Source organism: Rutidosis leptorrhynchoides, chromosome 7, assembly GCF_046630445.1.
Source record: "Rutidosis leptorrhynchoides isolate AG116_Rl617_1_P2 chromosome 7, CSIRO_AGI_Rlap_v1, whole genome shotgun sequence".
NCBI lineage: Eukaryota > Viridiplantae > Streptophyta > Magnoliopsida > Asterales > Asteraceae > Rutidosis > Rutidosis leptorrhynchoides.
Genome location: NC_092339.1, coordinates 173,074,292 through 173,146,380, shown reverse-complemented (window position 1 = coordinate 173,146,380; position 72,089 = coordinate 173,074,292). Strand labels below are relative to the sequence as shown.

Below are 72,089 nucleotides of genomic sequence, written 5' to 3'. Positions count from 1 at the left end.
CCAGTATTTTCAGCATGAAATGCATCATTATTGCGTAAAACCCACTCGCCAATATTGAAAACCAAGGAGGGCACACGCTTATTGTAGTATTTTGCAATCTGCTGCTTGTTATTTATCTCTCTTATTGCAGAAATTAACCTTCGCTCTTCAATAAGATTCAAATTTTCCCGCAAACTTTCTTCATTGCAATTTTCATCAAAACTGGACAACCTATGTGTTGGAACACTTATTTTAGCAGGAATCATTGCTTCAGAGCCATAAACTAGGCTAAAAGGTGTTTCTCTAGTACTTTTCTTGAAAGTTGTGTGGTGTGCCCATAACACATTTGAATGTTCATTGACCCAACATAGACTCAACCAGTGCGTTTTTCATGCAAACATTTTTTAATTCCGCTCAAAATGTCGCAATTTGTGACTTCACATCATCTGTTCGCTTGCAGATGCTCGACAGAGGTAAACTTTTGAATAATATTCATTTCTTCGCACCAACTTTTGAAAGGGTCTTTTGCATTTTGTGCGCCATTATTACTTACAATTTCGCGTAAAATAACAAAACGAAAAATGATGTATTCAAATACAAAATTGCGTACTTGAACTCCGAAAATAGTTCTTAGAGCTTTAGCTTCTACCCACTTAGTGCAAAAATCAATCGCAACGATTAAAAACTTCACAGTTCCATCACCCCGCGGAAATGTTCCTACAATATCAATTGCGCACTTGTAAAACGGCAATGGCAAAGTAATGAGAATCATTTCATGACTTGGTTTTCTGTTTTGTTGCGGATGTCTTTGATAACTTGTACATCGCTTCACTGTCTTTGCCACATCACGATACATTGACGACCAAATAATCCCTTCACATGATTTTGGCTGCAATTGTTTTATACACTGAGTGAAGTGCGCATGAACCATTATGCACTTCATTCACAATTAATCCAGCCTCTTCTGATGCAACGCAACGCATTAGCGGACCAAGATATTATTTGTGATACAAAATGTCATTATCAATTATATACATTGGCATTCTAATTTGCACTAAGTGTGCCTCTTTCTTGTCATCTGGCAACGCTTGATTTCGCAAATAATTTTAAAAGGAGTCTTCCAATTTGGTTGTACTTCCTCAATTACTGCGGCAAATAAACCACCACCAATTGCTTTATTGTGCAATTCTTCAACTCATACTTGCTTTTGAAAATGCAAAAAGTAAGAGCCGCCAATTTACTTAGCGCATCTGCTTTTTATTTTGACTTCGTGGAGAAATGTTGAAACCTCGCCACTGCATGTTTTAATAGTTGCAATTATTTTTTGCATAGACACATCATGAGCGTCATTGGGGTTCGTTAGCACCATTGGGGTTTGTTAGCACCAATCCTGCCCCTGCACCTTCTGTGCATGATTCACCATCTGTAACAACTCCTATGTTTCATCTACGCATGGTTTTAAACTTGTTCATTCATGTGCCATTTCTAATTCACCTGATATTTCTGCAAGATAATCCGCAAGAACTTGTCCTTTTACTGCATTACACAGAAAATAGCTTATTTCATGTACTTCACGCTCGACTATCCATTTGGCTAATCTGCCAGAAATCTCAAGCTTGCTTAGCACCTGACATTACTTAAATGGTATTTAGTATATATTTTTAGCTCATCAATTAAATAACACATAATATTATTGCAGGTTAATCAGTAAACTTGCTTAACTGTCATATCAGTTAAAACTTGTATCGGATGTCCTTGAAAGTATCGCCGTAACCTTCTTGCGGTTAAAACCAATGCGTACACAAAATTTTCAATTGGCGCTTAATTTACCTCACTTCCAATGACTTCTTTTCTTACAAAGTATATTGTTTTCTATGCTTTTTCTCTTTCCGCTATCAAGACAGAACCAAACGCTTCATTTTTACTACCGAAATATACAAATAAAAAGTTTCGTCCTCTTTTGGAGCGGTAAGCGTAGGCAGTTCTGCAAGCAGCCTTTTCATTTCATGAAAAGCACAATCCACCTCCTCCGTCCATTCAAAATCTTTCTTTCTCAAACATCCTTTTAAAGTGCGGAAAAATGGCAGTTTCCTTTCTGCAGCTTTTGACAAAAAAACCTTGTCAATGCGGCCATCTTGCCAGTTAAACTTTGCACCTCTTTTACAGTTTTTGGCGGGGTCATATTTTCGATTGCTGCTATTTACTTTGGATTAGCTTTGATTCCCTGTTCTGAGATGATATGTCCCAAAAACTTTCGTTCCTTTTCTCCAAAAATGCATTCATTGGATTCAATTTCATATTAATCCTACCAAGATTTCCGAACGTTTCCACTACATCCACCAAGATTTTCTCTTCATTTGTACTTTTGATAACAAGGTCATCTACATATGCCTCAAGTTTGCGCCCAATTTTACCTTCAAATGCGCTATCTATCAATCGTTGATAACTTACGCCCATTCTTTAATCTAAATGACATACTGATGTAACAATATATGCCCTTCCCAGTATAAAACGCAGTTTTTTCTTTGTCCTCTAATGCCATTGGTATTTGGTGATATCCTTTGTAAGCGTCTAAAAACACTTATAAGGATACCCTGATAAGGATTCGACCTTCCAATCGATTCTGGATAACGGATAGTTATCTTTAGGACAAGCCTTGTTAATGTCCTTGAAATCAATGCAGATCCGCCATTATCCATATAGTTTTTTTTTTTTTTTTTTTTTTTGTTTTTTGTTTTTTACAAGAACTGGGTTTACAACCCAAGTTTGATACTGCGCTTCACATAATATTCTTGTGATAACCAATTTCATAACTTCCTCACTTAACCATTTGACGCGGTCAGGCGCCATTCCTCTGCGTTTTTGAGTTATTGGCTTAAGCGCAAGATTTGCATTGAGTCTATGCTCCGCAATTTCTCGCGGTACTCCAGTCATATCTTTTTCACACCATGCGAAAACATTAATATTATCCATGAGAATTTTCACCAATTTCTTCTTGACGTTCTTGTTTAAACTTTCGTCAATCTTAATTGGTTGCTCCAGGTAAGCATGATTGATAACAAATATATGGCCCTTCGTACCAACATTTTCAATTATTTGCGCTTCCTGTAAGATTATTGACGGCCATATAGGTTCTGCTTCCACGGACTATATGGTTGCTACTCCCTTACAAGTTGCAAACTTAACAAGTCCATGGATTGTCGAAGCAATGACGCCAAGTTTGCATAATGCTGAGCGACCCAGCAACATGTTATACCATGAAGTTGATCGCATAACATACAAGTTTATATATGTTTGGCGCGTTAATCTATCATCCGATTCATCCACTTTCAATGCACGATGATAATTGATCCAATGACCACGCAGATTCTCCTGAAAATCCTGACAAAAAGACCGATGAAGGCTTTAACTTTATTTTGATACTTTCTGGAAGTTTTCGTAAACATTGCTCATACATTATATCTTCACTACTGCCTCGTGTCCACATTCACTTTCATGATCATAATTTATGTACCCGTGATTTTACAGTATATGATTATTGGCTTTTCCAACATTCCACGACCTTGCACAGGTGGGAAGGTAATTGGAACTAATTGCCATTTTTCAAGTTGCTCCGCAGCTTTTCTCTTTTGCGAGCGTCTGTTTTCCTTTACCATATTGATAATTTGAATCTCTTGCAAATTTTATGTTTTTCCAACAATTTTAGCGCCCAAATTCTTTACTGCAAGAACCTTTAGTTCTTGTTGCGCATTTTCACCCGCATAGGGTGTTGTTGGCGCTTTTATCATTTTAAAATCTTCATTGGTGCTTCACGCATTAACTTTTTGATCAATTAAAAAATAATCAAGCTTTCCTTTCCTTGTTGCATCAACAATAAGTTCAACCAAATCGCGACATCTGTTTATATCATGTCCATGATCATCATGGTATACGCAAAACTTAGACTTATCGCGTCTGTTGTTGTTAGATAATTGCGCTGGTGAGGGAAAATTTTTCCTATTCTTTCATGCATGAAGATTTCTTTGGAATTTTAGATAGCGTTTGTGAAACGCCCCATCCTAATCCATCCGGACAAAGTCCATATTGATTATAAACGATTCATAATAGTTGATTACATCACGAGGTACTTGACCTCTAAATGATACATTTTATAAACATTGCATTCGTTTTTAAAAGACAAACTTTCATTTCATCGAAAGTTGACAGGTATGCATACCATTTCATAATATCCAAACTATAAATGACCTAATCTGTCATTTACTTAATAATAATCTCTCAATGAACTTCAATGGCTCGAATGCAACGTCTTTTGAAATATGTCATGAATGACTCCAAGTAATATCCTTAGAATGAGCTAATGCACAGCGGAAGATTTCTTTCAAACCTGAGAATAAACATGCTTTCAAGTGTCAACCGAAAAGGTTGGTGAGTTCATTAGTTTACATAAATAATCATTTCATAATTTTAATAGACCACAAGATTTCATATTTCCATTTCTCATAAACATACGTCCCATGCATAGAGACAAAAATATCATTTATATGGATTGAACACCTGGTAACCGACATTCACAATATGCATATAAGAATATCCCCATCATTCCGGGATCCTCCTTCGGACATGATATAAATTTCGAAGTACTAAAGCATCCGGTACTTTGGATGGGGCTTGTTGGGCCCAATAGATCTATCTTTAGGATTCGTGTCAATTAGGGTGTCTGTTCACTAATTCTTAGATTACCAGACTTAATAAAAAAGGGCATATTCGATTTCGATAATTCAACCATAGAATGTAGTTTCACGTACCTGTGTCTATTTTGTAAATCAATTATAAAAGCAGTGCATGTATTCTCAGTCCCAAAAATATATATTGCAAAAGCATTTAAAAAGGGAGCAAATGAAACTCACGCATATAAATATTGTAAATCAGTTAATAAAGCATTTGCATGTATTCTCAGCCCAAAAATATATATAAAAAGGGAATAATGAAACTCACCATACTGTATTTTGTAGTAAAATACATGTTACAAAACTGAACAAGGTAGGGTTGGCCTCGGATTCACGAACCTATACCATTTGGATATATATTAATACATATCCTTGTAGTCGAACGATTATATGTATATATATTATTATTAATGGTAAAATCTTATAATAGTAATATATATATATATATATTTCGTTATTGATATATATTCATTTTTGTATATAACAATATAAATTTTGTTACGTTATATGTATTAAATATTATATATATATATATATATATATATATATATATATATATATATATATATATATATATTTCATTTATTTGTAAAAATAGTGATTATAATAATACCAAAATAATATTAGTAGTGATTAAAATAATAATAGTGGTAATAATATTATTGTTTCTATTAATAATATTATTAACATTAGTTTTATTAATACATCTTATAATAACGATAATAACAGTAATTTTTAAATAAAGTGAGAAGTTTAGTACTAATGATAATGAAACTAATAATAACTATAAAAATGTGAATTATAATGTTAATGGTAGTAATGATAATGATACTCAATAATTTTAACAATAATAGTAATGATCATTCTAGTTTTAATACAGTTATGGGTTTAAAATAATGATACTTTTAGTAATGTTAATATCTATGTTAATGATAACAATAATAATTCTATAGATTTTGTTAATACCAGTTTTATTAATCTTGCTAAGATAATTATAATAATAATACTTAAATGATAACCTTAACAATAATAATTACTTTAATAATACTTATAAGTTTTTTTTAAAAAAAAATATATATATAATAATGATGACACTACTTATAATTATGCTAATGATTATAATAACACTAATAATTAATATACTTGTACTAATTATAATAAATGAATAATAATAATAATAACAATAATAATAAGAACAAGATTAATAAAAATAACAATATCAAAATTAGGAAATGAAAACTACCTCAAAGAGTTTTTAAAAAAAAACAACAGCCCATGTAGGGCTCGAACCCAAGACCTCTTGAAACCCGACACAACACTCAACCATTCTGCCAGGATGGCTTTTTCTGAATTAATACCAACCTGTTATTTATTTAAACGATACCTATCTATTTTCTATTTCCTCCTCTTCTTCCATATCATAACCAAATCGATCAGGTAGTTTAATTAACCCAAACAACCCTATTATAGAATACTTTTTGAAACAGAAAACGTTTGATAAAATGTAAATCTAATTTAGTAGACTCGGCAATTCAAAAAGAAATATATATATATATATATATATATATATATATATATATATATATAAAAACTGCTGTTCGATAACAAAAAATAAAAATAAAAACCCATACGTTGATTCGAAAATCTGGACATTCTTAAACTATGATTCCTATATGAAAAAGTTTGAAAATCATTCTTAGAATCTATTGGAGCCATCAATTTAACCTGAAACGTAAACACTAATTCGAATTTCATTAAGAACGTGACGGTTGACTTTTTCATATCGAAACTTTGACTCCAAATTTAACGATCGATAGAAGGAATTGAAACCTCACTTTTTGCAGAAAGATTAAGTGATTGATTTCAAACAACATTGCATTACTAGATTTTAAAAACCGATTCGTTTTTGAGCTATTGACAATATGAAGCAATAACAGAGGCATACGACTTCTGTTCTTCATTTTCTGTTAAATTAAATCGATTAATTTTTGTTGTAAGTGATACTTGATTATGATAATGAAGAAGTGGAGAGAATTTCCTATAATTACACGACAATGAGCTTGATTTAAAGCCTCTTTTAATCGGCAGATTCAATTAAGTCAGAAAAAAATATTATAAATAATAAAAAGGGAATGTGACTTTCAACGGAATTTATCCTCATCTGAAGAAAATCGAACCTTTACGTACTGGATTAGCTTTTTAGGGATAGAAACAAAATATTAAAATAGTTGGATCATGACATCAAACAGAAAGTTTGATTCTGTATAATTTTTATCCTAATAAAAATTAATTGTAATAATTAGTAAATGTAAATAAATATATTAATAAAATAAAATTATTAATATATAAAAATACTGATAATTATAAAAAAAATAATAACACTACAAATCAGATAATACTAATAATATTTATAGAAATAATAATAATATGATAATATTGTTAATACTCATAATGATAATAATGATCATAATAATACTAATAATAATATAACCAATTACTTGTACAATCTCTTATTATAATTTTAATAATACTTATAATACTTAATAATAATGAGTAAAGTGATAAAATAATGATAATGATATTATTAAACAAAAATGGTAGAACTTTTAACATATTATATGTATCACATTTCATTTAATATTATTAATGATACTGATATTAATATTAATATTATTATTAATATTTATAATGATAATGACAGTATTAATTTTTAATACATTAACTATATTTTAAATTGTATTATATATTAACAATTACATAATATAATTATATATAATATGACAACCTTTATTAAATATTTATTATTTATGAATTATATATATATATATATATATATATATATATATATATATATATATATATATATATATATATATATATATATATATATATATATATATATATATATATATATATATATATATATATATATATATATATATATATATATATATTATAATATACATATAATAATAATTAATCATAGAAATCTTATATATTCATTTTAAATTTACACTTAATTATTTTGTATTCTATTTTACATATTTAATTCTAATACTTAAATTGTATTTTAAAATTTTAAATTAAAATATATATACTTACATTTACATATACATATTTATTTACAAATAATTTTTCGTGAATCGTCGGGAATAGTCATAGGTCAAATGTATACATGAACACAGTTTAAAATTCTTGAGATTTAACTTAACAACTTTTGCTTATCGTGTCGGGAACATATAAAGATTAAGATTTAAATTTGATCGGAAATTTTCGGGTCATTACAATACCTACCCGTTAAAGAAATTTCGTCCCGAAATTTGAATGTGATCGTCATGGCTAACAATAAAAATGTTTTCATGACGAATATGAGTTGATAATTAGATTTTTATCATCATTGAGTAATACGTATAAAATGATTCGATTAATCGAATCGTATGAGTGAAGCTATCACAAAAGATCGAGATGAAGAAATGGAGATTTTCCATAACTTTTGACGTAGTTGCAATTGAATTTAGAAAATAAGGTGCGTCTTAACTTTTGACAGAGTCAGGGTTGAATTCCGGAATTCAAGGGATTTTAAGAAAAATTTTGAAATCTAAAAGATTTAATTCTTCGGCGAATAAAGGAATTAAGATCTCTATAATTAAATACGGTGATCTGTCTCGATTATTCTGTCTGATATTTCCATTATAAATTTACCTTTTCCGTTCCATTAGTTTCCACCACTTCTATACCTTCTTTCTCAGTTCATATATCCAAAAGATTATAATAATGCTTCATCCGGTTCTAATCCTTGTTCTTATTCTGACTATCGCAATGATCGTTCTCCTTTTCCAACTCCCACTGGAAGAATCTGTTTATTTCTACTATGCTCTAATGATTATTGTATTTATAATCCTCCCGTGTCTTTATATTGCCATACGTACTGATATCCACAGTTTATAATTTTGGTGTTTTCATTGGGCTTTATATTTCCTCTTATATTTTGGATCTCTTTACCTTTTTATTATCCTCTCGACCTCTAGTAAAGCGGGCAACGGTCCAGAATTCATAGATATGAATTTCGGAATGATCATAGTTAATGTTTTAAGAAGAAAATTGTAATGGTACGATCTTGATTTCTCAAACTACCAGAATATCACGGAAAAGATAGAACTATCAAGAAAAATATTTTCTTGATATGTTTATATATCAGATAAGATGTAAGAGTTGTGTAACATGGCACATGATGACGTTATAATCCGTGAATCATCATGTCCCATTTAGAAACTCAGCATGACTTAATGTAATATAATCACGTTGATCAAGTGTCATTATATTATACTAACTCATGCATCAGTTCCCAACATTACTTCAATAACATTCATATTTTAAGCTCGAAAGTTTACAGAATATAGAAACTAACAGTTTCTATATGATGTAACACTGATAGCACGGATAGATTAATGATCCTAGATAAGAATATTTATGAAAATATCTTCAAAAATATGGAGGATATTTATAATGAAAGATACGATAATATCTTGGAATTTCTAATATCGAAGGATGGTGAAGAAAATTTGTCCGCAAGAATTTGGAGTAAGGAGCAAGATATTCACTAAAGACATCAGCAGGCATTAAATCTTTTGGATTTTTTTGAAGTCAAACTTATTCTTTGTGATTTGTCCACGGTTTCCTTCATAGTTTCGCATAATCCGCCTTTCGGTACTAAATTTTTTTCTATTGAGTGTTTCCAATACTCCATTCTTTTTCATCAAACTTTCGACGATTAAGGTCGTGTACAATTTTTGCTGCGGTATTTAGCTTCTTCAGAATTTGTGGTATTGATTTGTAGACTGGGTGCTTTTCATAATTTCAGAATGAAAGATCATAAATCTAAGATATAAATGTTATATGTTTACATATAACTGTTGATGTAGACATGCTGTGAGGTTTCAAAATACTAATTGCTGATTCCCGATGATTCGTATGGCAATTCTTGTTACAGGATGCAGATGAGTAAATGTTGGGGTTTTGATAAATATAATGATTTTTCGGAAAATTAAAGATAATTGAAGTTGTTGGTAAGTTTATTGCTAATGTGGTGGAACATGAAAGGTTCACTAGTAATGATGATGAAAGGGCAACATATATATCAAGGTTATAATAAGGCTGTTTCGATTGAAGAATCGAAGTTGACTTGTTGGAGCTGTGACAAAATTGGCTAATTTGGAAAAGGGATTGAAAAGTTATTTTTGGTAATAACAACGCCAAAGGAGTTAGCACAGATACGTGTCAAACGTTTGTTCAGGTTCTGAGAGTTTTTCTGGTGCATAACTATAGGCATTAATCTTTTCTTCAGTAGATGAAGTGTGGTTGGTTCATCCTCTCGATTGAGGTGTTTTCAAGAATCATGAAAGGTTTGAACGCAGATTAGAATTGTCAAGATACAAATGAAGTTTAGAATGAAATCAAGTGGCAAACTTGAAGAATTGTTTAGTTTCATATGTTATAATCAATATTTTAATTTATTTTAATTGTCCAATCTTGGTAGTCCACAGTTAGCAGTCCACAGTTACTAATTCAATAATTCCTATATAGTTTACAATATTCGAATTAATTAATACGTATCGTGACCCGTGTACATGTCTCAGACTCGATCACAACTCAAAATATATATATTATTATAGAATCAACCTCAACCCTGTATAGCTAACTAGAGCATTACTGCATATAGAGTGTCTATGGTTATTCCAAATAATATATATATATGCGTCGATATGATATGTCAAAACCTTGTATACATGTCCCGATATGTAAAGTGCATAAAATAAATAACAAAAATTAAATGACGATAAATAAAATTGCAGAAATATAAATTGCGATAATTAAATTACGATAAATAAAATGTAATCAGTTAGCTAGGAACGGTTAGCTAGGAATAGTTAGCGTGGATTCTTAACAAAATTCCTCATAGTTAATTTGTTTGTTTCTAACAAATTTTATTTTGTCAAATGTTTTTTTCATTATGCCACTTGTTGAATTCTGATAAATCAAAATCCAAATATGAAATTGAATAAAAATGGTTATTCTGTGGTGAACGGATTCGTATATCTGTGGATGTATGTAGGATAGTAAATGACTATTGAATCAGGTTCGAAGAATGTACAGTTGTAACTTTTTAGTGTGAAATCTAAATATTCCCCGGGTATTACCTACCCGTTAAAATATTTTCACCATTAACAGTTTGTACAAAAGAATTTTTTTTTTAATTACAATCTTTATGAAAATATACTTGCATATATATTTTCTTAAGATGCAATCATGGATTTAATGAGTTAATATGATATTAAACTCATTTGCTTTTCGGTTTGAGCTAGAATAAGTAATCTCTAAAACTATTAGGAACCACGTATTCTTCACAGAATATTAATGAAGTTATGGATCAATACTTCATCGTTCATTGTTGTTGGTACTCCTTGGTATCTATGGTACGTATGATGTTGATGTTCGTGGGACAGGTTGTGAAATTGAGGCTTGGATTGTTGATGATATTGGTGTTGTTGATGTTGATGATTGTAGTACTGTTTATGCTGTTGGTGCTGATGTTGGTGTTTGTAACCTCCGCACCATATTTTCTAAAGCCCGAGCGCGAAGTTCGTTAACTTCTTCTATTACACCAGGGTGATTGTCGGATCGGACGAGTGGATAAATAAGATCTAGAATTTGGTATAGTATATGATCGTGACGAGATACTCGGGAAATGAGAGAGAAAATGGTGTTTCGGACGGGTTCGCCGGTAAGTGCTTCAGGTTCTTCGCCAATAGGGCAATGTGGTGGGTGGAAAGGATCGCCTTCTTCTTGTCTCTAATGACTAAGTAGGCTATGAACCCAGCCCCAATTCATCCAGAATAGATGATGGCTAATCAGTTGATCCATTCCGGTTACACTGCTTTCGGAGCTTGAGTGGGATTCCATGTCGGAATAGCTGTCGGATTCTGAAGAACTTGAACTAGTTGCTAGTTCCATCTTGTATGGTTAGATAAAGGATTTTAGGTATGAAATGATTTTCGGATATCGAATGATATTCTAATTACATAGAATATCTATGTATAGTACAGAAGATCACGTAGGTTACGGAGGAAATTAGGGAAACATGTCAGATAAGGTCTACAGTAACAGATACGCTAAGATATGGATTGGCAGATACGCTAAGATATGAATTTGTCTATACACTATTCATGCAATCAATGCAGTAAGATGTGTCTAGACTAAGAATGATAAGCAGATAATTTCTGACAAGAAAATGATAAGCAAAACTTTTGACATGCAGACCAGGTTTAAGTCCAGACTCATTAATATAACCTAACAACTACTAGGTCGAAGTCCAGACTCATTAATGCATCCTAACAACTACTAGTTAGACACACTAATGCAAGACCTGGTTCGCTACGACCACCGCTCTGATACCAACTGAAATGCCCCATCCTAATCCATCCGGACGAAGTCCATATTGATTATAAACGATTCATAATAGTTGATTACATCGTGAGGTACTTGACCTCTAAATGATACATTTTATAAACACTGCATTCGTTTTTAAAAGACAAACTTTCATTTCATCGAAAGTTGACAGGTATGCATACCATTTCATAATATCCAAACTATAAATGACATAATCTGTCATTTACTTAATAATAATCTCTCAATGAACTTCAATGACTCTAATGCAACGTCTTTTGAAATATGTCATGAATGACTCCAAGTAATATCCTTAGAATGAGCTAATGCACAGCGGAAGATTTCTTTCAAACCTGAGAATAAACATGCTTTCAAGTGTCAACCAAAAAGGTTGGTGAGTTCATTAGTTTACATAAATAATCATTTCATAATTTTAATAGACCACAAGATTTCATATTTCCATTTCTCATAAACATACGTCCCATGCATAGAGACAAAAATATCATTGATGCTATGCGAGGTGTATATGAAATAGCTTATATTTTACTAGGAAAAACTGTTAAATACGATACAATTTTACACAAGATATTTATTTATTTATAGAATGGATATACTTAAACCTTGCTACAACACTTATAGGCAGTGTACCTAATCGTACAGTAGTGTAGTTTTTAGTAAGTCCGGTTCGTTCCACAGAGAAAATCTTTAAATAAAGCTTAACGCTATATTAGTTTTAATTTATAAAAATACAAATATATATAAGTAATATTATTATTATAAAAAGGGGGTTTTTACTGTTTAATGACCGGTTTGTCGATTTTAAAACTTAGTCGCAGTTAAAACCTAATGTAAAATATTAAAAATAAATATAACTTAATTTAGAGCGTAAAGTAAATAATGATAATGAAATTGTGATAAATAAAAGTGCGATGAAATAAAATACAATAATTAAAAAGTGTGTTAATTAAATGTGCAATTAAATACAATGACAATAAATAAAAGTACGATAATTAGAAGTGCAATTAAATATAAAATAAAGGAAATTAAATATGAAATAAAAGAATTATGCTTATTTAAACTTCCGTAATCATGATGTTTGACGTGTTGATTTTTAGTTTTATGCCCATGGATTAATTGTCCTTTGTCCTGGATTATTTAATATGTCCGTTTGGTTTTTGTCCATAACAGTCCATCAGTCATAAATATAAAGTGCGAGTGTCCTCGTCAAATTATCCTTATACCCGAAGTCAAATATTCCAACTAATTGGGGACTTAAACTGTAACAAGGTTTTAATACCTTGTTTAATAATTACACCAGGTTATCGACTGCGTGTAACCCAAGGTTTTAATACTTTGTTATCAATTATGTCAAGTGTCCTTGTACATAATTTCACTCATGTTTTAATAATTCCATAGACTATTAATCCATTCCCGTGTCCGGTTAAATGAACGATTATTCGTACATATAAATACCCCGCCCATCGTGTCCGATCTAGTGTATATGGTTATTTATAGGGACGTCCAATTGTAAATATTTATATTAAAATTAACAAACTATCATTTAGTTAAACAAATATAAATCCCATTAATAGCCCGTAGTCTAATTTCCACAAGTGTCGTTCTTTTGTCCAAACCCCAATTATGGTACAAAGCCCAATTACCCAATTTTAGTAATTAGTCCAACATCATGATTACGTCGATTTAAATAAGCATAATAATAACTTAGCTACGAGACATTAAATTAAAAAGGTTGAACATAACTTACAATGATTAAAAATAGCGTAGCGTTACACGGACAGAATTTCGACTTACACCCTTACAACATTCGCTAACATACCCTTATTGTTAGAAATTAAAATTAAAATTATAATTATAATATAATATATATATATATATATATATATATATATATATATATATATATATATATATATATATATATATATATATATATATCGTATGTGAGATAGAGAGATGGATGGATGGATATTTAAAACGTTCAGAATGCGCGAGCTTTTATAGGCATTTTTGTCCAGGACAGCTCCGCGAGTTGCGGCATTTTTGCACTACAAACTCCGCGAGTCGCGGAGTTCGTAAATCCAGCTCACACAAGTTTGGATCCTAGTTGCCGAAGGTTTTAATATATAAATATAATATATATATAATTTATATAATTAATTATATATTATATTATATTTATATACATAGTTAACTTGTAATTTTTAGTCCGTTGCGTCGAGCGTTGAGAGTTGACTCTGGTCCCGGTTCCGGATTTTCGAACGTCCTTGCGTACTATTTTATATCGTGTACTTTGCGTTTTAAATCTTGTACTTTTGTAATTTTGAGACGTTTCTCATCAATAATTGGAACCTCTTTGATTGTATTTTGTACTTTTGAGCTTTTTGGTCATTTGCGTCTTCAATTCGTCGAATCTGTCTTTTGTTTTCACCTTTTATTATTTAAACGAATATCACTTGTAAATAGAACAACTGCAACTAAAAGCTTGTCTTTCTTGAGGGATAATGCTATGAAATATATGTTCGTTTTTAGCATTATCAATCATTCATATGGATTGAACACCTGGTAACCGACATTCACAATATGCATATAAGAATATCCCCATCATTCCGGGATCCTCCTTCGGACATGATATAAATTTCGAAGTACTAAAGCATCCGGTACTTTGGATGGGGCTTGTTGGGCCCAATAGATATATCTTTAGGATTCACGTCAATTAAGGTGTCTGTTCCCTAATTCTTAGATTACCAGACTTAATAAAAAAGGGCATATTCGATTTCGATAATTCAACCATAGAATGTAGTTTCACGTACCTGTGTCCATTTTGTAAATCATTTATAAAAGCAGTGCATGTATTCTCAGTCTCAAAAATATATATTGCAAAAGCATTTAAAAAGTGAGCAAATGAAACTCACGCATATAAATATTGTAAATCAGTTAATAAAGTATTTGCATGTATTCTCAACCCAAAAATATATATAAAAAGGGAATAATGAAACTCACCATACTGTATTTTGTAGTAAAATACATGTTACAAAACTGAACAAGGTAGGGTTGGCCTCGGATTCACGAACCTATACCATTTGGATATATATTAATACATATCCTTGTAGTCGAATGATTATATGTATATATATTATTATTAATGGTAAAATCTTATAATAGTAATATATATATTTTGTTATTGATATATATTCATTTTTGTATATAACAATATAAATTTTGTTACGTTATATGTATTAAATATTATATATATATATATATATATATATATATATATATATATATATATATATATATATATATATATATATATATATATATATATATATATATATATTTCATTTATTTGTAAAAATAGTGATTATAATAATACCAAGATAATATTAGTAGTGATTAAAATAATAATAGTGGTAATAATATTAATGTTTCTATTAATAATATTATTAACGTTAGTTTTATTAATACATCTTATAATAACGATAATAACAGTAATTTTTAAATAAAGTGAGAAGTTTAGTACTAATGATAATGAAACTAATAATAACTATAAAAATGTTAATTATAATGTTAATGGTAGTAATGATAATGATACTCAATAATTTTAACAATAATAGTAATGATCATTCTAGTTTTAATACAGTTATGGGTTTAAAATAATGATACTTTTAGTAATGTTAATACCTATGTTAATGATAACAATAATAATTCTATAGATTTTGTTAATACCACTTTTATTAATCTTGCTAAGATAATTATAATAATAATACTTAAATGATAACCTTAACAATAATAATTACTTTAATAATACTTATAAGTTTTTTTAAAAAATATATATATATAATAATGATGACACTACTTATAATTATGCTAATGATTATAATAACACTAATAATTAATATACTTGTACAAATTATAATAAATGAATAATAATAATAATAACAATAATAATAAGAACAAGATTAATAAAAATAACAATATCAAAATTAGGAAATGAAAACTACCTCAAAGAGTTTTAAAAAAAACAACAGCCCATGTAGGGCTCGAACCCAAGACCTCTTGAAACCCGACACAACACTCAACCATTCTGCCAGGCTCGCTTTTTCTGAATTAATACCAACCTGTTATTTATTTAAACGATACATATCTGTTTTCTATTTCCTCCTCTTCTTCCATATCATAACCAAATCGATCAGGTAGTTTAATTAACCCAAACAACCCTATTATAGAATACTTTTTGAAACAGAAAACGTTTGATAAAATGTAAATCTAATTTAGTAGACTCAGCAATTCAAAAAGAAATATATATATAAAAAAAAAACTGCTGTTCGATAACAAAAAAATAAAATAAAAACCCATACGTTGATTCGAAAATCTGGACATTCTTAAACTATAATTCCTATATGAAAAAGTTTGAAAAACATTCTTAGAATCTATTAGAGCCATCAATTTAACCTGAAACATAAACACTAATTCGAATTTCATTAAGAACGTGACGGTTGACTTTTTCATATCGAAACTTTGACTCCAAATTTAACGATCGATAGAAGGAATTGAAACCTCACTTTTTGCAGAAAGATTAAGTGATTGATTTCAAACAACATTGCATTAGTAGATTTTAAAAACCGATTCATTTTTTAGCTATTGACAATATAAAGCAATAACAGAGGCATACGACTTCTGTTCTTAATTTTCTGTTAAATTAAATCGATTAATTTTTGTTGTAAGTGATACTTGATTATGGTAATGAAGAAGTGGAGCGAATTTCCTATAATTACATGACAATGAGTTTGATTTAAAGCCTCTTTTAATCAGCAGATTCAATTAAGTCAGAAAAAAATATTATAAATAATAAAAAGGGATTGTGACTTTCAACTGAATTTATCCTCATCTGAAGAAAATCGAACCTTTACGTACTGGATTAGCTTTTTAGGGATAGAAACAAAATATTAAAATAGTTGGATCATGACATCAAACAGAAAGTTTGATTCTGTATAATTTTTATCCTAATAAAAATTAATTGTAATAATTAGTAAATGTAAATAAATATATTAATAAAATAAAATTATTAATATATAAAAATAATGATAATTATAAAAAATATAATAACACTACAAATCAGATAATACTAATAATATTTATAGAAATAATAATAATATGATAATATTGTTAATAATCATAATGATAATAATGATCATAATAATACTAATAATAATATAACCAATTACTTGTACAATCTCTTATTATAATTTTAATAATACTTATAATACTTAATAATAATGAGTAAAGTGATAAAATAATGATAATGATATTATTAAACAAAAATGGTAGAACTTTTAATATATTATATGTATCACATTTCATTTAATATTATTAATGATACTGATATTAATATTAATATTATTATTAATATTTATAATGATAATGACAGTATTAATTTTTAATACATCAACTATATTTTATATTGTATTATATATTAATAATTACATAATATAATTATATATAATATGAAAACCTTTATTAAATATTTATTATTTATGAATTATATATATATTATAATATACGTATAATAATAATTAATCATAGAAATTTTATAGATTCATTTTAAATTTACACTTAATTATTTTGTATTCTATTTTACATATTTAATTCTAATACTTAAATTATATTTTAAAATTTTAAATTAAAATATATATACTTACATTTACATATACATATTTATTTACAAATAATTGTTCGTGAATCGTCGGGAATAGTCATAGGTCAAATGTATACATGAACACAGTTTAAAATTCTTGAGATTTAACTTAACAACTTTTGCTTATCGTGTCGGGAACATATAAAGATTAAGATTTAAATTTGATCGAAAATTTTCGGGTCATCACAGTACCTACCCGTTAAAGAAATTTCGTCCCGAAATTTGAATGTGATCGTCATGGCTAACAATAAAAATGTTTTCATGACGAATATGAGTTGATAATTAGATTTTTATCATCATTGAGTAATACGGATAAAATGATTCGATTAATCGAAGCGTATGAGTGAAGCTATCACAAAAGATCGAGATGAAGAAATGGAGATTTTCCATAACTTTTGACGTAGTCGCAATTGAATTTAGAAAATAAGGTGCGTCTTAACTTTTGACAGAGTCAGGGTTGAATTCCGGAATTCAAGGGATTTTAAGAAAATTTTTGAAATCTAAAAGATTTGATTCTTCGACGAATAAAGGAATTAAGATCTCTATAATTAAATACGGTGATCTGTCTCGATTACTCTGTCTGATATTTCCATTATAAATTTACCTTATCCGTTCCATTAGTTTCCACCACTTCTATACCTTCTTTCTCAGTTCATATATCCAAAAGATTATAATAATGCTTAATCCGGTTCTAATCCTTGTTCTTATTCTGACTATCGCAATGATCGTTCTCCTTTTCCAACTCCCACCGGAAGAATCTATTTATTTCTACTATGCTCTAGGGATTATTGTATTTATAATCCTCCCCTGTCTTTATATTTCCATACGTACTGATATCCACAGTTTGTAATTTTGGTGTTTTCATTGGGCTTTATATTTCCTCTTATATTTTGGATCTCTTTGCCTTTTTATTATCCTCTCGACCTCTAGTAAAGCGGGCAACGGTCCTGAATTCATAGATATGAATTTCGGAATGATCATAGTTAATGTTTTAAGAAGGAAATTGTAATTGTACGATCTTGATTTGTCAAACTACCAGAATATCACGGAAAAGATAGAACTATCAAGAAAAATATTTTCTTGATATGTTTATATATCAGATAAGATGTAAGAGTCGTGTAACATGGCACATGATGAAATTATAATCTGTGAATCATCATGTCCCATTTAGAAACTCAGCATGACTTAATGTAATATAATCACGTTGATCAAGTGTCATTATATTATAGTAACTCATGCATCAGTTCCCAACATTACTTCAATAACATTCATATTTTAAGCTCGAAAGTTTACAGAATATAGAAACTAACAGTGTCTATATGATGTAACACTGATAGCACGGATAAATTAATGATCCTAGATAAGAATATTTATGAAAATATCTTCAAAAATATGGAGGATATTTATAATGAAAGATACGATAATATCTTTGAATTTCTAATATCGAAGGATGGTGAAGAAAATTTGTCCGCAAGAATTTGGAGTAAGGAGCAAGATATTCACTAAAGACATCAGCAGGCATTAAATCTTTTGGATTGTTTTGAAGTCAAACTTATTCTTTGTGATTTGTCCACGGTTTCCTTCATAGTTTCCCATAATCCGCCTTTCGGTACTAAATTTTTTTCTATTGAGTGTTTCCAATACTCCATTCTTTTTCATCAATCTTTCGACGATTAAGGTCGTGTACAATTTTTGCTGCGGTATTTAGCTTCTTCAGAATTTGTGGTATTGATTTGTAGACTGGGTGCTTTTCATAATTTCAGAATGAAAGATCATAAATCTAAGAGATAAATGTTATATGTTTACATATAACTGTTGATGTAGACATGCTGCGAGGTTTCAAAATACTGATTGCTGATTCCCGATGATTCATATGGCAATTCTTGTTACAGGATGCAGATGAGTAAATGTTGGGGTTTTGATAAATATAATGATTTTTCAGAAAATTAAAGATAATTGAAGTTGTTGGTAAGTTTATTGCTAATGTGGTGGAACATGAAAGGTTCACTAGTAATGATGATGAAAGGGCAACATATATATCAAGGTTATAATAAGGCTGTTTCGATTGAAAAATCGAAGTTGACTTGTTGGAGCTGTGACAAAATTGTCTAATTTGGAAAAGGGATTGAAAAGTTATTTTTGGTAATAACAATGCCAAAAGAGTTAGCATAGATACGTGTCAAACGTTTGTTCAGGTTCCGAGAGTTTTTCTGGTGCATAACTATAGGCATTAATCTTTTCTTCCGTAGATGAAGTGTGGTTGGTTCATCCTCTCGATTGAGGTGTTTTCAAGAATCATGAAAAGTTTGAATGCAGATTAGAATTGTCAAGATACAAATGAAGTTTAGAATGAAATCAAGTGGCAAACTTGAAGAATTGTTTAGTTTCATATGTTATAATCAATATTTTAATTTATTTTAATTGTCCAATCTTGGTAGTCCACAGTTAGCAGTCCACAGTTACTAATTCAATAATTCTTATATAGTTTACAATATTCGAATTAATTAATACGTATCGTGACCCGTGTACATGTCTCAGACTCGATCACGACTCAATATATATATATTATTATAGAATCAACCTCAACCTTGTATAGCTAACTAGAGCATTACTGCATATAGAGTGTCTATGGTTATTCCAAATAATATATATATATATGCGTCGATATGATATGTCAAAACCTTGTATACATGTCCCGATATGTAAAGTGCGTAAAATAAATAACAAAAATTAAATGACGATAAATAAAATTGCGGAAATATAAATTGCGATAATTAAATTGCGATAAATAAAATGTAATCAGTTAGCTAGGAACAGTTAGCTAGGAATAGTTAGCGTGGATTCTTAACAAAATTCCTCATAGTTAATTTGTTTGTTTCTAACAAATTTTATTTTGTCAAATGTTTTCCTCATTATGCCACTTGTTGGATTCTGATAAATCAAAATCCAAATATAAAATTGAATAAAAATGGTTGTTATGTGATGAATGGATTCGTATATCTGTGGATGTATGTAGGATAGTAAATGACTATTGAATCAGGTTCGAAGAATGTACAGTTGTAACTTTTTAGTGTGAAATCTAAATATTCCTCGGGTATTACTTACCCGTTAAAATATTTTCATCATTAACAGTTTGTACAAAAGAATTTTTATTTTTTTTTAATTACAATCTTTATGAAAATATACTTGCATATATATTTTCTTAAGATGCAATCATGGATTTAATGAGTTAATATGATATTAAACTCATTTGCTTTTCGGTTTGAGCTAGAATAAGTAATCTCTAAAACTATTAGGAACAACGTATTCTTCGCAGAATATTAATGAAGTTATGGATCAATACTTCATCGTTCATTGTTGTTGGTACTCCTTGGTATCTATGGTGCGTATGATGTTGATGTTCGTGGGACAGGTTATGAAATTGAGGCTTGGATTGTTGATGATATTGGTGTTATTGATGTTGATGATTGTAGTACTGTTTATGCTGCTGGTGCTGCTGCTGTTTGTAACCTCCGCACCATATTTTCTAAAGCCCGAGCGCGAAGTTCGTTAACTTCTTCTATTACACCAGGGTGACTGTCGGTTCGGACGAGTGGATAAATAAGATCTAGAATTTGGTATAGTATATGATTGTGATGAGATACTCGGGAAATGAGAGAGAAAATGGTGTTTCGGATGGGTTCGCCGGTAAGTGCTTCAGGTTCTTCGTCAATAGGGCAATGTGGTGGGTGGAAAGGATCGCCTTCTTCTTATCTCCAATGACTAAGTAGGCTACGAACCCAGCCCCAATTCATCCAGAATAGATGATGGCTAATCGGTTGATCCATTCCGGTTACACTGCTTTCGGAGCTTGAGTGGGATTCCATGTCGGAATAGCTGTCGGATTCTGAAGAACTTGAACTAGTTGCTAGTTCCATCTTGTATGGTTAGATAAAGGATTTTTGGTATGAAATGATTTTCGGATATCGGATGATATTCTAATTACATAGAATATCTATGTATAGTACAGAAGATCCCGTAGGTTACGGAGGAAATTAGGGAAACATGTCAGATAAGGTCTACAGTAACAGATACGCTAAGATATGGATTGGCAGATACGCTAAGATATGAATTTGTCTATACACTATTTATGCAATCAATGCAGTAAGATGTGTCTAGACTAAGAATGATAAGCAGATAATTTCCGACAAGAAAATGATATGTAAAACTTTTGACATGTAGACCAGGTTTAAGTCCAGACTCATTAATATAATCTAACAACTAATAGGTCAAAGTCGAGACTCATTAATGCATCGTAACAACTACTAGTTAGACACACTAATGCAAGACCTGGTTCGCTACGACCACCGCTCTGATACCAACTGAAACGCCCCATCCTAATCCATCCGGACGAAGTCCATATTGATTATAAACGATTCATAATAGTTGATTACATCGCGAGGTACTTGAGCTCTAAATGATACATTTTATAAACATTGCATTCATTTTTAAAAGACAAACTTTCATTTCATCGAAAGTTGACAGGTATGCATACCATTTCATAATATCCAAACTATAAATGACCTAATCCGTCATTTACTTAATAATAATCTCTCAATGAACTTCAATGACTCGAATGCAACGTCTTTTGAAATATGTCATGAATGACTCCAAGTAATATCCTTAGAATGAGCTAATGCACAGCGGAAGATTTCTTTCAAACCTGAGAATAAACATGCTTTCAAGTGTCAACCAAAAAGGTTAGTGAGTTCATTAGTTTACATAAATAATCATTTCATAATTTTAATAGACCACAAGATTTCATATTTCCATTTCTCATAAACATACGTCCCATGCATAGAGACAAAAATATCATTCATATGGATTGAACACCTAGTAACCGACATTCACAATATACATATAAGAATATCCCCATCATTCCGGGATCCTCCTTCGGACATGATATAAATTTCAAAGTACTAAAGCATTCGGTACTTTGGATGGGGCTTGTTGGGCCCAATAGATCTATCTTTAGGATTCGTGTCAATTAGGGTGTCTGTTCCCTAATTCTTAGATTACCAGACTTAATAAAAAAGGGCATATTCGATTTCGATAATTCAACCATAGAATGTAGTTTCACGTACCTGTGTCCATTTTGTAAATCATTTATAAAAGCAGTGCATGTATTCTCAGTCCCAAAAATATATATTGCAAAAGCATTTAAAAAGGGAGCAAATGAAACTCACGCATATAAATATTGAAAATCAGTTAATAAAGTATTTGCATGTATTCTCAGCCCAAAAATATATATAAAAAGGGAATAATGAAACTCACCATACTGTATTTTGTAGTAAAATACATGTTACAAAACTGAACAAGGTAGGGTTGGCCTCGGATTCACGAACCTATACCATTTGGATATATATTAATACATATCCTTGTAGTCGAACGATAATATGTATATATATTATTATTAATGGTAAAATCTTATAATAGTAATATATATATTTCATTATTGATATATATTCATTTTTGTATATGACAATATAAATTTTGTTACGTTATATGTATTAAATATTATATATATATATATATATATATATATATATATATATATATATATATATATATATATATATATATATATATATATATATATATATATATATATATATATATATATATTTCATTTATTTTTAAAAATAGTGATTATAATAATACCAAGATAATATTAGTAGTGATTAAAATAATAATAGTGGTAATAATATTAATGTTTCTATTAATAATATTATTAACGTTAGTTTTATTAATACATCTTATAATAACGATAATAACAGTAATTTTTAAATAAAGTGAGAAGTTTAGTACTAATGATAATGAAACTAATAATAACTATAAAAATGTTAATTATAATGTTAATGGTAGTAATGATAATGATACTCAATAATTTTAACAATAATAGTAATGATCATTCTAGTTTCAATACAGTTATGGGTTTAAAATAATGATACTATTAGTAATGTTAATACCTATGTTAATGATAACAATAATAATTCTATAGATTTTGTTAATACCACTTTTATTAATCTTGCTAAGATAATTATAATAATAATACTTAAATGATAACCTTAACAATAATAATTACTTTAATAATACTTATAAGTTTTTTAAAAAATATATATATATATATAATAATGATGACACTACTTATAATTATGCTAATGATTATAATAACACTAATAATTAATATACTTGTACTAATTATAATAAATGAATAATAATAATAATAACAATAATAATAAGAACAAGATTAATAAAAATAACAATATCAAAATTAGGAAATGAAAACTACCTCAAAGAGTTTTTTAAAAAAAAACAACAGCCCATGTAGGGCTCGAACCCAAGACCTCTTGAAACCCGACACAACACTCAACCATTCTGCCAGGCTCGCTTTTTCTGAATTAATACCAACCTGTTATTTATTTAAACGATACCTATCTGTTTTCTATTTCCTCCTCTTCTTCCATATCATAACCAAATCGATCAGGTAGTTTAATTAACCCAAACAACCCTGTTATAGAATACTTTTTGAAACAGAAAACGTTTGATAAAATGTAAATCTAATTTAGTAGACTCAGCAATTCAAAAAGAAATATATATAAAAAAAAAACTGCTGTTCGATAACAAAAAATAAAAATAAAAACCCATACGTTGATTCGAAAATCTGGACATTCTTAAACTATGATTCCTATATGAAAAAGTTTGAAAATCATTCTTAGAATCTATTGGAGCCATGAATTTAACCTGAAACGTAAACACTAATTCGAATTTCATTAAGAACGTGACGGTTGACTTTTTCATATCGAAACTTTGACTCCAAATTTAACGATGGATAGAAGGAATTGAAACCTCACTTTTTGCAGAAAGATTAAGTGATTGATTTCAAACAACATTGCATTAGTAGATTTTAAAAACCGATTCGTTTTTGAGCTATTGACAATATGAAGCAATAACAGAGGCATACGACTTCTGTTCTTCATTTTCTGTTAAATTAAATCGATTAATTGTTGTTGTAAGTGATACTTGATTATGGTAATGAAGAAGTGGAGTGAATTTCCTATAATTACACGACAATGAGTTTGATTTAAAGCCTCTTTTAATCGGCAGATTCAATTAAGTCAGAAAAAAATATTATAAATAATAAAAAGGGATTGTGACTTTCAACTGAATTTATCCTCATCTGAAGAAAATCGAACCTTTACGTACTGGATTAGCTTTTTAGGGACAGAAACAAAATATTAAAATAGTTGGATCATGACATCAAACAGAAAGTTTGATTCTGTATAATTTTTATCCTAATAAAAATTAATTGTAATAATTAGTAAATGTTAATAAATATATTAATAAAATAAAATTATTAATATATAAAAATACTGATAATTATAAAAAAATAATAACACTACAAATCCGATAATACTAATAATATTTATAGAAATAATAATAATATGATAATATTGTTAATAATCATAATGATAATAATGATCATAATAATACTAATAATAATATAACCAATTACTTGTACAATCTCTTATTATAATTTTAATTATACTTATAATACTTAATAATAATGAGTAAAGTGATAAAATAATGATAATGATATTATTAAACAAAAATGGTAGAACTTTTAACATATTATATGTTTCACATTTCATTTAATACTATTAATGATACTGATATTAATATTAATATTAATATTATTATTAATATTTATAATGATAATGACAGTATTAATTTTTAATACATCAACTATATTTTAAATTGTATTATATATTAACAATTACATAATATAATTATATATAATATGACAACCTTTATTAAATATTTATTATTTATGAATTATATATATATATATATATATATATATATATATATATATATATATATATATTATAATATACATATAATAATAATTAATCATAGAAATCTTATAGATTCATTTTAAATTTACACTTAATTATTTTGTATTCTATTTTACATATTTAATTCTAATACTTAAATTATATTTTAAAATTTTAAATTAAAATATATATACTTACATTTACATATACATATTTATTTACAAATAATTGTTCGTGAATCGTCGGGAATAGTCATAGGTCAAATGTGTACATGAACACAGTTTAAAATTCTTGAGATTTAACTTAACAACTTTTGCTTATCGTGTCGGGAACATATAAAGATTAAGATTTAAATTTGATCGGAAATTTCCGGGTCATCACAGTTTGCACCACGTCAAATGAATCAGAGCACCATCTTCTAGATGAGTACTTATCGCGGTTGTTATAACTTTGGTTGTTATTATTGTTATAATTGCGTTGTCGATCATTACGCACTGGTTCGGCCGAATTATATTTCTCGCTGATGTCCTGATGAGCGATTTCAATCGCGATGTAGGTCATAATCATATTTCCATCCCTTATATCTCCCCCAGTTGCAATTCTGTGTAACATTGCTATCTTCATCGCATCTGATATAGTCATATGTTTCTTGCATTACTTTTGCAAATGTTTGCGGCACATCCCAGGGCAACCACCGTACTAAAGTTGGGTGTTGCTGTGGATTTATGGCATGCACAAATCCTAAAATCTTTTGATCTTCATGCAAGTTTGGAATCTTTTGAAATTCATACGTATATCTTGTGAGCAAACCACCAAACGCTTCTTTAATACCTTGCATAATATCATGACATTCGATGTGCGTCTTCTTTTGTGGTAGCAAGCTTTGAAACCGCAACAGGAATTTTCACGCAAATCAATAAAACCAACAATGTTGCGCAAACCAACAATCCTTGCAGAACCATGGGAAATACCCTACATGCCACAGGTTCAACCCAATTATATGTACTAACTACACCTTCAAAACGTTGCAGAAAATCCAAACAGCTAACCTTGCATATACACTAAGGGTTGCTGGAACGATTGGTGGTGTAACAATTGGATATTCAGAAATATGAAACACAAATTTATCTGTTGCTGTCGTGATTTCTGTTGTTTTCTTTGTGTGTGTTTCATTTGTTTTAGCGCAATACTTCTCCATCATCTTCTGAATAACATCAGGTTGCTCAAATGTATTTTGCATATCTTTAGGCGCAACTTTCTTGAACATCGTTGCCAAAAATAATTGCGCCTTTTCTTTCTCAACGTTATGCGAGGTTTCACCATCATTACAGCGTGAAACTGGCGTGCTAATACGCTTTCGTTTAGCGTGTGTAGTCTCAATGACTTCTGGATCACTTTCTGGTGTATCTGATTTTTGGCGTTGAAAAATCACCTTTTTCGTTGTTTTTAGTACTGGTACAGGTGAACCAAAAACGCTACGCTCACGCGTTTCATTGTATTAAAGACAATTCAGAGCGCTGTTCTTGTGGTAAACTTTCTTTTAGCGTCAATACGCAGTTTGTCTTTCCTTGAATCACATATCCCATTTCATGCAATTTTTTATGTGCCTTGAATGTGGTAATTAGCTTTTTCGCAATTTTCACGGTATTCTCAGTTTCAGAATGTGTATTTGTGCTATTACTCGCAACTTTTTCAGTAGCCATACTTTTATCGGTATTTCCTTGAACATTAACAGTTGCGGATTTTGACAACGTGTCATCAGTTCGATTTTCTTCGCGAGATAAAACATTTAGCTGAATGTTCCGCTTTGGATTTGCTGACTTATCAGTCGCTGTAAGCGGTTGACGTTCTTCGTCCACGTTAAGACATACTAATGATTTCGCAACAATTTCTTTTGCTTGCCTGCTAAGCTCAGGATTTGCTTGAAAATCAAATGAGCTTGGATTTCTAAAATCATAATCATCTATAGTATTGGATGTCTTTTTCTTATTTTGCAAAGTCATTGTAAACGCGTATTTTAACAAAGTTAGCGACCTATAATTTCAAAAATAGACACGATTATTTTTGGATTTCGACTTAAAACATTTCAACTTAATGAAAGTTAATCTTTGAATTTCGATTTATGATCATGTCTCGCAGATTGCGCCAATTGATCGAGCCTAAATCTGTTTTCCCCAAGGAATTAGATCAAGGTCGAGTGCAATAAGGGTGAGGTTTGGAGTTTTGTGATGTTTAATGGACCTTATGATCGTCTTTTTCCAATATCGGGCAATCAATCACCATGTCCAGGTCTTGAATTCATTTACCTTGTTTGGACATTCAAAGCATCATAGCCTCGGGCATGTTCACGAGGCATCAATAATGTGCTTAGAAATAATTATGAAACAACCACCTTCAAATGAGGATCAACACTTCTTATTTATAGGTTTCCCTCGATATGTGGACTAACATTTATGCGGGAGCTTTTTAATCCGCTATATTACTGCGGAACACCTACGCGCTATATTTTTACTCCGCTATTTTTTATTATCAGCGACTGTGCCATAAATATTGTGCCATAAATATTGTTCCTTGAAACAATTCGTGACCTTTTACTTTTGGCGCTTAGAATATACATATGCGGATATACGCATATGATCATTATCTATAGGAAATCCGATCAAAGAGCTAGCAACAATGACTAATTTTTTCATAGACATACATTATTCTAGGCTCTAACAGAAGATATGTTATGCGCTTTTGGCAAATATGCTCTTGATTTAACGTTGTTGATATTAAGGGTAGAGCCACTACAGGGCAGTCGGGTTAGACACCCCCGACCCTGACATATGATTTTTTTTAGAACTTACAAGTGAATAAACAACAACAAAACTCAATACCGCATAAGTGGTGTATGGGGAGGTGAGATGTAGACAATCCTTCCTCTATTCGAGAATAAAGACAAATCATTTCTCCATTCATAGTGAAAACACTCTCAAAAGTAGAGAAAATCATCTCTCTCTATCTATTCAACGGATACAGAGATTGCTTCCGAATGGAATAAGTAGGAAAATCTTAAAAAAATAAATAAATATAATTAAAAATAAAATTGAGACGCCATGAAAATGATAAAATCAAATTTTCATGGGTTTTAAATCTTGCCTGAAGTTTGATTTAGGCCCTAAGAGTCAGTCAAGTCGCCAATAAATCGACGCTTGCTGTCGACTCAATAACTAGAGCCGTTGAATGTGGAGATTAGTGTAATTGAATGTGGAGATGCTTAGTTTATGTTTATTTTGGTGAAAAGGGACATAAGTATAATTAAATAAGTAAACCATCCCAAGGTAGCCCAAGTGGTTGGGGCCCTGAAATCCTTGCAAGAGGTCTCAGGTTCAATTCTTGGGGTGGCCAGGGAAGGGTTGGAAACAGCCAGGGAATATTCCTGATGGTCTGCGTACACTAGAGTATGAGGTCGGATTACTCGCCCTTCCCGGGTAACCCGAACAGGGAAAACCTTACAACTATAATTAAATAAGTAATAATTGGCACTTTAGAGAAGGAATAGTATCTATCATCTCATCACTTTAATGATATCATTAAAGGTTAATAATTAAAGTTCTCAATGATATTATTATTGTGATGTGAGAGTCCATATAAATATTTTATGGATTACTACTCCTTATGGACAAAAAGAATAGATAAACACAAAGGAAAAGTATTGGTTCATTCCGTTGGCTTTTTGGCCCGTTCAAATGGTGTAGAGTAGGACTCCTTGTTTTAGATATAGCCACATTTTAGTTACTAGGCAAATGCTCTGTTTGTGAACCGTTTGTTTAGCCTTAACTAGGTTTCATTTGTTAGTTTTCTCTTGATTGTATTTGTTGATCGAACGATCTGTAATAATGTTATTATATGTCTTTTTGAATTGAAAAAAAAAAAAAAAATTTAACAACATTGTAATCACCAAGTAGCTTAAGTACTTTATTATAGTAATGAAAAACAAAATTAAATGAACTCTAACATATTTCTACAAAAGTAGGATTATTAAAACGATCGATAGAATACAAAAATCAAACTTGAAACTTTGCGAACTCGATACGACAACCTCAAAGGATACAAATGTGTCATACACGTTCAAGTTATTTCAAATCATGAAGTTAAATTATGTTTCTTGATAACAAGAAAATTCTTATGGATATGAAAACTTAGGAGGTAGAGGAGGGAGATCACCTATGATGGGATGATTCAAATATTTTGGAGGAATGGTTGGAAATGGAGGAAGCTTGGGGATAGCAAACGGTGGGCAAGGTTTCTTATAGAATGGTGGAATTGGCTTGTAAATGGGAATAGGTTGTGGCAATTGTTGCTTTGGTGTCGGGTTGTAAACTGGAACTGGACCTGGACTGTAAACTGGCGGTTTTGGCTCTGGGTTGTAAACCGGAACTGGAGCAGGCTTGTAAACAGGTGGCTTTGGCTTTGGTTTGTAAACTGGAACAGGGGCAGGCTTGTAAACAGGTGGCTTAGGCTTTGGTTTGGGTTTGTAAACTGGAACAGGAGGAAGTTTGTGAGCATGTGGCTTAGGCTTTGGTTTGGGTTTGTAAACTGGCTTTGGTTTTGTGTCGCATTTTGGAACCGGTGGAGTTTTGTAAGTTGGTGGCTGTGGCTCTGGCTTGACAACGGGTGGTTTTGGTTTTGGTTTTGGTTTGTGAACATGAGGAGGTTTGTAAACAGCTGGTTTTGGTTTGGATATAGGTACGGGTGGTGTTGGAGTTGGAGTGGGCTCCACAACTGGTGGTTTTGGTGGAGGATTATAGTTAGGTGTTGGTGTGTAAATTGGAGGAGGAGGAGGTTTAACAACTGGTGGATTATAAACAGGTGGTGGGATTGGCTTTACGAACGGATATTTCGGTGGAAATGTAAACATTGGGAGTGGTTTTGGCCATTGTTTCAATGGTGGTAAGGCAGGGTAATTAAATGCAGGCCAAAAGAAAGCAGAAGTGCACACAGCTGAAGAGAACTTAAGTTTTTGTAATGGTCCAAACGTGTGTTTTTCGTCTGATTTTGACAAAAAAATGATCTTGTTTACATCATCATGAAGCGTACAAGGTGAATTTGCTGCGTTGTGAAGTTGTGCGTAACATTCTTGGGTCAACTTTCCATCTTTCAAGATCTCTTTTGGAAGTGATATCTTGAAGTTCCCTTCTCCATCGAGCTCCCCAACGCCTCTTGTTTTAAACTTCCCGTTATCAAGTTTACAATCAACAGTTACTTTAAGACCTGAAAACGCAACACAGTAAATATATAGACAGAAGTAATTAAAGAGTACACATATATATGCACTTGAACTCTATGAAGGGACAATGTAATATATAGAGCAATAAGTTGACTAACAATATTACCTGATAAAGCATGGCTGCTCTTGATATTACTTTCCTTGCAATCACCACATTCTCCAATCCCAACAACCTCCACAATCATGTTACCATAACACAAACTCCACAAAATAACAAAACCAGCAACAATCCCAAAAGGGGTTCATGCCGATACCCCGAATAAGTTTGCATCAAGAACGGTCAAAATTCAAAAACTTTAGTACTTTATTACAAACACATAAGATTGATTGATTGAGGAAGTTTTTATACAAGACTCAATCTTAGAGTAATTACTGATATCAGTTATTAGTACAATGTATGCATATATATAATGAAGCTTAGAACAGTTTGGCTGATCGCTAACATAACTGCGAAACAAGATCACATGAGACTGAGGGACCCAAGCATGAATGAAAGTTAATGAGAAAATAAAAAAATGGTTCCATTATCTTATCATTGAATGTGATCTCAGCTACATTATTATACTTAGATTAGCTATCATGTAAATAAGCAAAGGGGACATCTACACATACTAACTAAAAGCTTCTCATTAATACATTCATTTTTTGTTTCTGTCCAAAACAACGAGATTGCAGTATGTTAAAGAACGTCGAAAAAGTTTGTAAAGTCATTGTAAATAATACGCATAAATGAACAAAAAAACAAGTATATGTGTCTGTGGACCACGATATAATACGCTAGAGTTTACTGTATGTAATTTATACAAGTATATATTCGATTCACGAGGTAAATGAATTTACCAAAACGTTACGGCTTCTTACATGAACACGCTAATAGATAGTAACAAGATGTGTATTAGTCTATTAGATAAGGATGTCATATTATTCGATATTGTATGGATGTCTAATAAGATCTAGGTCTACTCGAAATCTTTCTATAATACTATTGAGGGATTGAGGTATTCTTTCGAAATCTTTTTACAGATCCAACTACCATGATTTAGTAATGATGTCGTTCTCATAAATGTTAGCAACCTGAAAAGGAGAAGAAAAAAAATCCCAGCTAGACATTTTATCAAACAGTTGGACTATGATAACTTGAAATCAACCATTAAATGTATACGGATAGCTCATTCATATATATAACTAGTAGTCATTGCCCGTGCGTTGCACGTGGACGGTGTCATTGAAGATAATAGGGTTTGTGGTCATGTGCTTGTTTATAGGAAGTTTCCTCGCTAACCAAAAGAGTATTATTATAGAATAAAAAATAAGATGAGGCAATGTGCCCGTTGATCGGGGGTTTCCTCGTTATTCTAAAAAAATATAATTATAGAATAAAAGATAAGTGAATTAATCATCATGGTAAATACTTATGTTCCATACTTTATTGTGTTGCTCAACTCATATAACTTTAGAAAAAGATCAAAATGCTGTAGTGGGGTATATCAAACATTTATATGCAACACATGGCTATTGACCAAGCTACTCAAAAATAAAACTTAAAATTCAAACACTTGTATGCATAATAGGATTTATGGATGGTTACAAAAATAGTACAATGTCACCACCAGGGCTGTTGGTCATTTAAGCAGGGTTAACTTTATCTTTTTTGTAGTTGCAAACCTTAAGCAGTACCAATATCAGCAGGTATTTCATGTCAGTCCATAGTAGGTTGCCTGAATGGAAGTGGTGTGAATGTCAATGTTAGAGCCATATACTGGTAAAATTCCGGCAAAATATTTACACTACGGGACAACATACCTGAAATATAATTGATGTCCTTCTGAAACAAATGGTATGGGACCTCAGTATAACATGAGTTGCAAGGTCTGTATGTATGTTGCTTGCAGCTGTCTTTATACCTTTACTGAAGAAATTAAAAGTAGGACTTCACCACTTGTTGTATATATATTTTTAACACTATTTAATTATTCAAACATGCTAATGATGTATCCATAACCAATGCAAGAAAAGGTGATAGAGTAAGTTCACAGACTGAAACCTGGAGGAAAAGTTGGTTGCTTATAATGAAGCTATAAACTGGTTAAAATGAAGTAAAAGATTTACATTATGTGACAACATACCTAAAATAGAATTGATGTTCCGTTGAAACACATGTTATTGGACCTGAGTAGAACGTTAGTTGGAAGATGTATAACTTGAATATATAAATACAAATATAGAATAGTAAGTTTACAGACTGAAATTTGTAAATAAAGTTGGTTACTTATAATAAACCTAACATCGGTTGTTACATATTACATGAACTCGAACAAAATAGAAGAGAGGATTTTATGTATCAGGTGGTATGCTCAGTGTATCACCTACTTCATTTATCCGCATTCAATTATAGGAAAGTTAGTCGTTCATTTGCTTTTAGCGTCAGAGATGTGGGTACTGTCCAATGTTAGAATTAGGACATTTCTAATCACTAAAAATGCCGCTGAGGTTTAATAGAACACTGGGTCTAATTTTTTTTTCATTTATTATGCAAGCTGCTACATAAGGGGAACACAGTAAAGCGACAAAAAACTATGTAGGTAACACTAATAACACAAATACGATGGTACCTAGAAATAAACGGAAACATTAAGAAAGATTAGGGTAGGTCGAGAGATGAAGAACCTTTATATATTTTGATTGAGGTTGTTGAAAGTTTCCTTGTAAACGACATTCCTTGTGTGGTCTTGCAATCCTGCTTCTCAATTTAAATATACAGCTTCTCAATTTAAATATATGTATCCATCATCTATGTATGTATTATATAGTGTTTACAAAAATTAAGCAATAAATATTTATGTATACATATATGTATGTATAATATTGTGTTCTCAAAAATTAGGCAATATAAATGGATGGAAACAGACATATATGTAGAAAATATATACAAAGACACATTTATACACAACTTGTCAATTTAAATATATGTATCCATCATCTATGTATGTATTATATAGTGTTTAAAAAACTTAAGCAATATAAATGGATAGAAACAGCCATATATGTAAAACATGTATATACAGACACATTTATACACAACTTTTCCATGTAAATATGTGTATCAATTATCTACATTCTAATGTATATATACACATCATCTATATTCTATATACATAAATATATTTATATATAGAATAACAAAGAATATAAATGGGACATTTGTACCTTCTCATCAGAAGCAATAAAGTCAGTGCTTAGGTATTTTCCATATGCTGTGTGAGTATCCCACGATCGACATATCATGATTTTTACCTCCGCTTCCTTACCTATCTGTAGTTCAGGAAGGTAAGAGTAAGTTCTTTGGCTAGCCTGTGCTGTGGGGTTTTCAATAGGTAGTGCCATTGCAAGATGTGTTGTTCCTAATAATGCATAATGGTAGTGTATGCGATAACAATTTATAGCCATGTATCAAAGCTGATGAATTGCGTTAATACTGAGAATACAAATTTAATTAGGAATATGAATGGAGCAACCCAACAAATTCCCCAAATTTATTTTACGGAGAGACAGATTACAATTTAATTGTATATAATGAATCGAATTAATGAATCCAATTAATGATGTATCATATCATATTAATGACGAATCTAAACAGACTATTAAAGAAATTGGACTGAAAGCTACCTGAGACTGCATGCAGAGTTGCGTAAGCCGATGCGGTGGTGGGCTGCACACAGGTTCGACATTCTCCGGCGGCGGCGAAACAAAGTGGGTTGGATGGTGATTTAGTTGGTTATACAGGGACTGGGGATTGTATGGGTGGGAATGTGTAGGAACCGGTGAAAGGATTTTGAAGCGGTGGGTTACATTTTCAAACATGGAAAGTAGAATAATACATTTAAATACATTACGTATATATATATATATATATATATATATATATATATATATATATATATATATATATATATATATATATATATATATATATATTACGGATTGTTAAAAATAAGTAGATAAGTTTTTTTAATTACTGTTACAGACTCTAAAAAATAAGCTGATAATTTTTTTTTTTTATTATTAAAAATCTTACCATATGGTTATGTGAGGGAAAAAAATAATAGTAAATGTATTGAGTTAATGGGCTTATTTATGACAATGGGAGTCAAAATTTAGATATATATAGATAGAAGATGTAGCCCACAGCTAGACAACACTTTCTAAATTGTTTGGGAGGAAAAGGCACACGACGTGAGCTAAAGTTACCCAACTATTTTGACCATTTGTAAATCATGAATGAAATGAAAATGGGAAATATTAATGTATCAAGTAATTAACATTGTGCCAAATTTGCAATTTGTATCAGTTTTATCACAGCACTAGAACGTAATTTGATTTTACCTTAATTCAAACCAAACTCAAATCTTTTCGACTTCAATTCAGTATTTATAGATCGATTTCGGACTATACAAGATACGATGAAGGGTGGCAAATAATGGCAACATTAAATCGTTAAGCTACAATTTTGCACTAGAACCTACATTTTTTAAGCTGTGAGGGGATTCCAATTTTGCATTTTTTTAAATAGAGAAAAATCTGACTTTAAGGTGGCAAGATTAAATTTGATTGTTGTGTTAAAGAACTTTCAAATAAATAAGTAAACTACATATATTAAATTTGGTTATTGTGTTAGGTCCCATTTGTTTTATCTTTATTTTTTTGTTTTATGAGTGTAAAAAATAGATAAGTAAACCACATAAATTAAAATTACATTAAAAATCATGAAAAAAATACGTAAATTCAAATTCTTAAACATAGAAATTACATAATTTAAAAACACTGTAACTTAAAAATACATAAACTAAAAAACCATTCATGATTCTAGTTGTTGGCGGAAAGTATCAGCAGGGCCGGGCTTGATGCCGTGCTGGATGTGCGACATCACCGGGCATCATACAAAAGGGGGGCATCAAACGATTACATGGTACCTTGTGTATAGGGTGTGTTTATATAGTTAGATCTTGAAGTTATGAAGAATGAATAAAATTTGCAGAATTCCACGAACAAAGAAGACTGTCCATTGTTTCCTTCTAGACAATTTTATTAATAACCCCTTGGTCTTGTACCAATATACAAGAAACCCCCATAACTTTAAAATTATATTGTATACTTGTCATTTAACTCTTGAAGTTTATTCGTGAAGTATAATAAAGTACGCATTGATTTTTATTGCAAAAGCTAATAAAAAATTAATTAAATACGTACCGTAGTAACTTTTGAATATAACATATACGTAGGTTAGATTACGAGTAAGCACAACAATTTTATTTTAAAGGCAACAATTTTAATAGTCCCGGTTTATTTTAAAAAAGTATATATAAATATATAACAAAATGAGTCAACAACTGGTAAACGGGTTATAAATTTTTATTATTTAAAATACGTTTTTACCTAACGTAGATTATGATATAATATTAAAAATTTTGCATCTAAATATAAATGTAGACATCATTCTAGGTGATTCTACAAAACTTGAAATCTATTTATTTTATTAAGTAATCCGTGTGGGGAAAAATCGTATAGCTTGAATAGGTTCTGAACCCTTAAAAATATTGTGGTATGATATTAACTTTTGACAGGGGCATATTTTTGACCATGTCACACTGGGCATCCAAATTCTCAGGCTCGACTCTATCTATGAGTCGATCGTGGACCTGTCTGTCTCGTATCTCTCGTGTAATTGTATCCCAATCTCGTCCCTCTTTAGAATACGTCAAATCATATTCTAAGGCTCTTGAAGCATTTCTTCCTCAAGCAAAGTGATCACAAAATCATTTTCGTCTTGTATCATATTGTTTAGTATAACATATGTGTCTAGGTACCTTCGCATCTTATTCACTGTCACTGTTCGATAAAGAACTCTCAACATATTAAATCGACCTTGCAATACCCAAAAGGTACGCTCAACATCTTTACGGGCACTTTCATGAAATACTGTGAATTTAGCATGTCTTCAAAATTTATACCGGGGATATTTAGGCGTCTACAAAAAATAATCGTCCCATAAATGTTGATGTACAACTTCACGCTCTCTCGGAATGTAAATTCGTATATGTGGGACGCGTGATTGAGAAGATGAAGATTGACCATAGTAAAATCTCGTTTCGAGTCCATCCGCAAAGATTAAATCGTTTGACTCTGTCTTTTATACTTATGATTAATATGTGAAAGATTTGATTAATATGTGAAAGATAGAGAGAAAAAGAGATAGAAATGTTTATACAAATTGGTGAAAGAAGTTGGGTATTTATAATGATTATGAGTTGATTTAAAAATAAAAAATAAAAAATCAAATACATCCGTTTATATTTGGTAAAAAATGGATATATTTTGTCAACAAATCACGCGTCACCAAATGTCAAACTCACACCTAATTTCATCCGTTTCAAACTAACGCTTCGGTTTCATTAAATTTAACATCCTGTAACAGGCGTTGAGGCGTTAAATTTTGCCACATCAGACATAGTGGCGTTAATAAAGCACCGTAGCTCATGATCTCATGTAAGACAACTCGCAATGCAAGGCGTTACTTCCCGAATCTGACGACCTATGGCATTTTTAGCGCCCCTAACGCCGTTAACGAGGTGCTAGGGCTGACACTCCGGGGGCATCAGTCAGTTTGATGACGGAAATGGTGTCGTTAAATGCTACGTGGCGAGTTGTGATTGGTGAGTTCGATTTAACCGTTTTTAAACATTGATATCCTAGTTCCTTTTTCTCTTTTTACTTTAAATAAATAAACTATTTATATTATTTTTGACACATCAAACACTTTTAATTTTTCTCATTCTGAGTTCATTCAAAATGGAATATTACGCTATAATTTTTAAGACCTATTCCGAAAAAGAAACTATTCTAGACTTTTACTTGATTAGAGAAGAACGTGTTTCAAGATTTCTAATGTAAGGGATAATGTACTAGGGGTGATAATAAACACCTTACGATCATGTTTGAAGCAGTTGCTTCATGTATCACGTGTGTTAGATGATAATAAAGACCAAGTCCGTATATGGGCTTAAGGTCCATTAGGATTAATTAGATGATTATGGTTACTTTGTAATCTATAAATATCGCATACAATAAAGTTATATATATGATAGGTTTTTCATTATGTAACATGGTATTCGAGTAATATGATCCTGGATGAATCACTTCTTGTAATGACCCGAAAATTTCCGACTAAATTTAAACTTAATTCTTAATATAGTTTCGACACGATAAGCAAAGTCTGTAATGTTGAGTCACGAAAATTTTGAACTATTATTATATATTAAAATATCTTGTAATTGATTCCGATGATTCACGAACCTTTGAGTGTTTACATAATTGTAGATATAAATAGTTATATAAATAATTATAAATAATAGTTCAAATATATTAATGAACTATTATGTGATTTAGTTATTATAAAAGATAACTTATAATAATTAAAACTTGTTATTTGAATAGATATAGTATATTGATTATAAGTGATTCCGAACATAAGCTGTTAGTGTTAACAAAGTATAAAGTATATAATATTATTACTTTTATTATTATTATTAATGTTAATATTATTATTAATGTTAATAATATTAACAACATAAATATATAGATATGAAAGTTGATACATATAATTTGTTATGCCTAAATTATTACTTATATTATTATTATTATTAGATATGATTATTATTTTCATCATTAAAATTATTAATATTATCATAAAATGTTATTATTATGATTATCATTTAAAAATCATCATCTTAGCATTATTTTTATTTACATTTAACTTTATCATATTTAGTATTTCTTGATGATATTAATTATTTTTATCATTAAGACTAGTATTATTTTTATTATTATTATTAGTGTGTTCAATATTTAATTTATTATTATTATTAATCATTAAGAGTAATTACAATATATAAATACTTATATATATATATATATATATATATATATATATATATATATATATATATATATATATATATATATATATATATATATATATATATATATATATATATATATATATATATATATATATATATATATAATGCAGATATATACAGAAACAGATATATAAACAGATATTTAGCGAATTAGGTGTTCAAAATATCACTATCTGCTTATTTTGTTTTCTTCCTTTTCTATTAAACCCGTGAATCAATTTGTCTTCTCCTTCACTATAAACATGATCCTTCAATTCTATATAACAAACGAGCAATCTATCTTATTGATCACCTTCACTCGCTTACTTAATTCCATTGGCTACCATTTGAGTATCACCAAATCTCATCATTTACCACCTTCAAACCTCGAAGACTCATCTACAACCCATAACCGATCACCTCCATCACCATGACAAACAACTGGTGACCACAATCTCACTATCCTCACTCTCTCTCATTCTCTCCTCTCTCTCACTTACATTTATACAACTCGTCATATTTCTTTGTTTCAAATCACCATCGGCCACCTATAACAACTACTATACTTCTGTTACAACTGTAACCATTTCCCATAACCACCCAAAACCCATCACCCCAAATCGTTGTACTGCTGCTATTGTTCTTCCTGTTTTCACAACCACCACCATTCTATATATATATATACTTAATTACATACTGATAGTACCCGTTTGCCTTACTTTTTGTTGTCCGAAGACCACCCTTAAGTATTACTGTTTTGACAGTCAAGAGCTCATGAAGGGTTACTGCAAATCACATCTATTATTTATCTTTTTCTTCTTTTCGATACAACAACTTTTGCTGATAAAAATTCCTGCTGCAAACCGAACACCTTCATTAACCTAATAATTATTTCTGTTTTTTATTCGAAACCCATATTGTCACCACCCTTATCAATTCAAACCACCAAGATATGTTTCTTTCTTCTTAATATCATGGCTGCTACAGCAGCCATCCTCTTTCTGTTACAACACGTTTTTCTTTGTTGGCTTTCTTTTTCAAGTGGTCGAATAGTAGGACCACATCCCATCACTACTCGACAATCATCACAAACCCACTTATTCTTTCTGTTTCATTTCGTGTTTGATGCTACTGTTGTTGCATTTCTTTTCTGTTTCCAAACAGTAACAAACGAATGAATACATGTGTTAGTGTTTTGGTAGGGTTTCAATTATACAAATGAAAGCTACTAGTGAGTGGAAATTGATTAATTAAATGGAATGGATCATGCTTTGTTTTGTCAAGTAATTGATGGAATAAATGGGGCCAAGGTGTAAATTGTATATATTCTACTTTTGAGCTGTAAAGGATAAAGCATGATGATAGATGATGCTATGATTATGATAATCTTATGTTAAGATGATGATGATGGAAATATTTAGATGATGATGGCGTAATTTTTTTTTCTATACTACTACTGTCTTTCGACTAGTACCAGGCCAAGACACAAAAATTCATTTGCATATTGGACCGTAATTTTATTTTTAAAGTTGGGCCGAGAATTAAGTGTCCTAGTTGGGCCGTAAAATTAAAATGAGATGGGCCGAAGAAGGTTTAGATAGCGGGCCGAGTAATTACTTGTATAGTTGGGCCATAAAAATCTAGTCATTTAAGTTGAGATTGTTCAATAGTCTTGGGCTTATTTGATGAGCCCATGTTTAATATGAACTACAACAAATGTTGAAGATAAAATAATTACACGATGAAACTATGAAGTAAGATGATGATCGTGAAAAAGAAGAACGAGGTGATGGAATTTTTATCACATGATAATGATTATGTACGATAAGGATAATGCTCGCCAAAATGATGAGTTGATCACATAGACGAACGGATGATGATAAAAATAATGATATTATGACGTAGTAATTAGAACAATGAGGATAAGGATGCGTAATGATTATGGCAAGGCTAGATAATTAAGATGTTAGATTAAGGATGACGATGGATATGATGCAAATGAAAGGATTTAAAATCCTAGTTGAATTAGAAAGACACAAATAGAGCAATGATTAGGGGAGTTATCAGGTTAGCGGGACATCGTGGGTTCGAACTTGGACTTGGGCATTTTTAAGGATTACTTCCTTAAGGTAGTTATTTATCTATTTATTATTATTGTTATTATTATTAGTATTATTGGTATTATTAAAAATATTATTAATAATAACATTAATATTATTATTAGTATCATTTTTATTAAAAACTATATATTAAAAGTATCATTTTTACTATTAATATTATCATTATTAGAGAAATTATCATTTTTATCAAAGTTATTATTATTACTATCCTTATTTTTTATTTTATTTTTACATTAATATTATTATTTTTACATTATCAATATCATTATCATAATAACCATTATTATTATTATTGTAAAATAAAACAACTTTTATTTATTATCATTATCAATATTATTTTATCAAATAACTATTAGTTATATAAAACTATATTTACTGCACATAACATAATTATATTAATACTTTTATAATTAATAAGATTATTAATGAAAAACATAATTAAAATAACAATTAAAACTCTAATAATATATATAAATTTGTTTGATTACGATTATATGTATTAATATACATAAATGATATAGGATCGTGAATCCGAGGTCAACCCTACACTTGTTCAATATCGTCATATGTATTTTTACTACAAAATACAGTATGGTGAATTTCATTTGCTCCTTTTTTAATTGCTTTTGCAATATATATTTTTGGGCTGAGAATACATGCGCTGCTTTATAAATGTTTACGAAATAGACACAAGTACTTAAAAATATATTCTACGTTGAGTTGTACCACTTGCATACTTCCGTGTAGCTTGGTAACTACTATTTACATGAGTATTGTAAACGCGAATCCTGTTGATAGATCTATCGGGCCTGACAACCCCAACCGGACTGGACGACCAGTATTTAACGGTTGCACAGTACTTCGTTTCGGTGACTACACTTGGTACGGTGCAGTGAGATTTCATAATAAAGGGAATATGCGACGTTGATTAAACGTTAAGTATGGTTACCAAGTGCTCAACCACTTAGAATGCTTTACATACACTTGCGAGTGTATTATGTTTATGATTATGAAATCTTGTGGTCTATTAATATATTGAAATGATTTTTATGATAAACCTATGAACTCACCAACCTTTTGGTTGACACTTTTAAGCATGTTTATTATCAGGTACGAATTAAGTCTTCCGCTGTGCATTTGCTCATTTTAAAGACATTACTTGGAGTCGATCATCGCAATGGGACCATATGTTGAAGACTTCGTCCAGGTGGATAAGGTCGGGGTCCTCACACTTCTACTCTATCCTCTATGTCTGTCGGCTAATTGCCGATGATCATTTCTTCTTATCTTTTCTAGTAAGAATTTAGTTTAATCTTAAAACATATTATCGTTTAGTTTGATACTTCGTATTATTATTTTCATTCTGTAGCGACCCGACAAAATCGTCATTGACGGCGCCATCTACTTAGGTCCCGTTACGTGGTCATAAGTCTTTAAAACGACGTTTGACCAAAATATGTCGCATTCATTTCAAATGTAAAGATGTTTCAAGTTTACAAAAGTAGTTCAACGACTAGTTACATTACAACGGTTAACGTACAAATGAAATCTATGCGACACGATTTAAAAGTAAGTCAAAAGATGATCCATGTATGAAATGTCTCGTTCTTATTGATTAAAAACGTTCCATATTAATTGATTTCGTTGCGAGGTTTTGACCTCTATATGAAACGTTTTTCAAAGACTGCATTCATTTTTAAAACAAACCATAACCTTTATTTCATAAATAAAGGTTTAAAAAGCTTTACGTAGATTATCAAATAATGATAATCTAAAATATCCTGTTTACACACGACCATTACATAATGGTTTACAATACAAATATATTACATCGAAATCAGTTTCTTGAATGCAGTTTTTACACAATATCATACAAACATGGACTCCAAATCTTGTCCTTATTTTAGTATGCAACAGCGGAAGCTCTTAGTATTCACCTGAGAATAAGCATGCTTTAAACGTCAACAAAAATGTTGGTGAGTTATAGGTTTAACCTATATATATCAAATCGTAACAATAGACCACAAGATTTCATATTTCAATACACATCCCATACATAGAGATAAAAATCATTCATATGGTGAATACCTGGTAACCGACATTAACAAGATGCATATATAAGAATATCCCCATCATTCCGGGACACCCTTCGGATATGATATAAATTTCGAAGTACTAAAGCATCCGGTACTTTGGATGGGGTTTGTTAGGCCCAATAGATCTATCTTTAGGATTCGCGTCAATTAGGGTGTCTGTTCCCTAATTCTTAGATTACCAGACTTAATAAAAAGGGGCATATTCGATTTCGATAATTCAACCATAGAATGTAGTTTCACGTACTTGTGTCTATTTTGTAAATCATTTATAAAACCGGCATGTATTCTCATCCCAAAAATATTAGATTTTAAAAGTGGGACTATAACTCACTTTCACAGATTTTTACTTCGTCGGGAAGTAAGACTTGGCCACTGGTTGATTCACGAACCTATAACAATATATACATATATATCAAAGTATATTCAAAATATATTTACAACACTTTTAATATATTTTGATGTTTTAAGTTTATTAAGTCAAATGTCCTCATTAGTAACCTACAACTAGTTGTCCACAGTTAGATGTACAGAAATAAATCGATAAATATTATCTTGAATCAATCCACGACCCAGTGTATACGTATCTCAGTATTGATCACAACTCAAACTATATATATTTTGGAATCAACCTCAACCCTGTATAGCTAACTCCAACATTCACATATAGAGTGTCTATGGTTGTTCCGAAATATATATAGATGTGTCGACATGATAGGTCGAAACATTGTATACGTGTCTATGGTATCTCAAGATTACATAATATACAATACAAGTTGATTAAGTTATGGTTGGAATAGATTTTTTACCAATTTTCACGTAGCTAAAATGAGAAAAAATATCCAATCTTGTTTTACCCATAACTTCTTCATTTTAAATCCGTTTTGAGTTAATCAAATTGCTATGGTTTCATATTGAATTCTATTTTATGAATATAAACAGAAAAAGTATAGGTTTATAGTCGGAAAAATAAGTTACAAGTCATTTTTGTAAAGGTAGTCATTTCAGTCGAAAGAACGACGTCTAGATGACCATTTTAGAAAACATACTTCCACTTTGAGTTTAACCATAATTTTTGGATATAATTTCATGTTCATAATAACAATCATTTTCTCAGAATAACAACTTTTAAATCAAAGTTTATCATAGTTTTTAATTAACTAACCCAAAACAGCCCGCGGTGTTACTACGACGGCGTAAATCCGGTTTTACGGTGTTTTTTGTGTTTCCAGGTTTTAAATCATTAAGTTAGCATATCATATAGATATAGAACATGTGTTTAGTTGATTTTAAAAGTCAAGTTAGAAGGATTAACTTTTGTTTGCGAACAAGTTTAGAATTAACTAAACTATGTTCTAGTGATTACAAGTTTAAACCTTCAAATAAGATAGCTTTATATGTATGAATTGAATGATGTTATGAATATCATTACTACCTCAAGTTCCTTGGATAAACCTACTGGAAATGAGAAAAATAGATCTAGCTTCAAAGGATCCTTGGATGGCTTGAAAGTTCTTGAAGCAGACTCATGACACGAAAACAATTTCAAGAAAGATTTCCACTCGAAATAAGATTGTTATAGTTATAGAAATTGAATTAAAGTTTGAATATGATTATTACCTTGTATTATAAAGATAACTTACTGTAAGTAACAAAGGTTTCTTGATCTTTGATGATTACTTGGAATGGATTTAGAAAACTTGGAAGTAAACTTGCAATCTTGGAAGTATTCTTGATTTTATGAAACTAGAACTTTTGGAATTTATGAAGAACACTTAGAACTTGAAGATAGAACTTGAGAGAGATCAATTAGATGAAGAAAATTGAAGAATGAAAGTGTTTGTAGGTGTTTTTGGTCATTGGTGTATGGATTAGATATAAAGGATTTGTAATTTTGTTTTCATGTAAATAAGTCATGAATGATTACTCATATTTTTGTAATTTTATGAGATATTTCATGCTAGTTGTCAAATGATGGTTCCCACATGTGTTAGGTGACTCACTTGGGCTGCTAAGAGCTGATCATTGGAGTGTATATACCAATAGTACATACATCTAAAAGCTGTGTATTGTACGAGTACGAATATGAGTGCATACGAGTAGAATTGTTGATGAAACTGAACGAGGATGTAATTGTAAGCATTTTTGTTAAGTAGAAGTATTTTGATAAGTGTCTTGAAGTCTTTCAAAAGTTTATGAATACATATTAAAACACTACATGTATATACATTTTAACTGAGTCGTTAAGTCATCGTTAGTCGTTACATGTAAATGCTCTTTTGAAACCTTTAGGTTAACGATCTTGTTGAATGTTGTTAACCCATTGTTTATTATAACAAATGAGATGTTAAATTGTTATATTATCATGATATTATGATATATAATATATCTTAGTATGATATATATACAGTTAAATGTCGTTACAACGATAATCGTTACATATATGTCTCGTTTCAAAATCATTAAGTTAGTAGTCTTATTTTTACATATGTATTTCATTGTTAATACACTTAATAATATATTTACTTATCATTTAACATAATTAACCAAGTGTATCAATATCTTAATATGATTCATATGTACCTAGTAAGACGTTATTATAACGATAATCGTTATATATATCGTTTTCGAGTTTCTTAAATTAATAGTCTCATTTTTATGTATATAACTCATTGTTAAAATACCTAATGAGATACATAATTATAATAAAATCATGTTAACTATATATATAACCATATATTTTTCATCGTATAGTTTTTACAAGTTTTAACGTTCGTGAATCACCGGTCAACTTGGGTGGTCAATTGTCTATATGAAACCTATTTCAATTAATCAAGTCTTAACAAGTTTGATTGCTTAACATGTTGGAAACACTTAATCATGTAAATAACAATTTCATTTAATATATATATAAACATGGAAAAGTTCGGGTCACTACAATGTATGCATGTATACTCGACATCCAAGCAAGTATCAAAAATAGTGAGCGGAAGCATGTAACACCTATTATTCAAGGACATGAGAAAAACATAGAAATATGTCAATGAAAACGTTGGTGAAATCATAGGTTTAAGTAAGTAAGTGAGTAAGTACAAATGAACCACAAGATTTATAACGTTGAAATAATAGTAAACCATTCTAAAAATTGTTATCACGAGCACCCAATTATCAAGGCTTAACTTTCCATGAACCCCATACACATAGTGTTAGAACCTACACTGTTTCTCGAAAATATATTTCATCCGAATAACGGTAGCGAACCGTCCGAATGAGGGTTTGTCAAACCCATATGGCCATACAACATAAGTTCTCGCTTACACCCGGCAAGTGTAACTAATGATAATCGAATTGAGGATTTTTGTTCTAACTCGTACGTAGAATGTTTGTTTCCGTACTTGTGTTCACTTTGTAAAACGAAATGTTTTTGTTTTCTCATCCCAAATGTAAGTTTAAAAGAGTAAAAGTGGGACTATGATCTCACATTGAGTGCACGAAGGTAAATGTACTTCACAAAGTAAACGTGTGCAAGAAAGAATGCTAGTCTCGACCTAAACAATAGGTTGTATCAATATCGGTAAACACGGTCGGTTAAAGTGTTCAATTAGTCCTATGGCTCGTTACGACTCGATTAATATAGCATGTGAGTCAAATTGACAAGTTTCATGCAAGATACAAGTATAAAAGCACATTAGAACAATTGCATAAATATTTGGTTAAGTTTGAATGAAAGTCAACTTTGGTCAAGTCAAAGTCAACCGAAAAGTCAACACGTTCGGGTCGGGTATCGGACAATTTTTCCGAGTTTTATAATCATATATGAGCATGTTAGAACAAGTTACATGTTAATTGGAGGTGCGTAGCATAGTTGGAATTAAACAAAAAATGACCAAGCAAAGAAGAATTTGGTAGTTCATTTGGACTGTGTCTAGATTGGCTGGACGGCGTCCAGATGTGAAGGGCTGGATGGTGTCCCAAATGTTTGGACGGCGTCCAAACACCTGATCAGTTCAGTTGCTGAATTTTCACAAGTGCACGAACCAAACTTCAAACAATCACAATTTATGATCCGCAAACAATTAGAACATGTATCTTATATCATCGGAAATGTATTTTGACGAGGAAAATAACTAAACACATTTCCTCAATCAATTCAACATTTACAAAAACTAAATCCGCATTAAATATTCATCATTTATTGCATTCAAGATCATAAATGCACATTGATGATTCGGGAATTAAATGCACATATATAATACGTCGTTTCGTAGGTAATTACGCATACAATACAACTAAACACTTACCAATAACATTTCAAGGCTTTTAATGCATCAAAAATCACATTCAAGGCTACCAAACCCTAACTAACAATCAGTAAATCCTTAATCATGTTAGTGAAGTTTTCTTAATCAACCTACACATCAAAATGAAGCTAGTGATGATAGTAACACATTTAATACATGCACTTTTAACATCTAACAACATTTAAGCAACCAAATCTCAAGATCAAACACACCCATTTCAAGTTTAAGCTAGTTACATTAAAATGACAAGAATAAGCATATAAATCATATTTTCATGTTAGACTTGAGCCATAGACACTAATTAACACTTTTATAAGTTAAAAACATCAAGAACAAAGAATCTAGTGATTTTAGAAAGTTACCCAAACTAGATGAAATCGGTATGGAATTGAAGAGGGAGATGCAAGGATTCCAAATATGTAATTTGTTTTGATGTTTGCTTGCTAACTTGAAAATGGATGATGAATATTTGAATTGGAGTTTGAGAGAAAAATTTGAAGTATTGAAAAAGAGGAGGAGATGAATGAATGGAAGGGATAAGGTTTGACCATTTGACCTATTCAAAAGTTTGGTCTCTTGGCAAGTTTAATCCCTCAAGTTTGAAGCGAGTGCGTGAATTACCTAAACGAAATATTTTAAAACGCGTATTAACAGAAGATGTTAAAATTACATAACGAACTTTAGAATAATTAAACGAAAAGTAAACGGAAAAAGACGGGATGTTACATTACCTACTCCTTAAAGAAATTTCGTCCCGAAATTTAAGTAGGCGTAGTGGTCGTTGTTTCTTCCTCGGGATCTTGCGTTTCCAAATCTACGAATAAATGAGAGTATTTCCTTTGCATTTGATCTTGTCTTTCCCAAGTAAACTCGGGTCCTCTTTTGGCGTTCCAATGGACTTTGACAATCGGAATTCGGCTCTGTTTTAGCATTTTGACGGATTGATCCACAATTACAACCGGTTCTTCCACAAAATGAAGTTTGTCATCAATAGTAAGCTCCTCGAGAGGGATGACGAGTTCGGGTTCGGCGAGACACTTCTTCAAATTTGATACATGGAAAGTAGGATGAACGGAGCTCAGTTGAGGCGGAAGATGTAAATGATAAGCAACGGTTCCAACACGCTCCAAGATTTCGAAAGGACCAATATACCGCGGATTTAACTTCTCGCGTTTCCCAAAACGTATTACACCTTTCCAAGGTGCGACTTTTAACATTACGCGGTCACCGACTTGGAATTCGAGGTCGTTGCGTCTAATGTCGGTATAGCTCTTTTGATGACTGCGGGCCGTCCTAAGCCTATCTCGAATTTGTATGATCTTCTCGGTTGTTTCATGAATGAGTTCGGGTCCGATGATTTGTATGTCGCCTATTTCAGCCCAACAAAGAGGTGAACGACATTTGCGGCCATATAATGCTTCGAATGATGCGACGTTAATACTCGCGTGATAACTATTATTGTAGGAGAATTTGGCGAGAGACAAGTGTGAAATGTACCATTCATATTGATTATAAACGTTCCATATTAATTGATTTCGTCGCGAGGTTTTGACCTCTATATGAGACGTTTTTCAAAGACTGCATTCATTTTTAAAACAACCATAACCTTTATTTTATCGATAAAGATTTAAAAGCATTACGTAGATTATCAAATAATGATAATATAAAATATACCGTTTACACACGACCATTACATAATGGTTTACAATAATAATATATTACATCAAAAATAAGTTTCTTGAATGCAGTTTTTACATAATATCATACAAGCATGGACTTCAAATCTTGTCCTTATTTTAGTATGCAACAGCGGAAGCTCTTAATAATCACCTGAGAATAAACATGCTTAAAACGTCAACAAAAATGTTGGTGAGTTATAGGTTTAACCTATATATTATCAAATCGTAACAATAAACCACAAGATTTCATATTTCAATACACATCCCATACATAGAGATAAAAATTATTCATATGTTGAACACCTGGTAACCAACATTAACAAGATGCATATATAAGAATATCCCCATCATTCCGGAACAACCTTCGGATATGATATAAATTTCGAAGTACTAAAGCATCCGGTACTTTGGATGGGGTTTGTTAGGCCCAATAATTAGGGTGTCTGTTCCCTAATTCTTAGATTACCAGACTTAATAAAAAGGGGCATATTCGATTTCGATAATTCAATCATAGAATATAGTTTCACGTACTTGTGTCTATTTTGTAAATCATTTATAAAACCTGCATGTATTCTCATTCCAAAAATATTAGATTTTAAAAGTGGGACTATAACTCACTTTCACATATTTTTACTTCGTCGGGAAGTAAGACTTGGCCACTGGTCGATTCACGAACCTATAACAAATATGTACATATATATCAAAGTATGTTCAAAATATATTTACAATATTTTTAATACGTGTTACTGTTTTAAGTTTATTAAGTCAGCTGTCCTTGTTAGTAACCTACAACTAGTTGTCCATAATTAGATGTACAGAAATAAATCGATATATATTATCTTGAATCAATCCACGACCCAGTGTATACACGTCTCAGGCAAGATCCCAACTCAAACTATATATATTTTTGGAATCAACCTCAACCCTGTATAGCTAACTCCAATATTACTGCATATAGAGTGTCTATGGTTGTTCCAAATAATATATATAGATGGGTCGATATGATATGTCAAAACATTTGCATACGTGTCTATGGTATCCCAAGATTACATAATATATTAGAATACATGTATAATACAATATAAGTTAGCTAGGATATGATTAATATAGATTTGTTACCAATTTTCACGTAGCTACAACAAGCAAAAATAACCAATCTTGTTTTACCCATAAATTCTTCATTTTAAATCGGTTTTGAGTGAATCAAATTTCTATGGTTTCATATTGAACTTAACTTTATGAATCTATACAGAAAAAGTATAATTTTATAGTCAGAATTACAGGTTACAAGTTATTTTTGTAAAGGTAGTCATTTTAGCCGAAAGAACGACGTCTAGATGACCATTTTGGAAAACATACTTTCACTTTGAGTTTAACCATGATTTTTGGATATAGTTTCATGTTCATAAGAAAAATCATTTTCCCAGAAGAACAACTTTTAAATCAAAGTTTATCATAGTTTTTAATTATCCAAACCAAAACAGCCCCCCGGTTTCACTACGACGGCGTATATCCGATTTTATGGTGTTCATCGTGTTTCCAGGTTTTAAATAATTAAGTTAGCATATCATATAGATATAGAACATGTGTTTAGTTAATTTTAAAAGTCAAGTTAGAATGATTAACTTTGGTTTGCGAATAAGTTTAGAATTAACTAAACTATGTTCTAGTGATTACAAGTTTAAACCTTCGAATAAGATAGCTTTATATGTATGAATCGAATGATGTTATGAACATCATTACTACCTCAAGTTTTCTGGATAAAACTACTGGAAATGAGAAAAATGGATCTAGCTTCAAAGGATCCTTGGATGGCTTGAAAGTTCTTGAAACAGAATCATGACACGAAAACAGTTCAAGTAAGATTTTCACTCGAAATAAGATTGTTAAAGTTGTAGAAAATGAATCAAAGTTTGAATATGAATATTACCTTAAATTAGAAAGATAACCTACTGTAAATAACAAAGGTTCCTTGATCTTAGATGATTACTTGGAATGGATTAGAAAGCTTGGAAGTAGACTTGCAAACTTGGAAGTATTCTTGATTTTTATGAAACTATACTTATGGAATTTATGAAGAACACTTAGAACTTGAAGATAGAACTTGAGAGAGATCAATTAGATGAAGAAAATTGAAGAATGAAATTTTTTATAGGTGTTTTTGGTCGTTGGTATATGGATTAGATATAAAGGATATGTAATTTTGTTTTCATGTAAATAAGTCATGAATGATTACTCATATTTTTGTAATTTTATGAGATATTTCATACTAGTTGCCAAATGATGGTTCCCACATGTGTTAGGTGACTCACATGGGCTTCTAAGAGCTGATCATTGTAGTGTATATACCAATAGTACATACATCTAAAAGCTGTGTATTGTACGAGTACGAATACGAGTGCATACGAGTAGAATTGTTGATGAAACTGAACGAGGATGTAATTGTAAGCATTTTTGTTAAGTAGAAGTATTTTGATAAGTGTCTTGAAGTCTTTCAAAAGTGTATGAATACATATTAAAACACTACATGTATATACATTTTAACTGAGTCGTTAAGTCATCGTTAGTCGTTACATGTAAATGTTGTTTTGAAACCTTTAGGTTAACGATCTTGTTAAATGTTGTTAACCCATTTTTTATTATATCAAATGAGATGTTAAATTGTTACATTATCATGATATTATGATATATAATATATCTTAGTATGATATATATAGAGTTAAAAGTCGTTACAACGATAATCGTTACATATATGTCTCGTTTCGAAATCATTAAGTTAGTAGTCTTATTTTTACATATGTAGTTCATTGTTAATACACTTAATGATATATTTACTTATAATTTAGCATAATTAATCAAGTGTATCAATATCTTAATATGATTCATATGTACCTTGTAAGACGTTGTTATAACGATAATCGTTATATATATCGTTTTCGAGTTTCTTAATTTAATAGTCTCATTTTTATGTATATAACTCATTGTTAAAATACCTAATGAGATACTTACTTATAATAAAATCATGTTAACTATATATATAACCATATATATGTCATCGTATAGTTTTTACAAGTTTTAACGTTCGTGAATCACCGGTCAACTTGGGTGGTCAATTGTCTATATGAAACCTATTTCAATTAATCAAGTCTTAACAAGTTTGATTTCTTAACACGTTGGAAATATTTAGTCATGTAAATATCAATCTCAATTAATATATATAAAAATGGAAAAGTTCGGGTCACTACAGTACCTACCCGTTAAATAAATTTCGTCCCGAAATTTTAAGCAGTTGAAGGTGTTGACGAATCTTCTGGAAATAAATGCAGGTATTTCTTCTTCATCTGATCTTCTCGTTCCCAGGTGAACTCGGGTCCTCTACGAGCATTCCATTGAACCTTAACAATTGGTATCTTGTTTTGCTTAAGTCTTTTAACCTCACGATCCATTATTTCGACGGGTTCTTCGATGAATTGAAGTTTTTCGTTGATTTGGATTTCATCTAACGGAATAGTGAGATCTTCTTTATCAAAACATTTCTTCATATTCGAGACGTGGAAAGTGTTATGTACAGCCGCGAGTTGTTGAGGTAACTCAAGTCGGTAAGCTACTGGTCCGACACGATCAATAATCTTGAATGGTAAAATATACCTTGGATTTAATTTCCCTCGTTTACCAAATCGAACAACACCTTTCCAAGGTGCAACCTTAAGTATGACCATCTCTCCAATTTCAAATTCTATATCTTTTCTTTTAATATCGGCGTAGCTCTTTTGTCGACTTTGGGCGGTTTTCAACCGTTGTTGAATTTGGATGATCTTCTCGGTAGTTTCTTGTATTATCTCCGGACCCGTAATCTGTCTATCCCCCACTTCACTCCAACAAATCGGAGACCTGCACTTTCTACCATAAAGTGCTTCAAACGGCGCCATCTCAATGTTTGAATGATAGATGTTGTTGTAGGAAAATTCTGCTAACCGTAGATGTCGATCCCAACTGTTTCCGAAATCAATAACACATGCTCGTAGAATGTCTTCAAGCGTTTGTATCGTCCTTTTGCTCTTCCCATCAGTTTGTGGATGATAGGCAGTACTCATGTCTAGACGAGTTCCTAATGCTTGCTGTAATGTCTACCCGAATCTTGAAATAAATCTGCCATCCCTATCAGAGATAATAGAGATTGGTATTCCATGTTTGGAGACGACTTCCTTTAAATACAGTCGTGCTAACTTCTCCATCTTGTCATCTTCTCTTATAGGTAGGAAGTGTGCGGATTTGGTGAGACGATCAACTATTACCCAAATAGTACCAAACCACTTGCAGTCCTTGGAAATTTAGTGATGAAATCCATGGTAATATTTTCCCATTTCCATTCCGGGATTTCGGGTTGTTGAAGTAGACCTGATGGTTTCTGATGCTCAGCTTTGACCTTAGAACAAGTCAAACATTCTCCTACATATTTAGCAACATCGGCTTTCATACCCGACCACCAAAAATGTTTCTTAAGATCCTTGTACATCTTCCCCGTTCCAGGATGTATTGAGTATCTAGTTTTATGAGCTTCTCTAAGTACCATTTCTCTCATATCTCCAAATTTTGGTACTCAAATTCTTTCAGCCCTATACCGGGTTCCGTCTTCCCGAATATTAAGATGCTTCTCCGATCCTTTGGGTATTTCATCCTTTAAATTTCCCTCTTTTAAAACTCCTTGTTGCGCCTCCTTTATTTGAGTAGTAAGGTTAGTGTGAATCATTATATTCATAGATTTTACTCGAATGAGTTCTCTGTCCTTTCTGCTCAAGGCGTCGGCTACCACATTTGCCTTCCCCGGGTGGTAATGAATCTCAAAGTCGTAATCATTCAACATTTCAATCCACCTACGATGCCTCATATTCAGTTGTTTCTGATTATATATGTGTTGAAGACTTTTGTGGTCGGTATATATAATACTTTTGACCCCATATAAGTAGTGCCTCCAAGTCTTTAATGTAAAAACAACCGTGCCTAATTCCAAATCATGCGTCGTATAATTCTGTTCGTGAATCTTCAATTGTCTAGACGCATAAGCAATTACTTTCATTCGTTGCATTAATATACAACCGAGACCTTGCTTTGAGGTGTCACAAAGTCATCATTCCCTTCAGGTAATGACAATATAGGTGCCGTAGTTAACTTTTTCTTTAACAATTGAAACGCTTTCTCTTGCTCATCTTTTCATTCAAATTTCTTCCCTTTATGCGTTAATGCAGTTAAGGGTTTTGCTATTCTGGAAAAGTCTTGGATGAACCTTCTGTAGTAACCAGCTAGTCCTAAAAACTGGCATATGTGTTTCAGAGTTTTCGGGGTTTCCCACTTTTCAACGATTTTGATCTTTGCCGGGTCCACCTGGATACCTTCTTTGTTCACTATGTGACCGAGGAATTGAACTTCTTCCAACCAAAATGCATACTTTGAAAACTTAGCGTACAGTTTTTCTTTCCTCAATACTTCTAGCACTTTTCTCAAATGTTCTTCATGCTCTTGATCATTCTTTGAGTAAATAAGTGTGTCATCGATGAAAACAATGACAAACTTGTCAAGATATGGCCCACACACTCGGTTCATAAGGTCCATGAACACAGCTGGTGCATTAGTCAATCCAAATGGCATAACCATAAACTCGTAATGACCATAACGCGTCCTAAAAGCAGTTTTTGGAATATCATCCTCCTTTACTCGCATTTGATGATATCCAGAACGTATATCGATCTTTGAATAAACAGATGAGCCTTGTAGTTGATCAAATAAGTCGTCGATTCTTGGTAGTGGGTAGCGGTTCTTGAGGGTAAGTTTGTTCAACTCTCTATAGTCAATACACAACCTAAATGTACCATCCTTCTTCTTGACAAACAAAACAGGAGCTCCCCATGGTGATGTGCTTGGTCGAATAAAACCACGTTCTAATAGTTCTTGCAGTTGGCTTTGCAGTTCTTTCATCTTGTTGGGTGCGAGTCTGTAAGGAGCACGAGCTATTGGTGTAGCTCCTGGTACAAGATCTATTTGAAATTCAACAGATCGATGTGGAGGTAGTCCCGGTAATTCTTTCGGAAATACATCGGGAAATTCTTTTGCGGCGGGAACATCATTGATGCTCTTTTCTTCAGTTTGTACTTTCTCGACGTGTGCTAGAACAGCATAGCAACCTTTTCTTATTAGTTTTTGTGCCTTCAAATTACTAATAAGATGTAGCTTTGTGTTGCCCTTTTCTCCGTACACCATTAAGGGTTCTCCTTCTTCTCGTACAATGCGAATTGCATTTTTGTAACATACTCTGCTTTCATCTCCTTCAGCCAGTCCATGCCAACTATTACATTAAAACTCCCTAACTCTACTGGTATCAAATCAATCTTAAATATTTCCTACCCATTTTAATTTCTCGATTCCGGCATATATAATCTGCTGAAATTAATTTACCGTTTGCTAATTTGAGTAAAAATTTACTATCCAACGGCATCAATGGACAACTTAATTTAGCACAAAAATCTCTACTCATATAGCTTCTATCCGCACCCGAATCAAATAAAACGTAAGCAGATTTATTGTCAATAAGAAACGTACCCGTAACAAGCTCCGGGTCTTCCTGTGCCTCTGCCACATTAATATTGAAAACTCTTCCGTGGCCTTGTCCATTCGTGTTCTCCTGGTTCGGGAAATTTCTAATAATGTGGCCCGGTTTTCCACATTTATAACAAACTACATTAGCATAACTTGCTCCGACACTACTTGCTCCGCAATTACTCGTTCTGACACCATTTGTTCCTGTCGTTCTGTTAACCCCTGGTCCGTAGACCTCACACTTCGCCGTGCTATGACCATTTCTTTTACACTTGTTGCAAAAGTTGGTGCAAAACCCCGAGTGATACTTTTCACACCTTTGGCATAGCTGCTTCTGATTGTTGTTGTTGTTGCGGTTGTTATTGTTGTTGGGATGATTGTTGTAGTTATTGTTGTTGTTGTTGTGCCGTTTGTTGTAGTTGCGATTGATGTTACGATTGTTGGGATAGTTGTTGTTGTTTTGGTGACTCTTATCACCGTTTTCCTCCCACTTTCTTTTGACTAACTTCACGTTGGCCTCTTCGGCCGCCTGTTCTTTAATTCTTCCCTCAATCTGGTTCACTAGTTTGTGAGCCATTCTACATGCCTTTTGTATGGAGGCAGGCTCGTGTGAACTTATATCTTCTTGGATTCTCTCAGGTAACCCTTTCACAAACGCGTCGATCTTCTCTTCCTCATCTTCGAACGCTCTCGGACATAATAGGCACAATTCTGTGAATTGTCTTTCGTACGAAGTAATATCGAATCCCTGTGTTCGTAACCCTCTAAGTTCTGACTTGAGCTTATTTACCTCGGTTCTGGGACGGTACTTCTCGTTCATCAAGTGCTTGAGTGCTGACCACGGTAGCTCGTAAGCAGTATCTTGTCCCACTTGCTCTAGATAGGTATTCCACCATGTTAACGCAATACCTGTGAAGTTATGCGTAGCGTACTTCACTTTGTCTCCTTCAGCACACTTACTTATGGCAAACACCAATTCAACTTTCTCGGTCCACCGTTTCAATCTGATTGGTCCTTCGGTCCCATCAAATTCTGAAGGTTTGCAGGTAGTGAATTACTTGTAGGAGCATCCTACACGATTTCTTGCGCCGTTAGCTGTATTGCTAGATTCAGAGTTATTGTTGGTATGTAGTGCGGCCTGTACTGCGGCTATGTTTGAAGCAAGAAAGACACGAAATTCCTCTTCGCTCATATTCAAGGTGTGTCGAGTAGTCGGTACCATTTCCTTCAAAATAGTCAAATGAAACAAGTTAATCATACAGAATATTAAGAGTAGTCAATAGTATCTCGTAGCATAATATGAACTCATTTATAAAAGCTTTTTCTTCATATTAGCGTTTTATAAGTTTAAATTCGGGTACCACCTACCCGTTAAGTTCATACTTAGTAGCTAATATACAATTCAACTACTACAATTCCATATGAAAAACTAATTATAATAATATATCACATACAAATATTCTTCAAACTTACAACTTCGCTATATTACATATAACATGAAATATAGTACACTATGATACAGGACAGTTTTGAAGATAAATCTAGTTAATACGCAAGTTGTTCAGCAAAGAAAATAAAGACACGTAATTCATAAGTCCAGAAACAAGTCATGCATTCTGGTTTTACTAAGACGATTTCCATCTTTGGTCTTGTGGAAAATAATCGTTATGACCATTAGCTAGGCAGCATGTTGTAATGTCGTCAAAAGGACGAGGGTTTTGTAATGTCCAACAACCCCGTAATAATCTAAAAACCTTGTTTCTCACCCCAACTACTGAATCCGTCACTTGTGAGAAGGTTTTATTTAAAAGTTGCAATCCGATATTCTTTTTCTCACTTTGGTAAGAAGCGAACATCACTAACCCGTAAGCATAACATGCTTCTTTATGTTGCATGTTAGAAGCTCTTTCTAATTCACGAAATCCTATGTTGGGATATGTTGAGTCAAAATAGGTTCTCAACCCGTAGCGTAAAATTGCATTTGGGTTCCCCGCATTTAACGCTTTAAAGAAAACACGGCGTAACTTACGGTCTCCCCAATGTGATATACCCCACCTATCAAAGGAAAGCCTTTTATAAACTAAGGCATTTCTGGAAAGTCTTTCAAATGTTTGACAAGTTAATTTCGCCATAACTAAATGTGCTGATGAATTCTGACCGACTCTAGACAAGATTTCCTCTATCATATCCTCTGGTAGGTCTTCTAAAATATTCGGTTGTCTACCCTTAACGTCCATTTTGTTTTTATACTGTAAAATAGACAAGGATTTGATTCGTAAAAACAAACAATACAAGCAATTTTTACATAGAACATAAAAGTACAAGCACACTACAATACATTTATTACACAACATGCTCACACCCCTCTAATCTGAATCGCTGGTTTCTTCTTCTTTGGACTTGGTTCTTTTTCCTAATCTTCTAGGGATATATGATGTTCCTCTAATACGAGTCGTCGTTTTCCACATTGGTTTAGAAAAACCTGGTGGTTTAGAGGTTCCCGGGTTATTGTCACGATATTGAAAATACGGGTGTTGACGGTACATATAAAGTTCATCGGGGTCGGAATCAGATTTCTCTATTTTGATGCCTTTTCCCTTATTATTTTCTTTTGCCTCATTAAATTGGGTCGGGGTAATTTCTATAACATCATCGGAATCCTCATCAGGATCCGATTCATCGGAAAATTGGTAATTTTCCCAATATTTTGCTTCCTTAGCGGAAACACCATTGACCATTATTAACTTTGGTCCATTGGTTGAGGATTTTCTTTTATTTGACCGGTTTTCTGTGGTTCCTACTATTCCCCCCTCCGGAACCTCTTCTTCTTCCGGTTCCTCTTCTTGTGGTTCCTCTTCATCCGGTTCCTCTTATTCCGGTTCTTCGGGAACTTGTGAATCTTGCCAATAAATATTCGACTCTTCGTTATTATTAGGTGAGTCAATGGGATTTGTGCTAGAGGTAGACATCTATCACACAATATCAAACATGTTAAGAGATTAATATATCACATAATATTTACATGTTAATAATATATAGTTTCCAACAAAAATGTTAAGCAATCATTTTTAAAGAAAACACGGTCGAAGTCCAGACTTACTAATGCATCCTAACAAACTTGATAAGACACACTAGTGCAAATTTTCTGGTTCTCTAAGACTAACGCTCTGATACCAACTGAAATGTCCCGTTCATATTGATTATAAACGTTCCATATTAATTGATTTCGTCGCGAGGTTTTGACCTCTATATGAGACGTTTTTCAAAGACTGCATTCAATTTTAAAATAACCATAACCTTTATTTTATAGATAAAGGTTTAAAAGCATTACGTAGATTATCAAATAATGATAATCTAAAATATACCGTTTACACACGACCATTACATAATGGTTTACAATAATAATATATTACATCAAAAATAAGTTTCTTGAATGCAGTTTTTACATAATATCATACAAGCATGGACTCCAAATCTTATCCTTATTTTAGTATGCAACAACGGAAGCTCTTAATAATCACCTAAGAATAAACATGCTTAAAACGTCAACAAAAATATTGGTGAGTTATAGGTTTAACCTATATATTATCAAATCGTAACAATAGACCACAAGATTTCATATTTCAATACACATCCCATACATAGAGATAAAACTCATTCATATGGTGAACACCTGGTAACCAACATTAACAAGATGCATATATAAGAATATTCCCATCATTCCGGGACACCCTTCGGATATGATATAAATTTCGAAGTACTAAAGCATCCGGTACTTTGGATGGGGTTTGTTAGGCCCAATAGATCTATCTTTAGGATTCGCGTCAATTAGGGTGTCTGTTCCCTAATTCTTAGATTACCAGACTTAATAAAAAGGGGCATATTTGATTTCGATAATTCAACCACAGAATGTAGTTTCACGTACTTGTGTCTATTTTGTAAATCATTTATAAAACCTGCATGTATTCTCATCCCAAAAATATTAGATTTTAAAAGTGGGACTATAACTCACTTTCACAGATTTTTACTTCGTCAGGAAGTAAGACTTGGCCACTGGTCGATTCACGAACCTATAATAAATATGTACATATATATCAAAGTATGTTCAAAATATATTTACAATATTTTTAATACATGTTACTGTTTTAAGTTTATTAAGTCAGCTGTCCTTGTTAGTAACCTACAACTAGTTGTCCATAATTAGATGTACAGAAATAAATCGATATATATATTATCTTGAATCAATCCAAGAACCAGTATATACACGTCTCAGGCAAGATCACAACTCAAACTATATATATTTTTGGAATCAACCTCAACCCTGTATAGCTAACTCCAACAATACTGCATATAGAGTGTCTATGGTTGTTCCAAATAATATATATACATGGGTCGATATGATATGTCAAAACATTTGCATACGTGTCTATGGTATCCCAAGATTACATAATATATTAGAATACATGTATAATACAATATAAGTTAGCTAGGATATGATTAATATAGATTTGTTACCAATTTTCACGTAGCTACAACAAGCAAAAATAACCAATCTTGTTTTACCCATAAATTCTTCATTTTAAATCGGTTTTGAGTGAATCAAATTGCTATGGTTTCATATTGAACTTAACTTTATGAATCTATACAGAAAAAGTATAAGTTTATAGTCAGAATTACAGGTTAAAAGTTGTTTTTGTAAAGGTAGTCATTTCAGCCGAAAGAACGACGTCTAGATGACCATTTTGGAAAACATACTTTCACTTTGAGTTTAACCATGATTTTTAGATATAGTTTCATGTTCATAAGAAAAATTATTTTCCCAGAAGAACAAATTTTAAATCAAAGTTTATCATAGTTTTTAATTATCCAAACCAAAACAGCCCCCGGTTTCACTACGACGGCGTATATCCGATTTTATGGTGTTCATCGTGTTTCCAGGTTTTAAATAATTAAGTTAGCATATCATATAGATATAGAACATGTGTTTAGTTGATTTTAAAAGTCAAGTTAGAAGGATTAACTTTGGTTTGCGAATAAGTTTAGAATTAACTAAACTATGTTCTAGTGATTACAAGTTTAAACCTTCGAATAAGATAGCTTTATATGTATGAATCGAATGATGTTATGAACATCATTACTACCTCAAGTTTTATGGATAAAACCACTGGAAATGAGAAAAATGGATCTAGCTTCAAAGGATCCTTGGATGGCTTGAAAGTTCTTGAAACAGAATCATGACACGAAAACAGTTCAAGTAAGATTTTCACTCGAAATAAGATTGTTATAGTTGTAGAAAATGAATCAAAGTTTGAATATGAATATTACCTTGAATTAGAAAGATAACCTACTGTAAATAATAAAGGTTCCTTGATCTTAGATGATTACTTAAAATGGATTAGAAAGCTTGGAAGTAGACTTGCAAACTTGGAAGTATTCTTGATTTTTATGAAACTATACTTATGGAATTTATGAAGAACACTTAGAACTTGAAGATAGAACTTGAGAGAGATCACTTAGATGAAGAAAATTGAAGAATGAAAGTGTTTGTAGGTGTTTTTGGTCGTTGGTATATGGATTAGATATAAAGGATATGTAATTTTGTTTTCATGTAAATAAGTCATGAATGATTACTCGTTTTTTGTAATTTTATGAGATATTTCATGCTAGTTTCCAAATGATGGTTCCCAAATATGTTAAGTGACTCACATGGGCTACTAATAGCTGATCATTGGAGTGTATATACCAATAGTACATACATCTAAAAGCTGTGTATTGTACGAGTACGAATACGGGTGCATACGAGTAGAATTGTTGATGAAACTGAACGAGGATGTAATTGTAAGCATTTTTGTTAAGTAGAAGTATTTTGATAAGTGTCTTGAAGTCTTTCAAAAGTGTATGAATACATATTAAAACACTACATGTATATACATTTTAACTGAGTCGTTAAGTCATCGTTAGTCGTTACATGTAAATGTTGTTTTGAAACCTTTAGGTTAACGATCTTGTTAAATATTGTTAACCCATTGTTTATTATATCAAATGAGATGTTAAATTGTTACATTATCATGATATTATGATATATAATACATCTTAGTATGATATATATATACAGTTAAAAGTCGTTACAACGATAATCGTTACATATATGTCTCGTTTCGAAATCATTAAGTTAGTAGTCTTATTTTTAGATATGTAGTTCATTGTTAATACACTTAATGATATATTTACTTATCATTTAACATAATTAACCAAGTGTATCAATATCTTAATATGATTCATATGTACCTAGTAAGATGTTGTTATAACGATAATCGTTATATATATCGTTTTCGAGTTTCTTAATTTAATAGTCTCATTTTTATGTATATAACTCATTGTTAAAATACCTAATGAGATACTTACTTATAATAAAATCATGTTAACTATATATATAACCATATATATGTCATCGTATAGTTTTTACAAGTTTTAACGTTCGTGAATCATCGGTCAACTTGGGTGGTCAATTGTCTATATGAAACATATTTCAATTAATCAAGTCTTAACAAGTTTGATTTCTTAACACGTTGGAAACATTTAGTCATGTAAATATCAATCTCAATTAATATATATAAATATGGAAAAGTTTGGGTCACTACAAAGTTCATGTCTCAAGTTTTTCTGAAATCGATAACGCAAGCTCGTAGCATGTCTTCCAAGGTTTGAATTATGCATTCGCTTTGCCCGTCGGTTTGCGGATGGTATGCGGTGCTGATGTCTAATCATGTTCCCAATGCTTCTTGTAAAGTACGCCAAAATCTAGAAACAAAACGGTCATCTCAGTCGGAAATAATTGATAATGGTACACCGTGACGGGCTACGATCTCTTTAATGTAAAGTTGTGAAAGTTTCTCCATTTTTTCGGTTTCCTTCATGGCTAGGAAGTGGGCAGATTTGGTGAGACGGTCTACAATAACCCAAATAGTATCATAACCGCTCGCCGTTCTTGGTAGTTTTGTGATAAAATCCATCGTTATTCTCTCCCACTTCCGTTGTGGGATTTCGGGTTATTGAAGTAGTCCGGACGGTCTTTGGTATTCGGCTTTGACTTTGGAGAAAGTTAGGCACTTTCCAACATAAGTAGCAACGTCCTTTTTAATGTTCGGCCACCAATATTGTTCCTTGAGGTCGTGGTACATCTTATTGGCACCAGGGTGAATTGAATACCTTGACTTATGGGCTTTGTCTAGAATAAGGCTTCGCAAGTTCTCATAACTAGGCACCCAAATTCTTTCGGCGAAATATCGGAGTCTGGTCTCCTTAACTTCGAATCGAGAGGTGAGGACGTTCAAGTGTTCGAGAGAGATGTTTTCATCCTTGTGAGCCTCGTCTTGGGCTACACGAATTTTATTATTGAGATTGGTGTGGATGGATGGTCCCGTTCATATTGATTATAAACGTTCCATATTAATTGATTTCGTTGCGAGGTTTTGACCTATATATGAGACGTTTTTCAAAGACTGCATTCGTTTTTAAAACAAATCATAACCTTTATTTTATCGACAAGGTTAACAAGACACCACTTAGATTATCTAGAAATGATAATCTAACAAATATCACACTTACACACTACCAATACATATTGGTTTACAAATATTAATATGTTACAACAAAATAAATCTCGAATGCAGTTTTAAACAATATTATACAAGCATGATGACACCAAATCTTGTCCATATAATAGCATGCAACAGTGGAAGCTCTTAATAATCACCTAAGAATAAACATGCTTTAAACGTCAACAAAAATTTTGGTGAGTTATAGGTTTAACCTATATTTATCAAATCGTAATAATAGACCACAAGATTTCATATTTCAATATACATCTCACACATAGAGATAAAAATCATTCATATGGTGAACACCTGGTAACCGACCTTAACAAGATGCATATAGAATATCCCCTATCATTCTGGGACTCCCTTCGGACATGATGAATTCGAAGTACTAAAGCATCCGGTACTTTGGATGGGGCTCGTTGGGCCCAATAGATCTATCTTTAGGATTTGTGTCAATTAGGATGTCTGTTCCCTAATTCTTAGATTACCAGACTAAAAAGGGGCATATTCGGTTTAATAATTCAGCCATAGAATGTAGTTTCATTTACTTGTGTCTATTTTGTAAAACATTTATAAAACTGCATGTATTCTCATCCCAAAATATTAGATTTTTAAAAGTGGGACTATAACTCACTTTCACATATTTTTACTTCGTCGGGAAGTAAGACTTGGCCACTGGTCGATTCACGAACCTTTAACAAATATGTACATATATATCAAAGTATGTTCAAAATATATTTACAACATTTTTAATACGTTTTGTTGTTTTAAGTTTATTAAGTCAGCTGTCCTCGTTAGTAACCTACAACTAGTTGTCCACAGTTAGATGTACAGAAAATAAAGCAATATATATTATCTTGAATCAATCCACGACCTCGTGTATACAAGCCTCAGGCTAGATCACAACTTAAAGTATATATAATATTTTGGAATCAACCTCAACCCTGTATAGCTAACTCCAACATTACTGCATATAGAGTGTCTATGGTTGTTTCGAAATATATATATAGATGGGTCGATATGATATGTCAAAACATTGTATTCGTGTCTATGGTATCCCAAGATTACATAATATATTAGAATACATGTATAATACAATATGAGTTAGCTAGGATATGATTAATATAGATTTGTTACCAATTTTCACGTAACTACAACAAGAAAAATTATCCAATCTTGTTTTACCCATAACTTCTTCGTTTTAAATCCGTTTTGAGTGTTTCAAGTTGCTATGGTTTCATATTGAACTTAAGTTTATGAATCTAAACAGAAAAGGTATAAGTTTATAGTTGGAAATACAAGTTACAAGTCATTTTTGTAAAGGTAGTCATTTCAGTCGAAAGAACGACGTCTAGATGACCATTTTGGAAAACTTACTTCCACTTTGAGTTTAACCATGATTTTTGGATATAGTTTCATGTTCATAAGAAAAATAATTTTCCCAGAAGAACAACTTTTAAATCAAAGTTTATCATTGTTTTTAATTAACTAACCCAAAACAGCCCGCGGTGTTACTACGACGGCGTATATCCGGTTTTACGGAGTTTTTCATGTTTCCAGGTTTTAAATCATTAAGTTAGCATATCATATAGATATAGAACATGTGTTTATTTGATTTTAAAATTCAAGTTAGAAGGATTAACTTTATTTGCGAACAAGTTTAGAATTAACTAAACTATGTTCTAGTGATTACAAGTTTAAATCTTCGAATAAGATAGTTTTATATGTATGAATCGAATGATGTTATGAATATCATTATTACCTTAATTTTAGTAGGTAAACCTACTGGAAATGAGAAAAATAGATCTAGCTTCAAAGGATCCTTGGATGGCTTGAAAGTTCTTGAAGCAGAATCATGACACGAAAACAAGTTCAAGTAAGATTTCCACTCGAAATAAGATTGTTATAGTTATAGAAATTGAATCAAAGTTTAAATATGAGTATTACCTTATATTAGAAAGATATCTTACTGTAAATAAGAAAGATTTCTTGAGGTTGGAAGATCACTTTACAAGATTGGAAGTGAGCTAGCAAACTTGAAAGTATTCTTGATTTTATGTAACTAGAACTTGTAGAATATATGAAGAACACTTAGAACTTGAAGATAGAACTTGAGAGAGATCAATTAGATGAATAAAATTGAAGAATTAAAGTGTTTGTAGGTGTTTTTGGTCGTTGGTGTATGGATTAGATATAAAGGATATGTAATTTTGTTTTCATGTAAATAAGTCATGAATGATTACTCAAATTTTTGTAACTTTATGAGATATTTCATCCTAGTTTCCAAATGATGGTTCCCACATGTGTTAGGTGACTCAAAAGGGCTGCTAAGAGCTGATCATTGGAGTGTATATACCAATAGTAAATACATTTAGAAGCTGGGTATTGTACGAGTACGAATACGAGTAGAATTGTTGATGAAAATGAATTAGGATGTAATTGTAAGCATTTTTGTTAAGTAGAAGTACTTTGATAAGTGTCTTGAAGTCTTTCAAAAGTGTATGAATACATATTAAAACACTACATGTATATACATTTTAACTGAGTCGTTAAGTCATCGTTAGTCGTTACATGTAAGTGTTGTTTTGAAACCTTTAGGTTAACGATCTTGTTAAATGTTGTTAACCCATTTTTTATTATATCTAAAGAGAAGTTAAATTATTACATTATCATGATATTATGATGTATTAATATATCTTAATATGATATATATACAATTAAATGTCGTTACAACGATAATCGTTACATATATGCCTCGTTTCGAAATCCTTAAGTTAGTAGTCTTGTTTTTACATATGTAGTTCATTGTTAATATACTTAATGATATGTTTACTTATCATAATACCATGTTAACTATATATATATACATATATATGACATCATATAGTTTTTACAAGTTTTAACATTTGTGAATCACCGGTCAACTTGGGTGGTCAATTGTCTAAATGAAACCTATTTCAATTAATCAAGTCTTAAAAAATTTGATTGCTTAACATGTTGGAAACACTTAATCATGTAAATAACAATTTCATTTAATAAATATAAACATGGAAAAGTTTGGGTCACTACAGTACCTACCCGTTAAATAAATTTCGTCCTGAAATTTTAAGCAGTTGGAGGTGTTGACGTATCTTCTGGAAATAAGTGCGGGTATTTCTTCTTCTTCTGATCTTCTCATTCCCAGGTGAACTCAGGTCCTCTACGAGCATTCCATTAAACCTTATGTGATGACCCGGAAATTTCTGACCAAATTTAAACTTAATCTTTGTATGATTAACATTTCCGACACGATAAGCAAAGTCTGTAAAACTGAATCTCAAAATTTTTGAACTACTTTTATATATTTAAATACCCTTCGGTTGTTTTCGATGATTCGCGAACAATTATATGTAAATAGATACATATATACTATAACTTGAAAAGGTAACAATGTATTAATTATTTGATACCGTACATTAAACTTATTGGTTTAAATATCTATTTGAATATATATGATAAGTTGAAATATTTATTATTAAAATTTATTTATAAATAAATTCCAATGTGTATTTAAAAACTGATTTATGTATATTTAAAAGATATATACATATATATAATTTCAAGTTATTTAGTAAATGATAGTAACATTTTCAAATTGCTACAGTACCTAAAATGCTACAGTGTTTTTGAAAATCACTATTTGCTACAGTGAATTGATACAGTGGTATAGTTTATGGATGATTTAAGACTATATTTTGACAAAGGTACGATTCACGAAATGTAAAGTACAAGTTTTCTCAGTATACGATAAGACGTTTGAAAAACCGGAACCGGGACATAAGTCGAGTGACGACGTACGACTTATCGGAACGAAAATTACAAGTCAACTATGCATGTGAATTTAATATAATATATAATTAATTATATAAATTAAATATATTATATTAATAATTAAAAAATATGTCGACAAACTAGAAGTTAAAAGATCATGAGCTGGAAATCCATCCCATGCGATCGCATGGGAAATGGTCTTGGAGGCCATGCGATCGCATGGCAGTCCTGGACAGGCCACACCTATAAAGCTCGAGATATCTGAAATGTCCCGTTCTTATTGATTAAAAACGTTCCATATTAATTGATTTCGTTGCGAGGTTTTGACCTCTATATGAGAAGTTTTTCAAAGACTGCATTCATTTTAAAACAAACCATAACCTTTATTTCATCAATAAAGGTTTAAAAAGCTTTACGTAGATTATCAAATAATGATAATCTAAAATATCCTGTTTACACACGACCATTACATAATGGTTTACAATACAAATATGTTACAACAAAATAAGTTTCTTGAATGCAGTTTTTACACAATATCATACAAGCATGGACTCCAAATCTCGTCCTTATTTAAGTATGCGACAGCGAAAGCTCTTAATAATCACCTGAGAATAAACATGCTTAAAGCGTCAACAAAAATGATGGTGAGTTATAGGTTTAACCTATATATATCAAATCATAATAATAGACCACAAGATTTCATATTTCAATACACATCCCATACATAGAGATAAAAATCATTCATATGGTGAACACCTGGTAACCGACATTAACAAGATGCATATATAAGAATATCCCCATCATTCCGGGACACCCTTCGGATATGATATAAATTTCGAAGTACTAAAGCATCCGGTACTTTGGATGGGGCTTGTTGGGCCCGATAGATCTATCTTTAGGATTCGCGTCAATTAGGGTGTCTGTTCCCTAATTCTTAGATTACCAGACTTAATAAAAAGGAGCATATTCGATTTCGATAATTCAACCATAGAATGTAGTTTCACGTACTTGTGTCTATTTTGTAAATCATTTATAAAACCTGCATGTATTCTCATCCCAAAAATATTAGATTTTAAAAGTGGGACTATAACTCACTTTCACAGATTTTTACTTCGTCGGGAAGTAAGACTTGGCCACTGGTTGATTCACGAACCTATAACAATATATACATATATATCAAAGTATGTTCAAAATATATTTACAACACTTTTAATATATTTTGATGTTTTAAGTTTATTAAGTCAGCTGTCCTCGTTAGTAACCTACAACTAGTTGTCCACAGTTAGATGTACAGAAATAAATCGATAAATATTATCTTGAATCAATCCACGACCCAGTGTATACGTATCTCGGTATTGATCACAACTCAAACTATATATATTTTGAAATCAACCTCAACCCTGTATAGCTAACTCCAACATTCACATATAGAGTGTCTATGGTTGTTCCGAAATATATATAGATGTGTCGACATGATAGGTCGAAACATTATATACGTGTCTATGGTATCTCAAGATTACATAATATACAATACAAGTTGATTAAGTTATGGTTGGAATAGATTTGTTACCAATTTTCACGTAGCTAAAATGAGAAAAATTATCCAATCTTGTTTTACCCATAACTTCTTCATTTTAACTCCGTTTTGAGTGAATCAAATTGCTATGGTTTCATATTGAACCCTATTTTATGAATCTAAACAGAAAAAGTATAGGTTTATAGTCGAAAAAATAAGTTACAAGTCGTTTTTGTAAAGGTAGTCATTTCAGTCGAAAGAACGACGTCTAGATTACCATTTTAGAAAACATACTTCCACTTTGAGTTTAACCATAATTTTTGGACATAGTTTCATGTTCATAATAAAAATCATTTTCTCAGAATAACAACTTTTAAATCAAAGTTTATCATAGTTTTTAATTAACTAACCCAAAACAGCCCGCGGTGTTACTAGGACGGCGTAAATCCGGTTTTACGGTGTTTTTCGTGTTTCCAGGTTTTAAATCATTAAGTTAGCATATCATATAGATATAGAACATGTGTTTAGTTTATTTTAAAAGTCAAGTTAGAAGGATTAACTTTTGTTTGCGAACAAGTTTAGAATTAACTAAACTATGTTCTAGTGATTACAAGTTTAAACCTTCGAATAAGATAGCTTTATATGTATGAATCGAATGATGTTATGAACATCATTACTACCTTAAGTTCCTTGGATAAACCTACTGCAAAATAGAAAAATGGATCTAGCTTCAATGGATCCTTGGATGGCTCGAAGTTCTTGAAGCAGAATCATGACACGAAAACAAGTTCAAGTAAGGTCATCACTTGAAATAAGATTGTTATAGTTATAGAAATTGAACCAAAGTTTGAATATGATTATTACCTTGTATTAGAATGATAACCTACTGTAAGAAACAAATATTTCTTGAGGTTGGATGATCACCTTACAAGATTGGAAGTGAGCTAGCAAACTTGAAAGTATTCTTGATTTTATGAAACTAGAACTTTTGGAATTTATGAAGAACACTTAGAACATGAAGATAGAACTTGAGAGAGATCAATTAGATGAATAAAATTGAAGAATTAAAGTGTTTGTAGGTGTTTTTGGTCGTTGGTGTATGGATTAGATATAAAGGATATGTTATTTTGTTTTCATGTAAATAAGTCATGAATGATTACTCATATTTTTGTAATTTTATGAGATATTTCATGCTAGTTGCCAAATGATGGTTCCCACATGTGTTAGGTGACTCACATGGGCTACTAAGAGCTGATCATTGGAGTGTATATACCAATAGTACATACATCTAAAAGCTGTGTATTGTACGAGTACGAATACGGGTGCATACGAGTAGAATTGTTGATGAAACTGAACGAGGATGTAATTGTAAGCATTTTTGTTAAGTAGAAGTATTTTGATAAGTGTCTTGAAGTCTTTCAAAAGTGTATGAATACATATTAAAACACTACATGTATATACATTTTAACTGAGTCGTTAAGTCATCGTTAGTCGTTACATGTAAATGTTGTTTTGAAACCTTTAGGTTAATGATCTTGTTAAATGTTGTTAACCCAATGTTTATAATATCAAAAGAGATTTTAAATTATTATATTATCATGATATTATGATATACGAATATCTCTTAATATGATATATATACATTAAATGTCGTTACAACGATAATCGTTACATATATGTCTCGTTTCAAAATCATTAAGTTAGTAGTCTTGTTTTTACATATGTAGTTCATTGTTAATATAATTAATGATATGTTTACTTATCATAATATCATTTTAACTATATATATAACCATATATATGTCATCATATAGTTTTTACAAGTTTTAACGTTCGTGAATCACCGGTCAACTTGGGTGGTCAATTGTCTATATGAAACCTATTTCAATTAATCAAGTCTTAACAAGTTTGATTGCTTAACATGTTAGAAACATTTAATCATGTAAATATCAATCTCAATTAATATATATAAACATGGAAAAGTTAGGGTCACTACAGTACCTACTTGTTAAATAAATTTCGTCCCGAAATTTTAAGCTGTTGAAGGTGTTGACGAATCTTCTGGAAATAGATGCGGGTATTTCTTCTTCATCTGATCTTCATGCTCCCAGGTGAACTCGGGTCCTCTACGAGCATTCCATCGAACCTTAACAATTGGTATCTTGTTTTGCTTAAGTCTTTTAACCTCACGATCCATTATTTCGACGGGTTCTTCGATGAATTGAAGTTTTTCGTTGATTTGGATTTCATCTAACGGAATAGTGAGATCTTCTTTAGCAAAACATTTCTTCAAATTCGAGACGTGGAAAGTGTTATGTACAGCCGCGAGTTGTTGAGGTAACTCAAGTCGGTAAGCTACTGGTCCGACACGATCAATAATCTTGAATGGTCCAATATACCTTGGATTTAATTTCCCTCGTTTACCAAATCGAACAACGCCTTTCCAAGGTGCAACTTTAAGCATGACCATCTCTCCAATTTCAAATTCTATATCTTTTCTTTTAATGTCAGCGTAGCTCTTTTGTCGACTTTGGGCGGTTTTCAACCGTTGTTGAATTTGGATGATCTTCTCGGTAGTTTCTTGTATAATCTCCGGACCCGTAATCTGTCTATCCCCCACTTCACTCCAATAAATCGGAGACCTGCACTTTCTACCATAAAGTGCTTCAAACGGCGCCATCTCAATGCTTGAATGGTAGCTGTTGTTGTAGAAAAATTCTACTAACGGTCGATGTCGATCCCAACTGTTTCCGAAATCAATAACACATGCTCGTAGCATGTCTTCAAGCGTTTGTATCGTCCTTTCGCTCTGCCCATCAGTTTGTGGATGATAGGCAGTACTCATGTCTAGACGAGTTCCTAATGCTTGCTGTAATGTCTGCCAGAATCTTGAAATAAATCTGCCATCCCTATCAGAGATAATAGAGATTGGTATTCCATGTCTGGAGATGACTTCCTTCAAATACAGTCGTGCTAACTTCTCCATCTTGTCATCATCTCTTATTGGCAGGAAGTGTGCTGATTTGGTGAGACGATCAACTATTACCCAAATAGTATCAAAACCACTTGCAGTCCTTGGCAATTTATTGATGAAATCCATGGTAATGTTTTCCCATTTCCATTCCGGGATTTCGGGTTGTTGAAGTAGACCTGATGGTTTCTGATGCTCAGCTTTGGCCTTAGAACACGTCAAACATTCTCCTACGTATTTAGCAACATCGGCTTTCATACCCGGCCACCAAAAATGTTTCTTGAGATCCTTGTACATCTTCCCCGTTCCAGGATGTATTGAGTATCTGGTTTTATGAGCTTCTCTAAGTTCCATTTCTCTCATATCTCCAAATTTTGGTACCCAAATCCTTTCAGCCCTATACCGGGTTCCGTCTTCCCGAATATTAAGATGCTTCTCC

At 31.5% G+C, this 72,089-nt stretch overlaps 2 protein-coding genes across 2 annotated transcripts in view; both read right to left on the bottom strand.

Moving 5' to 3' along the window:
• Nucleotides 1-910, bottom strand: part of LOC139859791 (uncharacterized) — a 1,064-nt gene extending 154 nt beyond the window's left edge. Inside the window, exons 1-2 of the mRNA XM_071848565.1 lie at nt 590-910; nt 1-293 (exon numbers count right to left, since the gene is read on the bottom strand). The exon at nt 1-293 is cut by the window's left edge and continues 154 nt beyond it. Coding sequence (XP_071704666.1) covers nt 1-293; nt 590-910 — 614 coding nt within the window. The remainder of the gene's footprint in view (nt 294-589) is intronic.
• A 28,873-nt stretch (nt 911-29,783) lies between these two features.
• On the bottom strand, nt 29,784-34,398 carry LOC139859790 (uncharacterized). Its single transcript, XM_071848564.1, has 6 exons — nt 34,222-34,398; nt 32,818-32,839; nt 32,680-32,732; nt 32,048-32,088; nt 31,121-31,215; nt 29,784-30,998 (listed from the first exon to the last, which is right to left on the bottom strand). The coding sequence occupies exons 1-6, from the start codon at nt 34,396-34,398 to the stop codon at nt 29,911-29,913; spliced, it is 1,476 nt and encodes a 491-aa protein (XP_071704665.1). The 3' UTR covers nt 29,784-29,910.
• Nucleotides 34,399-72,089: the final 37,691 nt, after the last annotated feature.

Excerpts from the sequence above, each read along its gene's own strand:
- LOC139859790 (XM_071848564.1), bottom strand. The coding sequence starts at position 34,398 with ATGGCACTACCTATTGAAAACCCCACAGCACAGGCTAGCCAAAGAACT. Across the intron at positions 32,733-32,817 it reads GGACATCAATTATATTTCAG|GCAACCTACTATGGACTGAC; the intron begins GTATGTTGTCCC and ends ACTTCCATTCAG. Across the intron at positions 32,089-32,679 it reads TGATATTGGTACTGCTTAAG|GTTGCTAACATTTATGAGAA; the intron begins GTTTGCAACTAC and ends TCTCCTTTTCAG.